Here is a 72,089-nt window from a genome sequence, read left to right on the forward strand (position 1 = left end):
CCTTGTGAGTGTCAACCCGTCTCATATGTGTTTCTTGAAGACAACATATGGTGGGGTTTTGGGTTCTAATCCAATCTGCTATTTGTCTACGTTTTATGGGTGAGTTCATCCCATTCACGTTCAAAGTTATGATTGTTATTTGTGGATTCGCTGGCATTTTGATATCTTCCCCTAGTTCTGACCTTTCTTCTTTAGCTTTCTCCTTTTGAACCAGTGATTTACTTTAGGTCAGTCCCCCTAGTCCCCTCCCTTGAGATGCTTCCCTTTCTATCCCCTCCCTTTTTATGCTCCCTTCCCCTCCCCCCTATCCTTCCCTCCCTTTTTGTACTCCCTCTCCGCTCCCCCTCCTTGAGTTTCCTTTCTTTCTTGCCCTAATGGATAAGATAGAATTCAGGATCCCACTGGATCTAGATGTTCTTCCCTCTCAGATATGATTTCACTGAGAGTAAGGTTTAAGTAATACCACTTCACGCTCTCTTCCTCTCCTTCTCATATGAGAGTTCTTCCCCTCCCCTTCCCATATGTATCTTTATATGGGAAAGATTATTCTATTGATTCCCCCCTATTTCTTGAAGTTAATCTTAGTATTATCGCGGTTCCCCCCTCCCTTTTCCTTTCTTTGCCCCAACTTTCCCCAAATCTTCTTAATGCCCCAATCTTTCCCTATGCATGTTTCTTCTAACTACTCTTATGATGATACAATTTATGAGAGTTACACAAAACATTTTCCCCACATATTAATATATATAATTTGATGTAAATGTAGTCCTTATAGAAGAGAGTTTGACTTAAAGAAAAAGATAAGATTTATCTCCTTTTCCCTTTCTTTTATATTTACCTTTTCATGTTTCTCTTGCTTTCTGTGCTTGGATATCGAACTTTCCACAGAGCTCTGGTCTTTTCTTAGCAAATGCTTGGAAATCTTCTATTTTGTTGAATGCCCATACTTTCCCCTGGAAGTATATAGTCAGTTTTGCTGGGTAGTTGATTCTTGGTTGGAGACCCAGCTCTCTTGCCTTTCTAAATATCATGTTCCATGCTTTGCGGTCTCTTAGTGTGTTAGCCGCTAAGTCGTGTGTGATCCTTATGGGAGCCCCCTTATATCTGAAGCTCTTCTTCTTGGCTTCTTGTAGGATTTTCTCCTTTACTTGGAAGCTCTTGAATTTGGCAATTACATTCCTAGGGGTTGTCTTTTGGGGATTTAGTATAGAAGGTGTTCTATGAATCCTTTCTATTTCTATTTTGCCCCCTTGCTCCAGAACGTGAGGGCAATTTTCTTTTATAATCTCCTGTAGAATAATATCCAGTTTGTTGTTTACCTCTGGTTTTTCTGGGAGACCGATAATTCAGAGATTTTCTCGTCTCCCTCTGCTTTCCAGGTCTGTGACCTTCTCAGTGAGATATTTTATGTTTTCTTCTAATTCATTAATTTTGGGGGTTTGCTTTATTGATTCTTGCTGTTTTATCATCTCACTTTCTTTGAGGTGCTTAATTCTGGTCATTAGGGACTGGTTTTGCTTTTCAGCCTTGTCTGCCCTTCTATTGGATGCTTCGAGTTCTTTTTCCAATTGAGCATTCTTATCTGTCAGACAGCTGATCTCTTTCTCCCATTTTTCTTTCCAGGTTTCCATCTTTTGGATAAGTTCCAGTTTGAGATCTTCCAGAGCTTGTTGATAGTTTCCATTTTGGGAGGCGTGTTCTGAATTTTTTTTGATTTCCTCCTCATTCTCCTCTTTTCCTGGGGTACTTCCACCATAAAAGATTTCAATAGTCACTTTTTTACCTTTCTTCCTGGAGGCTTGATTTTGGGCCATGTGAGCCATCCCTTTGGTGGTTTTATTCCCCTTTCCTTTTTGGTCTGGGATCTGGGTTATATGGGTGGTTTTTCTGTGAATTTAGGTTGCTTCAGACTAGTTCTTCCCAGCCTCTGAGGTTTCTTAGAGCGCTGGGTCCCTGATCACAGCCACACTGCCCAGGTGTTCAGCTCCACCCAGATAATCAGTGTGTGGTCCACCCTGGTGTTCCACGCAGCCCGCCCCAAGTACAGCTCCGCTGGATTCTCCAGTGAAACCGCCCTGAGACATTTTTTCCTGGCAGTCCCCAGATCCCAAGGACCCTGGAGTGCCCCCCGTCCCAGACAGAGATGTTCCCCACTCGCTCGCTGTCCCGCTGAGCGCTCAGGTAGCTCATTCTGGTTTAGTGGGGGAGGTGGGGTGGGGGAAGGGCGGCTCAGTTCACTTTTCTGTGCAAGCTTTTCCTCCTTATTTTAGGGTGGAAATGTTCAAGCCCCACGTACCTTCACCTCTGTGGGGTACTGGGGAGTCCTTCTGTTCCTCCAAAGGTGATTTTATGCTCCTTTGATGTAGTCTATTTCGTTCGGTGCCGGGGAGAGGAAGCGTGTGGCATCTAGATTGCAGCCATGATTACCCGGAAGTCAAAAGAAGAGAATCTTTGGGGGAAAAGGGACATTCAATTTAATTGAGAATTTTCAAATATAGTTTATGAAAAGGCCAGGAGTACATAGAAAATTTGACTTTGAAACAGAAGACTTAATACAAGCATGAGATGACAAACTAACAGGATACATAAAAATATGTATAACAAAAAACACAGTAATCATTGCATTATCGCAATCAATGCACAAAAAGCTTTTGACAAAATATAATACCTGTTAGTATTAAAAACAACAGAAATGGAATCTAATTGTCTACTGAATGAAGAGTCAACCCTAGAGACAGGAGGTCCTGGATTCAAATCTGGGCTCCAACACTTCCTAGATGCATAACCTTGGGCAAACTTAACCTCCATCACTTAGGAACTAGTATATAATATTTTTTTCTAAGATGGAAGATAAAAGTTAAAAAAATAGATAACATAAGATGAATGGAGATTTCCTTAAAATGGTAAGTAGTATCTATCTAAAACCATTAGCAAGTGTTATCTATCATGGAGAAAACTTGACTACTTCCCAGTAAGATCAGGGATGAAACAAGGATCCCCATCATCAACATTATTATTCAGTATTGTGCAAGATGCACTAGCTATGGCAATAAGAGAAAAAAGAAATTGAAGGAATTAGAATAGGCAGTAAAGAAACAAAAAATGTCATAGCCAAGATGACAGAGTAGAAGCAGGGATAGCTTGAATCTCTGGAATCCTCTCCAACCAGCTTTAAAATAATGCTTCAAAATTAATTCTAGAGTGGCAGAACTAAAAAGGGGACAAGAGGGCAGTGTAGCCCCAACAAGGTCCCATCCAAGAGTACCAGAGCAGGCCAACAACAAGCTCCTGGCCCTCCATATCTATTGTTCCAGGTTTTTAACCTGGGTGCAAACATAAGACACTGGGACCCTTCCTAAGCCAATAGCAGTGTAACCCCATGCAGAACCCTTAAATTTCTGAGTTCTAGATCAAGCCTGCCATGAGGCCACATGCATTGGCCCAGGGTAGTGTGTGGGATACCTGACTAATATAGGCCCAGAAGGAGGCTCTGAGTCCTGCCCCAGCCCAAACCCCAGCTGAAGTTCAGTAGAGTGTCCATCTGGTTCGAGCCCAAGCCTACAATGATGTGCTGAATACCAGTTCAAGGCAGTCTATGCTATACACATGACTGCTGTAAGCCCAGAGGAAGGGCTACAGCTCCTACCCAAGCACAAGGCTAGGTTTCAAGCCTGAGGACAAGGAAGTCCACAGTGTGTCTGACCTGATCAATTCCATAATGAGGTCCAAAGCCCATGCCCAAATCTTAGGCTGGACCTGAGCCCCAGTCACAATGCTCTGAGCTTGTCAAATCTTCATTGGACCCAGGGAGTGATTGAATCAGGAGTGGAAAGTTACTTTCAGACTATTATAACAGTTTGGAAGAACTGAAACTAGCCTGATATCCAGAAACAGAGGAAAGGTTAGTTGTATCAACAGAGAAAAAAAAAATTAAATTTAAGAGATTGCCTCCTCCTCTCTGACAACAAAGCCCACATTTAAGATAAAAAGTAAAAGTCAAGAAAAAGGATAGGAAAATGAGCAAAGCAACAATAAATAAATAAATAAATAAATAAATAAATGCATGAATGAATGAATGAATGAATAAAAGGTAAATCATAGGAAAAATTATAGAGAAAAATAAAAACAAGGCAAAGACTCAAGGGGACAGTGAAAGCAAATCTGATACATGCATGAATTAGTCTCAGTCACTGAAAGAGATCAAAAAAGGTTTTCAAAAATCAATTAAGGGAGTCATAGGAAAAATAGGAAAGAAAAATGAAAGCAATGGGTAAAGAAAATAGTAGCACAAAAAGCAGAATTGCCCAAATGGGGGGAAAAGTTCACAAATTCACTGAAGAAAATTATTCTTTAAAATTTGAATTTTCATGAAACATAATGTTTCATGAAAAATCAGGGAACAAGAAAAATAAATCAAAAGAAGAAGAAAAAAAGAAAACATTAAATATCTCATTGCAAAAACAACTAACTGGGAAAATAGATCCAAGAGAAACAATTTAAGAATTTTTGGACTACATGAAATTAATAATTTAAAAAAAAGCCTGGACATTATAATACAAGAAAATATCAAAGAAAATTGCCCTGATATTCCTGAATAAGAAGGTTAAATTGAAATTGAAGGAATTCACAGATCACCTCCTATAAAAATCCCAAATGACAACTCCCATGAATATTAAGATTAAATTCAAGTATCACTAAGCCAAGGAGAAAATACATCAAGTAGGCAGAAAGGATTAATTCAAATTCCATGTCAGGATTACACCTGATTTAGCAACCTTCATATTAAATATCAGAAGGCTTGGAATATGATTCTGGAGGGCAAAAGTACTAAGATTACAATCCAGAATCACTTACCCAGTAAAATTAAGTATAATACTCTTGCAGGATCATGGGAAGGGATCATTTTAAAAATAGAAGATTTCCAACCATTCCTGATGAAATTATCAGGTCTAAATACAAAAAATCTGATTTCCAAATAAAAACTCAAGAGAAACATAAAAACTTAAATAAGAAAGAGTAAATTTAAAGGATTCAATAAGGTTGAACCATTTATATTCCTACATGAAGAGATGATATTTTTAAGTCTTAAAATTTTAATCAGTATTTGAGCAGTTAGAAGGAATATAAATAAAGAGTGAAAGTAAGCTGGTTAGGATGATATGCTATGCAAAAATAAGTCAAGAGGTTAAAAAGAGGATTACACTGAGTAAAAAGGGAAGGAGAGTTGGAATGGGATAATTATCTCATCTAATGAGACATGAAAAACTTAGAGTGGAGAAGAAAATGAGGGTGGTGATGCTTAAATCTTACTTTCATCATAATGGGCTCAGAGAAATAATAACAACCATACTCATTTGGATATAGACTCTTGTCTTACTTTAGAGAGAAGTAAATGGGGAATAAGGCAAGGAAGGAGTTAATAAAAGGGATGGGAAAGTAGAGGTTGGTGACTCTAAAAGTAAAATATTGTGAGGAGGGACAGAGTGAAAGGAAAGAAAAGAGTTAGATCACAAGGTAAAAATAAGAGAAATGAATTCACAGTTGGTCATCATGAGTGTGAATGTGAAGAAGATGAATTCACCCATAGAAAGGAAGCAGATGGAAGAGTGGTTTAAAAACCGGAATGCTACAATATGTTGTTTACAGGAAACACATTTGAGGCAGGGAGATTCATAGAGAGTAAATGTAAGGGGCTGGAGCAGAATTTACTACACATCATCTGAATTAAAAAAGAAAAGAAAAAAGAAAAGCACAATTAACAATCTTGACTTCAGGCAAAGTGAAAGCACAAACATATCTAATTTAAAAAATAAGGATAGAAATTTCATCTTGCTCAAAGGTACCATAGATAATAAATTAATATTAATACCAAACATTTATTCATCAAATGCTACAGGCACCAAATTGTTTAAGGAGAAATTAAATGAACTTGAGGAGGAAATAGAACTCAACTCCTGCCTCTCAGATCTTGCTAAATCAAACTAAAACTATAAACAAGAAAGAAGTAAAGAAAATGAACAAATTTTTAGAAAAGGTAAAATAAATAGGTGTCTAGAGAAAATTGAATGGGAAGAGAAAGGAATATACTGTTACATGGAAATCACTTTAAAAGACTGATATATATATATATATATATATATATATATATATATATATATATATATATATATATATTAATTTAAGGTCGCCAAGGAATTCAGCTATGTAATTCCTAAATGAAAACTCAAATCAGCAGTCAACCTTTTATGGAGTTTTTAATTACAAACAGGAGGAAGAAAGGTATTAGAGAGAGAGAGAGAGAGAGAGAGAGAGAGAGAGAGAGAGAGAGAGAGAGAGAGGGAAGAGAAGGGAATAGGGCTTAAGTACCCCCTCTGCTTGGGCTGGGCCAAAGGCCCAAGCCCTTAGATAGCTGAGGCAAAGAAAAGAGATCAGTCCCTATCACTCACATGACCAAAATGGAGAAACAGTCTCAGGGGCCTCCACCTCCAGCCTCCTTCAGAGCAAGCCCTCCTCTCAGACCTCTCCAGGAGCTCTCCCTCCAGGACCTCTCTCCTCTCAGACTCCTCCAGAGCAAAACCTCCTCTTCTCAGTTCTCACATCTACCAATCACTGTTGATGTCTCCCCTATGCCAATGGTGGCTCTAGCTTAACCCAGGACTGCCCAGAGGTCTGTTTCCTTTGCACATGTCTGTTGAAGGTCATATTCTCAAATAATTAAATCTTGATCTTTGCTGCAGCCCTTCCTAAATCCTGTTACTCTGAGTAGGGTGGAGATTGGAAGTTCCAAGACCTGGTTCTGTCATTCCAAGTATCTCTATTGTATCAATTCTAAAATCAATCAGGACTCAAAGAACTTCCTGTTCTATGCTTAAGCATAGGTCAAAGCCCTTTCCATTGTTTAGCAAAAGGTTTCTGTCCTAAAGTAGTCTTAAGTAGAGAGGAGAAGGATCCTCCCATGCCAAGGAGTTTCATATTCCAATAGAGTTCTTACTATCAGTAGGAAATTTTTTCAAGTATGAAATTTCCCAATGGGGAAATTTCCAACATTCATAAGTCTAAGAAATTTTAAGGTTTACAATCCCCCCTAATGATCATGGAAGACCAGTCTCCCCATTGATCAAACAATATAATCAATTTTGTAATTCTGAATTCAATTCTAACTATAGATATACACAATATTCAATTTTCTAAGAGAATTAGAATAGTGAGAGAGGAAATAGAAAAGAAAAGAAAGCAAAACCAATGTTTTGCTAGGCACATTGACAGAAAGCCAAATTAGGGGCAGTCCCTTTTGGCATAAATGTGTACAATTACAATAAATGTTCAATCAAAAGTTTAGTCCAATCAATCATATCCAAAGTTCATTCTTGATCTTCTTGATGAAGTGTAGGTTTTAGGCATCTTTTTGCAACATTTCATTCTCTGGATATAAAAGTTTCAAGCTTATTTCTTGAAGATCTTTTCTCGAACAGAATCAAAATCTTTGATTTTTTATAACAGTAAAATCTTAAACAAAATTCAAAATTCTTGGATTTTTATAAAAATATAATCTCAAACAAAAAATTCAAAAATAAAATTTTTTTTAGATTTTAAATTAAAATACAATTCCCCCTTAAGTAAGTATTAAAAATTTATCAAGTTTAGCTCAGAATGCAATGTTCAGTTATGGGGGTGTATGTGTCAATTATCAAAAGAATAGAAAAATAATAAAAAAGATAAGAAAAATTCAAAATAGGCCTTGTATAGGTCCAGTTTAAAGTAATTTCTATCCCACAAGTATGTAGGATAGAATGCAGTAATATTTCACTTAGCCATTTGTAGCCAAAACTACAGGAAGTTGCCATAATATAAGAAGAAAATAATTAGAATTCTATTTTGATGGGGAAATGCCATTCCCTCGTCTGATTTTTTTTTCCCCTCAGGAATATAGGGAGCCAGCATGATAGTCAAGCTTTGTACTTGTTTGAGTACTTCATAAAGAGTGTAGATACAAGGAAGTCCTACGACTTAAACATAAGTTAAGTGTCACAACCTCGAGTCTCACTTTAATATTTCTTGTGTGCTCTATTGGCACTATTCAGGTTTAGTCTGTGCTCCTTGTTTTTATCCCTTTTCCTGGAATCAGACACAAACATTAATCACAGTCCTATAATATTTTATCAATAAATGGCAGGTTCCCATAGTTTAAAGCTTTTAGGCATATATTGATATTATAGCAAGAGTACATATATTAACTTGTATTACTGCAGGAAAAAAATAATATTAATATTAATTATGTGTACCTTCAGTACAAAAAAATGAGAAAAAAATCAAATATTCTGATCTAAAAATAAAAGAAATAATAAAATTTTTAAAAATCAGTAATTCAATGTATTCTTGAAAAAACAGCATCCATTTTTCTATGGATTATTATCTCCAATTCATATGATAAGAAGGAGTCACAATTCATATGATAGGATAGAGTCAATCAATCTCAGCAGAAGATGCTTTCTTCACTTGTGAGCAGTCAATCTAAGAGTCCCTTTCTCCAATCTTTATAGATGTTGGAGTAGTTAATAATATTTGGAATGGTCCTTCCCATGAAGGTTGAGTTGCTCCAGTTCGCTTGAAATTCTTGATATAAACTTTATCTCCTGGGTTCAGGTCATGCAGAGAAAAGTCTAATGGTCCAGCTTGTGCTGCAGCTCCAGATTCATGAAGTTCACGTAGTTTGTGCTGTAACTCCTGTATATAGGAAGCAATAGTAATATCTCCCCCTAATAGCGATGTATAAGCCGGGGAGAAAGGCTTAGCCTGTATAGGCGGATGTCCAAAAAGCATCTCAAATGGTGAAATATGTAAGTCTCCTCTAGGCCTGCTTCTAAGATAAAATAGGGCCAGAGGGAGAATTTCGGGCCATTTTAAATGGGTCTCAGTGCATAATTTGCCAATCATAGTCTTAAGTTCTTTATTCATCCTCTCCACTTGGCCTGAGCTCTGGGGGTGATATGGAACATGGAATTTTGGGAGTTATCCCAAAGCAAGAATATATTTGGTTTAAGACAGAATCTGTAAAATGACTCCCTCTATCGGAGTCAATACTTGCTGGCAGGCCAAAACGAGGAATAATTTCCTTTAAAAGTATCTTTGCAACAAAATCTGCTGTGACTCGGGTCTTAGGAAATGCTTCCAGCCATCTGGTCAGTTGATCTACAATTACTAGACAAAATGTATAACGTCCAGCCTTTGGCATCATTATGAAATCTATCTGTAGATGTTCAAAAGGTGTGTAAGCCAGAGCACGTCCCCCAAAGGCTTTTTCACGATATGCATGTTGGTTATATGCCTGGCAAATGGAGCAGGCTGAACATACTTTAGAGGCTTTAGTAGTTATACCAGGGGCTATCCATACTCTCTTGACAGAGTCCACGATGCCCTGGGTGCCAAAATGACCATTTTTGTGAATAGATTGGAAAATTTGGTTATAGAAACTTCTAGGGAGCAGGGGTTTTCCTTCAGATGACACCCCTACTCCATTAATCTGTTTTGCTTTAAATTTTTGTTTCCATTTTTCCACTTCCTTTTCATTATAGGAAAGTGATAAATTTAAATTATCAGTGGTTGTTAATGTTAAAATTAATCCAGGTCCTTCTATGGCTGCTAGTTTTACAGCGGCATCTGCTCGGTCATTTCCTCTAGAGACAGTGTCAGAGCCACCTGTATGGGCAGAGCAATGAACTACAGCTAGGGCTTTAGGCAGTTTGAGAGCAGAAAGAACTTCATTAATAATTTCTGCATTAGCTATGGATTTTCCAGCTGAGGTTAAAAATCCTCTCTGGAGCCATAGCATCCCGACTGAGTGAGAAATGCCAAAAGCATATCTAGAATCCGTATAAATTGTTGCCTTTTTATCCTTGGCAATTATACAAGCTTGTTTTAGAGCTATGAGTTCTGCTTCTTGAGCGCTAATGTTAGAAGGTAGTGAAGCTGACCATTCAGTGGCAAATTCTGAGACTACGGCAGCTCCAGTGTAACGTATGCCATCCCTCATAAAAGAGGAACCGTTGGTAAATAAAATCAGATCTGCATTGTCTAAGGGAGTGTCCAAGAGATTATCTCGAGGCTTTTCTACCATGGACACTAATGTTTCACAGTTATGTAATGGTTCTCCTGAAGTAGGTAAATCTGGAAGCAAGGTGGAAGGGTTAAGAGTTGAACAGCATTTCAAGGTAATATTTTCACTATTTAATAAGGTTATTTCATACCGTGTAATTCTCTGATCCGAGAATGCCTGTGTTCTATGTTTTATCAATAATGCTTCTATCTCATGTGGGCACATTATTGTTAATGGACATCCCAATACTAAATCAACGGTTTTTGTTACTATTAAGGCTGTAGCAGCTACTCCTCTAAGGCATGGTGGTGCTCCTGCTGCTACTGGGTCTAGTTGGGCAGAATAATAAGCAATTGGGCGCTGAGAAGGTCCAAAAGTCTGAGTTAACATACCAGAGGCTACTCCTCTTCGCTCATGCACATATAAAGTAAATGGCTTGTTGTAATCTGGGATGCCTAGAGCAGGGGCAGACATGATAGCCTTTTTTAGATCTGATAGAGCTGACAAGTGTTCAGGCTCTAATTTGAGGGGTTCAGGAACCGAATCCTTTGTTAATGCTATAAGGGGTTTAGTGATTTCCCCATAGCAAGGAATCCATTGTCTACAAAACCCTGTTGCTCCTAAAATTGCTCTCAGCTGTTTCTTAGTGGTAGGAGCACTCAATTTTTGAATGTTCTCAATTCGTTTTGGAGAAATATAACGAGCACCCGCAGTCAAGATGAATCCCAAATATTCTACTTTTTGGAGACACCATTGAACTTTATCCTTAGAGATTTTATGTCCTCTTTTGTGCAATTCCAAAAGAAGGTGTTTGCTATATTCTTGACATGTTTTTGCATCTGTTGAAGCCAAGAGTAGATCATCTACATATTTGATTAACTTGCTATTTTTAAATGTTATATTGTCTGTGTCTTGGCTCAAAATTTGCTCAAATAAGCTCGGAATTTCGACATAACCCTGTGGCAGCCGACACCAGGTATATTGTGAGCCCTTCCAGGTGAAAGCAAAAATATGCCTGGAGTTCTCATGTATAGGTATGGAAAAGAAAGCTGAACACAAGTCTACTACTGTAAAGTATGTAGCTGTGCTAGGAATAGATGAAATAATAGTATGTATGTTAGAAACTACGGAGTGTCTCTTTATAACATGATTATTCACTGCCCTTAGATTCTGTACGAATCTATAGAGGTGCTTGCCATCGGGCCCTCTTTTTGGTTTTTTAATTGGCAGGATGGGCATGTTGTATTCATATTTGCAAGGGATTATTATTCCTTGTTCTATTAATGAGTTAACAACTGGTGTAATACCCTCAATTGCCTCCTTTGAGAGGGGATACTGAGGGATAGAAGGAGGTGGGCTAGATTTAGTTTTTATCTGTACAGGAACAGCCGACTTAAGTAAGTCTACATCAGAAGAAGATGTGGCCCAAAGAGACTCTGGTATATCTTTAGGTATTGCAAAGACGGGATGCTCTTTTTTTCTCCTGACTCTCTGAGATAATTACAGGGAGTAATTTAAAGATTCCTTTGGTACTTCTAATGATAATGAACCATCTGGGGAACAGGTTATTGTGGCTCTGAGTTTGCATAGAAGGTCCCTCCACAGCAAATTTAAAGGGGAGTCAGGCATCAAAAGGAGGGAGTGTTGTACCTCTAGGGGTCCTACAGACACCATTCTAGGAGGAAGGCTTTTAACTATTTGGGTTATTCCTGATATTCCCATTACATTCTCTGAGCCAATAAAAATAACATTGTAAATCAGGTGTTCTGTTTAATACAGACCAGGAAGCTCCAGTGTCTAATAGACAATCATAATAGGTGTTTCCCACCTTTAAGGTAACATGGGGTTCATTAGTATGGGGAGGGCAGTGGATAGGGACAATGGGTAGTAGGACATCAGGGTCTGGGAAATCAAAGGTTGTATCCTCTGATTCCTGTGCCCCAGGCCCCCCTACCCCCGGACACCATCATTGTGTTTGGGATATTCCTTGGGCACTCCCCTGAAGGGCACCTCTCTGAGGGTCATTAGTACCTCGAGTATTTTTTGGACGAGCGCCATTTCTCATAAATTGTTGTTGTTCATTATCATTATAATTTTCTTCATTTGGAGCATTGTCATTATTTTCCCAATTCCTATTTCTATAATTCTGGTTTCTAAAGTTCTTATTTCTATATTCATTATAGTTATTTCCATAGTCATTATTATAATTTCTAGAATTCTGGTTTCTATAACCATTATCATCATTTCTATAGTTATTATTTCTAAAGCTATTATTAAACTGTGTATTCCTTCCAAACATCTTAAGAGAGGTTCTACATTCCATTATTTTGTGGCCCTTCTTCTCACAGAAGTGGCAAGTAATGGATTGATAATTGGATTTCTGGAGAGGGGCAATTGTCATTGGTTCATTATCATGCCCACTTTCTAATTTAGTCATCCTATCTATTAAATATCTCATTTTTTTCTTCATTTCCTCCATGTCATCATTATTTTCTTCCTCCTTTTCTTTGTTTCCCTTTAAAACATATATAGCTGTTTTTCGCAATTCTTCAAGGTCCATATCTGACCATCTTGGGCATTGTGTTCTAAAATAATTCTTAATTGCTTTGCAAGAGTTATTTACAAAGATCCTTCTAACTTGTCTTAAGCTACTCTCTTTAGTTAGGTCCCAATCTAAGTATCTGTCCCCAAACTCGATTATTCTATCCATGAATCTGGAGGGTGCTTCTTCCTCCTTTTGCTTAATTTTTTTCAAGTTCCATCCACTTATCTGTACTGTCTGCACATTCCTTCATTGCCGTGAGGATGACCTCTCTACAACGGTATAGTTGTAGATAATCCTCAGGATTGTTATAGTCCCATTTGGGATCCTGAGATGGCCAATGTGCTGCATTACGTCCCCGGGTTTTGTTGACATGAGCAATTATTTTATTTTTTTCATGTTCAGTTAAAAAAGCCTCTAGCAAGTTCTCAACATCCTTGTAAGATGGATTATACTGAAAAAATATGTTGCCCATCTTTTTTGCTACTAGAAAAGGATCTTGTTCATATGTGGGGATATTTCGTGTAAATTCATTTATTTCTTGGGGAGTAAACGATATCCTATGTCTTAAAGTCACCACATCCCCATTCCATCCTATTTCAGGTACTTCTCTTAGAGGAAACAGGCCTCTAGTTGAATTTTGTACCTGTGGGTCAGTTTGACAAGAACAGGTTTCTCCAGGAGGACAAGATCTCCTTTGCGTTGGAATTTGGTTTTCTGTAGGAGAGGGAACATGAGAAATTGGGATTGCAGGGGAAGGGTTTTGGGGATTAAATTCAGTCAAGATTTGCACTACACGAGAGAAGCAGTCTGTTAACTGGGCTATAGGGAAGGTGTTTTCCATCTCTATTTCAGGGAAGGAAATTTCCTCATTCAAAGGTTCAGAAACAGGTCTGTTTCTGGTAGAGTGGGTGTTTGCCAATTGATCCTGTAAGAAACATTTTAGATCTTCTAATTGGGCTTGCATTTTATCCTCAATATTTTTTATTTTAGCATATCTAAATATGGTATTGAGGAGTACAAAAATGACATTACCTATTAATATAAAAATTTGGAGGTATCCTGCATTCCTCAGTGCCCCTAATTCTTCAGCTGCCATATAAATGTCAAAGAATATAGTACTCATTTATATATATATATATATTTTGTAATTATTTCTCTAACTGTCTTCACAAAACATGTGGGGGAGCAGGGCAAAGCAACAAACTTTCCACAGGGTTTTTTGTTTTTTTTTTTTTGTTGTTTTTTCTAATCTAGGAAGTTGTTCCTTAAGGGAAAGGATATTTAGAAACAGCTCTTCTAGCCAGGACTTTAGGGTCCTGTTGCTGAGATTTAAAACAGCTGTTTTCTATCTAACTATCAGAGTCACACAGCTGGGAAGTATCTGAAGCCCGATTTGAACCTAGGACCTTCTGTCTCTAGACCTGGCTCTCAATCCACTGAGCTACCCAGCTGTCCCTTAAGATTAAAGTGAAGAAAAAGAAAAACTGCTGATTCCAATTTAACTTAAGGAGAAAAGAGAAGAGAGAAAAAGTTTTTTATACTCACGTGTTCTAGCAACTGTGTCTTTAAGCCAAGTTTGCTGTTAAAAGGGACTAAGTGGTGAGAAGGTAGAGTAAAAAGGCAAGGAATTTCAGAAGTTTATTGAGAGAATTCTTTAGACTCCCTTGTGGTCAGCAACAATGTGACATGGAAATCACTTTAAAAGACTGATATATATTAATTTATGGTCGCCAAGGAATTCAGCTATGTAATTCCTAAATGAAAACTCAAGTTAGCAGTCAACCTTTTATGGAGTTTTTAATTACAAACAGGAGGAAGAAAGGTATTAGAGAGAGAGAGAGAGAGAGAGAGAGAGAGAGAGAGAGAGAGAGAGAGAGAGGGAAGAGAAGGGAATAGGGCTTAAGTACCCCCTCTGCTTAGGCTGGGCCAAAGGCCCAAGCCCTTAGATAGCTGAGGGAAAGAAAAGAGATCAGTCCCTATCACTCACATGACCAAAATGGAGAAACAGTCTCAGGGGCCTCCACCTCCAGTCTCCTTCAGAGAAAGCCCTCCTCTCAGACCTCTCCAGGAGCTCTCCCTCCAGGACCTCTCTCCTCTCAGACTCCTCCAGAGCAAAACCTCCTCTTCTCAGTTCTCACATCTACCAATCACTGTTGATGTCTCCCCTATGCCAATGGTGGCTCTAGCTTAACCCAGGACTGCCCAGAGGTCTGTTTCCTTTGCACATGTCTGTTGAAGGTCATATTCTCAAATAATTAAATCTTGATCTTTGCTGCAGCCCTTCCTAAATCCTGTTACTCTGAGTAGGGTGGAGATTGGAAGTTCCAAGACCTGGTTCTGTCATTCCAAGTATCTCTATTGTATCAATTCTAAAATCAATCATGACTCAAAGAACTTCCTGTTCTATGCTTAAGCATAGGTCAAAGCCCTTTCCATTGTTTAGCAAAAGGTTTCTGTCCTAAAGTAGTCTTAAGTAGAGAGGAGAAGGATCCTCCCATGCCAAGGAGTTTCATATTCCAATAGAGTTCTTACTATCAGTAGGAAATTTTTTCAAGTATGAAATTTCCCAATGGGGAAATTTCCAACATTCATTAGTCTAAGAAATTTTAAGGTTTACAATACCTTCCTCTCAGTAGTACCTGACACATATACAAGAATTAACTATATATTAGGGCATAAAAGCTTCACAACCCAATGAGAAAAGTACAAAAAATTAATGAATCATTTTCATATCAAAATGCAATAAAAACTATAATGAATAAGTATTAGAGAAAAGAAAAATAAAGAAACAATGGGAAACTAAATAATCTAATGCTAAAAAATGGTTGGACTAACCAACAAATTGTAGAGACACTCAATAATTTCATTTTGGAGAATAATGAGGAAATAGAATAACAAAATTTGCAGGGTACAACCAAAGCAGTACTTAGGGGAAACTTTATATGTTTAAATGTTTATAACAATACAGAAGAGAAACTAATTTGTCATGGAACTAAAAAAAAGACAAAAATTAGGAAAAAAAAAACACATTTTCAATCTCCTTAATGATTAAATTGGTAATCCTAAAAATCCAAGAAGAAAGTAAGAGAATCATTGAATCAATAAATAAGACTAGAAGTTGGTTTTATGGAAAAAAATAATAGAACATTGGTTAATTTGTTTTTTAAAAAAGAAAGAAGAAAATCAAATTACCATTATAAAAAAAAGGAAAAGGATGAATTAACCCTGAAAATGAGAAAATTAAAGGAATTATTAGGAGTTATTTTGCCCAATCATGTCAATTAATCTAATAATAAAATTGATATTAGTGAATATTTAAATATGTATGTATATATATATAGATTAATATAAGAGGAAATTGAATACTTAAATAATACATCTCAGGAAAAAGAAATTGAGCATGTCAGCAATGTAATCTCTTAGAAAAAATCTCCTAGGCTAGATGGATTCACAAGTGAATTCTGTTAAGGATTTAGTGATTAATTAATTCTGATGTTATATAAATTACTTGTGAAAAAAGATAAAGAAATTCTACTGAATTATATTTAATGACAGAAATATGGTCATTACCTAAGCCAGGAAGAGCAAAAAGAGAGAAAGAAAATTATAGGCCAAACTCAATATTGAATATATATGCAAAATAAAATACTAGCAAGATTAGATTGGATTCCTATCAGAAATGGAGGCCTGGTTTAATATTAGGAAAACAATGAGCATAATTGATCAAATCAGTGATCAAACTAACAGAAATCATATGATCATCTCAATAGATGCAAAAATGCTCTGAATAAAGTACAATGACCCATTCCTATAAAAAACCTTGTAAGCACAGGAATTAATGGGTCATTCCTTAAAATAAAAACAAAATAGTATCTTCCTAAAACCATCATTGTGGCTGCCAGCAGCCAGAAATTAATATATTCAAGGGTGAACACTCAGAAGGGAGGTTGCTCTCTGAGGGAGAATGGGTGACTAGGGAAAAGGAGAGGGGAAACAATAAAAGAAGAAAGACTCAGTGCTTCAGGATTCAACAACCTGGGCTGGAGGCTGCTTGCCCTTCTGATGGTGATAAGATAGAGAAACACAATAAAGAAAGACTCAGAGACAAGTGAATAGTAGCAAAAGAATAGGCCTTACAGAAAGCAGGCTCTAGGTGTAATTGAGCTCTGATAGATTAGAGATATAGTGGTGAGGAGCTTCCTTGAGTTCAGCCATACTCATTTTTATTGTGGTTACAAAAAGGAAGGGGAAAGGACAAATGTGGTCTGACAGGTTAGGGAATCATCACAATATGCACACTGCTGAACCCTAGAACAATAGATAAGGCTAATGCCCCAAATCAAGAGTACATATGACCTAAGACATCTAAACTTGTTTGATACAGATGTTAATTGATTGTTAATGTCAAAACAATGACTGAGATATTAGGTCAGTCTTCCTGAGTATAGCCTCAAGAATAGGTTAGGAATTTGACAAGGTTAAGGTTTAATATTACTCAAGGTTATAGAAATTGATCATTAGAAATATCTGAGTTAACTTTTTGAGTACCCCTAAAATATTACCAAGATTAATATATGCCTGGACTCTTACAATCAGCAAATATCATCATCAGTGAGGAGAAGTTATAAGCCTTGCCAGTAAGTTCAGGAGTAAAGCAAGGATGCCCATTATCACCACAATTATTTAATATTATAGTAGAAATGTAAGCTATCACAATAAAAGAAAAAAATGAAGTAATTAAAGAAGGTAACGAGGAAATTAAACTATCACTCTGCAGATTATATGATAGTATACTTATAGAATCCTAAAGAAGTTAAAATACTTAACAACTTTAGCAAAGTTGCAGGATACAAAATGAACCCACATAAATCATTAACTTTTGCTTTTATTTCCAACAAAGTTCAGAAGCAAAAGAAAGAGAATTTCATTTATAATAACACTAGGCAATATAAAATGCCTCAGAATCTACTTGTCAAGACAAACAAAGGAATTATAAGAAAATCATTACAAAACATTTTTACACAAATAAAATTAGATTCAAACAATTGCAAAAAATATTAATTGCTCATAGGTAGGCTAATTATTCTGGCTAAATTAATTTACTCATTCAATTATATACAAATAAAACTACCAAAAAATTATTGTGGAAAATTAGAAAAAAATAAAAATAATGACAAAATAAGTTTGGAAGAAAAAAGACCAAGAATATTAAGGGAATTAATGAAAAAAAATGTGAAGAAAGGTGGCTTAGCAGTACCAGATCTCAAATTGTACTACAAAGCGGGATTCATTAAACAGTGTGGTACTGAGTAAGAGATACTTCAGCTTTTGGGATAAGAACTCATTATTTTTTTTTATTTAGAATATTTTTCTATGGTTACATGATTCATGATTCCCTACCCTTCCCTCCTGGATGTAACAAACAATTCCCCTGGGTTATACATGTGTCATTGTTCAAAACCTATTTCATTATTATTCATATCAAACTATGTGATCTATAATAGGTTTTTTGTTCTGCATTTCTGTTGTGCATGTGGATGTGTACAGAATTCTTTCTCATAAGTTTTCATAAGTTCCTCTGGATTGTCCTTGGTCATTGCATTGCTGCAGGTAAAAAGGTCCATTACTTTTGATTGTGCCACAGTGTATCTGTATCTCTGTATAATATTCTCCTGGTTCTGATGCTTTCACTCTGCATCAATTCCTGTAAGTCTTTTCAGTTCACATAGAAATCCTCCAGTGCATTATTACTTTTAGCACAATAGTATTCCATCACCAAAAGTTACCACAACTTGTTTAGCCATGCCTCAATCAATAAAATCCTTCCTCATTTTCAATTTTTTGACACCACAAAGACTGCAGCTATAAATAATTTTTTGCAAGATTTTAAAATTATTATCCATTTGGAGTATAAACCAAGCAATAGTATGGTTGAGTCAAAGGGTAGGCATTCTTTTAAAGCCCTTTGCCTATAGTTCCAAATTGCCCTCCAGATTAGTTGGACCAATTCACAACTCCACTAGCAGTGTTTTAGTGTCCCAATTTTGCTACATCACCTCCAACATTTATCACTTTCTTTTGATGCCACATTGGCCAGTCTGATAGGTGGAACCTCCGAGTTGTTTTTATTTGCATTTCTCTAATAGGAGGGATTTAGAACACTTTTTCATGTGCTCATTGATAGTTTTGATTTCTTCATGTGAAAACTGGGTCCCTTAATCAATTGACATGAACAGGTCCCTTGACCAATTGTTGATTGGGGAATGGCTTGATTTTATTGTAAATTTGACTTAGTTCCTTGCTGTGGGGTGCACCAGCCTCCCACAGGGGATGGGGTCTTGGAGGTCAGACAGTGTTGGCAAAATGATGGATGGGACACAGCTTTCACATTCAACCCACAGCACAGGTCTCACAGGATAAACTGCTCTGCCTTGGCTGAGGACTGGCTTTATTTTATACCCTCATAATCACACATCTACTTGGCACACAGTTTCATTCTCAACATACATATTTCCATGGAACCTAACAGCAGACAGGAAGCCTAGGAAGATAGTCAATGAAACATTGTTGCTAAGGGCAGGATCAGAGGGTAGAATCAACATGACCCAGATATAGGTTAGGGAATTCAGAGCACAGATTTGCTGGAAGGTTTTATGCCTAGAAAAGAGGGTCCAATCTAAGTGGGTATATAAGAATCCTTAGGTTTAATTTTGTAAGTGGGCTCTCCTGGTAATATCCTAGGGGGAACAGAGTGGGACATCTGTATTAAACCAGCAAACCTGTTGCTCTCATCTATTTTTCCTGGGACTAAGTAAGAATAATAATCATAGCAATTCCAATAATAAAGTGATGTTAATAAGTAAAGTCACTTGGGGGGAGTGTCAGTGGGTGTTTCTGTGAATTTTAAAACTACTCCACCCTACTCAGACCATACTTTAGAAGACCTGATTTAGCTATTTCCTGATTAGTGATAATGGAGATACTTGGTTTAACAGAATCAGGTCTTGGGAACTCTACATTGCTCTACCCTACTTAGTTTAACAAGGTCAAGAATGTCTGCTTCATACTCAAGGATTAAGTATCTGAGGAAATGGACTTCAACAGACATGTGCAGAAACAGTGAACAGACCTCTGGGCTGTCCTAAGTCAAGCTAAGCTATCATTGGTACAGATGTGACACAGGGAAGTGATGTAAAACCATCTATATAAGGCACGTCACTTCCTCTCTTCCCTCTCTTTCCCCAGAGAGGCATCTCTGGCTGGCAGCGTGCTAAGCATTCCAACACCTTGGCATAATGGCAGCTATTTATTTGGATTTTGGTGGTGAGTTTTCCCTTGAGCTAATTCAAGTTCAGGCATCTTGGCTGAGTCCTCTTGGAGTTCAGGCTGATTTCTTCCTCTTTCACACTCCAAACCCTTACTTTCTAGATTCCCTAATCTTCTCACCCGGTATAAGCCAGGTGGGAGAAAATCCTACACTATTTCTTCTACCTTCTTAATTTTTTCCCACTATATTAATTAAATCACCAAAACATTTCAGACTGACTTTGGTATTTTTATTTTAATATTTGGGATATCCGTGGTGACCAATAATTAATATAATTTAGGTCACCACACTAAAGTTATCCTTTACATTTCCATCCTTCCTGGGAGCTGCTTTGTAGTCCCCAGTTTCTACATGGACCATGTCAAACAGTATGGTCTTTGATGGCTCCTAGCAGTTCCTCATATATTTGGGAAATTAAATATTTGTCAGAGTGTTTTGTTATAAAAATGTTGTCCCATTTTGTTTTGTACTTTCTAGTTTTGGTTCCAATTATTTTGTTTCTACAAAACCTGTTTTTAATTTGATATAATCAAAGTCATTCATTTTATAATTATTAATGTTCTCTATCTCTTGCTTTGTCTTAAATTCCTTCCTTTCCCACAGATCTGGTAGGCATACTATTCTATGTTTACCAAACTGATTTATGATTTCACTTTTTATATTTAAGTAATTTACCCATTTTGAGTTTATCTTGGTATAGGGTATAAGATATTGATTGAAATGTAATTTTTCCCATATTGTTATCCAATTTTCTTTGGTCTGGTAGTTCTTGAATTTGGCTATAATTTTACTGGGTATTGTCAATTGGCAATTAAATTCAGGAAGTGATCTGTGGATTCTTTCAATGTCCACTTTTCCCTCTTGTTTGAAAATGTTTGGGAAGTTTTCTTGGATAATTTCCTGTATAATGATGTCCAGACTTTTTTCTTTTGTCATGATCTTCTGGTAGTCCAGTAGTTCTTATATTATCACTCCTGGATCTATTTTCAAGGTATGTGGTCTTGTCAATGAGGTTTTTCATAACTTCCTCAAATATTTCATTCTCTTAATATTGTTTTATAGATTCTTGCTGCCTTGTGAAGGCATTTGCTCCTAGTTGTTGGGTTCAAATTTGTAAAGACTGAATTTCATCCCTGGCTTTTTGGTCATCCTTCTTCTGTTCTAATTTTCTTTGTAGGTTATCTTTCACCTTCTTTTCCTCATTTTCAAGTTGGTTAATTCTGGTTTTCAAGACATAATTTTCTTGTTTTAGTTCATGTGCCTCTGTTTCCAGATGAGTTATTTTGCTTAAGTTCTTTTTCCAATTGTCATCAGCCTCTCTTAATTGTTTTTTTTTTAATTGTGTTTTGAGCTCTTCCAAAGCCTGTGTCCAATTCACTGGAGTTTCTGTGTTTTTGCTTGGTGTTCTTTGGTCCTCCTCTATACCATTTGCTCTTTGTTCTTTATCTAGTTCAAAGGTGTGGATTGTAATTTCTTTTTTCTTTATCTGTTGTTTACTCATTTTTGTCCTTTCTTTACCCCTTGTAATTGGCTGTAAAGCCTATGATTATTGGATGGATCTATGGGTTTAGGTTATTCTGTCCTGAAGGGGCTTTTTCTCTGCTCTACTGATTGACTAAATTAGGCTAATGATATTAATGAGCCCTAAGGTCAGATCTTCCCCAGTTGACAGCAGAAGCTGAAGGTCTAGCTGAAGTTATGGAGGCTGACAGTACCTGGGCTTCCCACCCTGTTAGCAAGGCATTCTCTCAGCCTTTGCCCTGGGATCCCTGTGGGCTAGATTCTTTCAGATACACTCAGGGCAGTCTATGGGGGAGGGGTATTTGAGATTGAGCTTCCCTGCCATCTGAAGGCTTCTTATCTCCTCTATTGATAAGATTAAGGCAGGGAGAAGTTGATCTGCAGAGCTGGATGTGCCCTGAGACCAAAACCTTGAGAAGGGGGATGCAGCAAGATGGATTTAGGTTGAGACTACACTGCCCTCACTATGCTTCTTCTCCAGCTGCCTCCCTGCTGCCTGTGTTCAAAGTCCTAAGCCTGAAACAGCTGTACCAGGAAGGCACTCCCTCTAAACTAAAGCAGCCCTTGCTGCCTGGAGAGTCCAGCCACTGCTGGAGACTCTACACTGTAGTGGGGGAGGGGTCCTAGGACATTCCTTCTTTTTTTCCTTAAACCCTAGAGCTCAAGAATTCAGATTTTTTTTGTCATACCTTTTAAGTTGAAGTTAGCAGGAGGATCCCTTTCCTGTTGTTAGATTTGGTTTTCTGTCCCCTTGAAGCACTTTGTTTTTGATTGATATGGAAGAGTCTTCAGAGAATCACCATCTTATCTCTGACTGTTTTCTAATTTTCTCAGCAGTTTTTGTCAAATACTGAATTCTTGTACCAAATGCTAGGATCTTTTATTGGAAACTATCTTGCTAAGGTCATTTACACCCAGTGTATCCCACTATTCCACTTTTCTGTCTCTTAGTCAGTACCATATTGTTTTGATGACCCCTGCTTTATAGTACAGTTTAAGATCTGGTACTACTAGGCCTCCATCCTTCACATTTTTTGTTTTTTTAATTAGTTACCTTTATCTTCTTGAACTTCCAAATGAACTTTGTTATATATTTTTTCTAATTCTATTAAAAAATCTTTTGTTAGGTTGATAGGTATGGCACTGAATAAGTAAATTATTTTAGGTAGATTTGTCTTTTTACTATATTATTTTGTCCTACCCACAAACAATTAATTTTTTCCAGTTATTGAGATCTATTTTTAATTGTGTGAAAAGTGTTTTGTAGTTGTGTTCATATAATTCCTTAATTTGTTTTATTAGACAAATTCCTAAATATTTTATGTTGTCTACGGGAATTTCAAATGAAGCTTCTCTTTCTAATTCATGCTGCCATGTTTTGTTGGAAGTATATAAAAATGCTAATGATTTATGTGGGTTTTTCTTGTATCCTACAATTTTGCTAAAGTTGCTAATTATTTCTACAAGCCTTTTAGTTGATTTTCTAGGATTCTTTAAGTATATCATCATGTAATCTGCAAAGAATAGTTTAGTTTGCTTAATGCCTATTTTAATCCTTTCAATTTCTTTTTTCTTCTCTAATTACTACTGCTAGTGTTTCTATTACCATATTAAATAATAGAGGTGATAACGAGCATCTTTGTGAGAAATCAATTTTAATGAAAAAAAATCTGGGAAAATTATAAAACAGTATGGCAGAAACTAATTATTGTGGTAAGAAAATTAGTATATTGATTAAAATAAGATATTTGATGAAGAGATCTCTGAAGGTGCAGGCAAGGCAGAGTATTGTGCATGAGATCAGAACTTGGAAGGAGGAACACAGGAAAAATGTTCTGGCAGTTGGTGAGGTCCATTCATGGACTGACTGGACTTGCTCTCTGGCTGCTGGTAGAGGCAGACATCTGAGATCTTGCTCTATGCTAGTGAGAGGAAAGAAAGAACTCTGAAAGCCATCTGAAGTGGTTTTCTACTCTCTTGAGTAGAGAAATCATGTCTAAAATGAAGCCAGTAGATCTGTTTTGCTGGAGAACAGTTTTGGAGGAAGAAAGGCTGAAGTCTGTTTCCCTGGACTCTAGCCATACCAGGGTGACCTGATTGTCAGTTAGCAAATGCCATCTTGGCTGACTGAATCTATATGTACTCGAAGATATCTTTATCAAATTAAGTTAATTGAATAAGAATTTTGGTTAGATAATACTCAGTGGTTTTTTTTATTGTTGCTTTGTTTTGCTTTGCTTTTTTTTTTTTTTTAGTAAGTGCTATGTAGTTTTAGTGTAGCTGGAAAAACTGAAGGCTCTGTTGTGAGACAGATGTAGAAGGTGGGTGAAAAGTTAGTTCCCCTTTTAGTGGTAAGGTTTCCTTGTTATTAATCCTTGTATTTATATCTTTTAATTATAAATAATAGATATTTTATGAATTTATAGTCTCTAAGTAAAATGCACACTGGCCTGGTGTAAGAGAGAAAGAAAGATAGAAGGATTTTGCAAAAGGGTCTAAGGGCAAGGGTTTTCAAAAGAGAGTCTGGTCACAGGCACAGAACTGGAAGAGCTATTCTAGAATCTGGGGACTTCTTAAAACAAGACATCCTGAGGCAGTTGGGTTCCATTGTTCCAGTTCTTCAGGGGGAGTGGAGAGGTAATTTCCTGTTGGTGGTTATGTCTAAATATAAGGGGAGTTGACTTACCTGTTTCCTGAGAGCCAGAGGTTTCTGTGTTCCAGCTATCTGGACATCCTAGGGAATGGGAGATCCTGTCCATCTCTGAATGCAATTTCTTTTTATCTGTGTTTCGATAAGATGCTGTGTTCTGAATTTTCTCCTGATTGCTGAGAGGGAGAGCTGCCAGTATCCAGTGAAACTTGTCTCTGAAAAAGACCCAGCCATCTTGGCCTTTGGCCTACATGAGTGAACTCGCCAAGAGTTCAACTATCATATATTTGATGAACTTTTAACTTGTCTTCCTGCAATTTGGAGTACCAGTAGCTCAGATTAGATAGCTATTGTGGGTTTTATAGAGATCCAGTGTAGAGACAGGCTAGCTGGAAGACTTTGAAGATGGTTTCTTGCAAAACCCATAGGAATTTGCGTGGCATATACAGATTTTCAGGTTAGGGACTCCCTTTCCTGGTCCTCCTCCCTTCCTCTTTTACTTGGATAATAATAATAAACCTAAATTAATGTTTTGAACAAGTTTCCATCTAGTCAGATAGCACTTTGAATTTACAAGCTACCCCAAAGGCCTACACAGGCCTGTTGGCCTATTTTCTGATACAACAAGTCAACAAATCTTTCTGTCTATATTACCCACCTATTTCTAGGTAAATTACTCCTGGCTTTCTTTCTGAGGGAAGAACTGAAAGATAAGTTTGTGAACAATAGCAAAAAAAAAATCTTAACACAGTCCCCTCTTCACAACAAGACAGATAATCTCAATACTTCAGTTTAGATCAGTATCTCACACTCTAAACCAAAATAAGATAAAAAATGGGTATATGATTAAAACACAAACAATGATATCATAAGTAAACTGGGGGAACATAGAAGGGAAAATATATGATCAAACAAGAGAAAGCATTATAAGATATAAAAGAAAATTTTTGATTATATTAAATTAAAAGGCTTTTGTATAAACAAAACAAAAGTAACCAATATTAGAAAAGAAACAACAAATGGGGGGGGGTGGATTACAGTAAATTTTTCTGGTAAAGGTTTAATTCCCTCTCTTGACAAATAGTCACAGGTTAGGAACAGGCAAAATTTTCAAATGAAGAAACCAACACTATCAATAATTACATGAAAAAAATTTTCTAAACCTCTCTTGACTAAAGAACTGCAAATTCAAAGAGTTCTCATATACTACTTTGGACCTATCAGAGTGTCCATTATGATAGTAAAGAAAAGTGATAAATGTTGGAAGAGATGTGCCAAAATTCAAATACTAATGAGTTTTTGGTGGAGTTGTGGCTGATACAACCATTCTGGAGGAAAATTTGGAAGTCTGCCCAAATATTTATAAAATTTTGCATACTTTTTGATCCTGTAATAATACCACTGAGTTTATATATTAAAGAGATAATAAAAAAGGGAAGGGACCTACTTTTACAAAAATATTTATAGCAAATTGTTGTGGTGGTAAAGAATTAGAAATTGAAGGCATGTCCATCAATTAGGGAATAGTTGAACAAATTGTGGTGAATGCTGGTGATGGAATACTATTGTGCTATAAGAAATGATGAACAGGATTATTTCAGAAAAAGCCAGAATGATCTATAGGAGTGAATGAATAGTGAAATATGCAGAATAGGAAGAACATTATACACAGTAACAACAATATTGCATGATGATCAACTGTGCAATAAATAATTAGCCACTCAGTAATACACTGAAGTAGAATAATTCTGAAGGATTTATCACAAAGATTGTTATACATTCAACTGAAAAAAACTGTTGGAGTCAGATCTAGACCAAAGCATACTATCTTTTACATTAATTTATTTATGGTTTTATTTGGGGATTTTGTTTTTGTATGAGTGTACTCTTACAATAATGACCTTTTATGGAGGTATGTTTTGCATAATAAAACACATAATCCAGATTAAATTAGTTGCTGTCTCTGAGAGCAGGGAGAATTAGTAGGGAGGGAGGCAATATGTAACATAGAATTTCAGAAAATGTTTGTTTAAATTTGTTATTAAATGTAATTAAGAAACTATAAATTCCTTGAATTTAAAAAAGAAATAAAAGTATTACACTTTGCAAAAGATATGATGGCATACTTAGAGAATCATAGAGAATACACTAAAATTAATTGAAATAAGTATATAGCAAATTTGCAGGATATAAAATAAACCCATATAAATCACCAATATTTCTACATATTACCAACAAAGCTAGACATTCATTTAAAGTTTTAATAGATAATATAAAATATTTGGGGATCTGCCTGACAAGAAAAATTCAGGAATTAAATGATTACAACTATAAGACTCTTTTCACACAAAGCCACATGTAAATAATTTGAATAATATTAATTGTTCATGGGTACATGAAGCTAATTTAATAAAAATGAAAATAATTCTACCTAAATTAATCTACTTATTCATTGTAATACCAGTCAAACTGCCCAAAATTATTTTAAAGAGCTAGAAAAAATATTTATTTTCTTGATATTTTAAATATCAAGAGAATTGATGACAAAGAATTAAAAGGAGTGGTATAGTAATACCATATCTCCAATTTTATTAAAAACCCTAATCATCAAAATTATCTAAGAAATAGAATGGCAAATCAATGGAAGAGATTAGGTACCCAATGCCTAATATTAAATTACCATAGAATTGAGTGTTTTATAAATAAAAAGATTCAAACTTTTAAAAATGAAATCATTATTTGACAAAAACTGTTGGGAAAATTGAAAAATGGTATGGCAGAGATGGAGAAGGCCAACAGTATATACCATATACCATAATAATGTAAATAGGAATACATGAATTAGACAAAAAGGGTGATACCATACAGCAATTTAAAAGAGTATGGAATAATTTTGCTGTCAGATCTATGTATAAAGGAAGAATTTAGACTAAATATGAGATAGCATTACAAAATATATCATTTTAATTGTATTAAATTAAAACTGAATTACTTCATAAATTCATGAATGAAAAAAGTTCTCCTACTTCAAAATCATTCTAGGATGTCATAATAATTAAAGATAATGATTATCATTTAAATAGTATTTGAAGGCTTTCAAAAATATGTTATCTCACATGACCCTATTGAGTTGCATGCTATTATTATCTCTTTTTTACAGAGAATAAGACTAAGGTTGAAAGAAGTTATTATTTACCCAGCATCAACCAGCTAGCCTGTGAATGATAAAAGATGTTAATTCATTATGTTTCAATAATTCCAGCATTCTATCTGCCATGCCACCTAGATATCATATAATATATTATATGTCTCATATAAGACATTTGCTAAGGATAATTTGCATTCAATATCTTTAAACACATGGATTTTCTGTCAATAATAAAGAAAAAAATTCTCAGAAAGATTTAAAAATAACTTGCAATAAAATATGTGACAGAAAGGTATACTCAATAATTTCTTTAAGAAAACTAATACATAATAATCCCTTTTTGCTATTAATAGTGACTTTTTAAACTGGTTAATTCAAAGACATTTCATGTTTAAAAATCTCAAATTTTCAGTTAAAATTTAGATTTGTCAGTGATAAATTTGATCCTGACAGAAATGACATAGTCTTCATTACATTGTTTATAATAAGTTCTTTTCATGGTTACTATCTAAACTAAGTGAAAAAATGGCTTCAATTTTCTTTCTAAAAGGCAGGTCAAGTTATTAACCTGACTATTAGTTTCCAGAGGGTTGGAATTAGTAAAACACTTGTCTTGTCAATAGTCTCAGATTTCATGAGGGTGAAAACATTAAACAAATATGAATCAATAGTTTAGGGTAATATTGCTTAGAATGTTCTTTTTCTAGGAAAGCTGACCTGTTCAGATGGAATTTGGATTTGTTTATTGTATTGCTTAAGTTTTTGTGGTTTCAGTATTTCTTCTAACTGGTAACAATTATGTGTGAATGTGTGAAGATGTGTGTAAGATAAAATTTAATTTGCTAGTCAATACAAATATTTTCTCATATGAGGTAAACAAATTACCAAAAAACATGAATGTGGACATTACATTATGTCTATTATAAGCATTATTCTTTCTAAAACTATTTTAATGTTTTATTCCTGCTTTTTTCAAAAATAATATAAAATATTAGCAATATTATATTTTCCTTATATGTACTTAAACATTCTTTGCCTTTAATAAAAGTTAAACTCATGCAATGCCTTTCTTAATCTCAATAGCAATATAAAAGACTTTTTGTTTTGTTTTGGTTTAAATACATTTAAAGATCTAACTGTGTATCATAATCAAGTTGTTGTGAATTATGTGAATAAGAAACTTCAAGAATTCAACAATTTATATTTTCTTGATATAAATATTCCAATCACATAGAATACAAAAACAAAAACAACCAAATCAGTTTAAATTCATACTTTTTGTGTTCTTACTGGATCTGTCACAATTTTGAAGGCACTGAGGACTGATTTTCAAGATATCTTAAAGACATCAAATATTTTATGGAAAATCATAGATGTTTAATTACTGAAAGAGGAAATTGATATAATATTAATAACTTTAGAAACATGAGGCTAATTTTATATCTCTACAAAATATTTATAAAAATAATCTATAGGCCAAGATAGCAGTATGAGGGGAGAACTTGCCTGATCTCTCCCAAATTTTCTTCCAGACTTTGCATTTTAAAAACTTTTCCCAAATTTTGGAGAAATAAAGCAGTTCTATTCAGAAGAATCCAAGAATAAACAAGAGATCTGTCTCCCTAGGGTGGAAGGGAAGCTCAGTCATGAGTAGGCAGTATCCAAGTGAGGGAAGGATGATTGCCCACACCTATAATAGAAAAGTCAAAGCCCAAAGCAATGCAGCAGCAAGCTAGGAAGAAAGAATTTTAATAGGGAGGATACAATAGGACATTGGCCAAAACAGGGCCTTTCCCCCCAAGAATAGCCTATCAGCAAGTCACTCTACTGTGTATAGATAGCAGCAGCCCTAGTGCAGGTCAGGAGTGAGGCATCACCATCAGGGCAAACCAGCAGTAAGGACCCAGCTTGGCCCTCAATTTTACATAGGTATCAGGAAAATCCCATACTCAGGGCAAACTACCATTAAGAGTCCTTATCATGAAAGTTAACAGTGACATTCGTCCATTAGGAAAACCAGTAACTGAGTCCCCCCAGTGAATAAAACAGAATCAAGGACCCCCCAAGTGATATAAGCCAGTAGTGAGATGCCCAAACAATTAAAGTCAGAAGTAAAACTTCAAGTCTCCCAAAAGCTACAATGAAAACCTTGCGTCTCACAAAAGTCTCCAACTTTTCCAACATAGGATTAAAGGTCAAATTTAATATTTAGTGAAATGTTTCAAAATAATCTGAAAAAAATGAGCAAAGAAAAAAATTAAGTTTCTAATTCCAGAAAGATATTATGGTGACAAAGCAAATCATGGCACAAGACAACAAGAAAAAAATGTTAAAAATTATAGAAGTGAAACTGCAGAGAAAAATGTGAATTTGAGTAAGGTGCAAAAGAAACTCCTGGAAGATTTTTATTTTTAAAAAAAAGACTTTAAAAATTAAAAAAAGAAATAGAAAAATTGGGAAATGAAATTAGAGTAATGCAATCATGAAATAAAGGTTCATAGCTTGGTAAAGGAAGCACACACAAAACGAGAGACAGAGAGAGAGAGAGAGAGAGAGAGAGAGAGAGAGAGAGAGAGAGAGAGAGAGAGAGAGAGAGAAGGATAAAGAAAGAGAGACAGAGACAGAGACAAATAGATAGAGAGAGAAACAGAGACAGAGAGGCAGAGAGAGATATAATGACTCCATGAGAAACAAAGAAACAAACAAAATAAAAAGAATAAAAATAAATGAAGAAAATGTGAAGTTTATCATTGGAAAAACAAATGACCAGGAAAATATATCAAAAAGAAATAATTTAATGGGATACCTCAGATCATGATACAAAGAAAAGAAGCTTTTAAAAATTGATCAAGAAATTATCAATTTTAAGATATTATCAAGGAAAATTACCCTGATATTTTTGGATTAGAAGGTAAAATAGGAATTTAAAGAATCTACTCATCCAATCCAGAGACCCTCCAAACGAAAATAAAATATAGCAATATTATAACCAAATTCCCAGTGTAGAGAGAAAACTACAAAGAGCCAGGAAAAAAATATCATAGAGGCACATTTAGCCAGTTTTGCCATTAAAAATTTAGTGGGACTGTAACATGATATTTCAGAGTGCAAAGCAATAAGATTACAACCAAAGAAACAGTAAAGAGCATAATTTTGTGGGTGGGGAGAAATGAGTATTTAATACAATTGGGCACTTTCAATCTTTTCTAATGAGAAGACAGGACCTGGGTAAAAAATTTGACATTCAAATATGAAATTTAAAAAATCAGAGTAAGGCAAACAGGAAAGAGAAATCATAATAGGTTCAATAAGGTTGAACTATTTATATTTTTATAAGGTAAGATAATTCTTCTGGTTCTTAATACTTCTGATTAATAATATTATCAATAATTACTATTATAAATAATAGAATAAATAGAAACAAATATATATATTTCCTTCTAATTATCCTACTATTGATAATGATAATTTATGTATATATATATATATATATATATATATATATATATATAGAGAGAGAGAGAGAGAGAGAGAGAGAGAGAGAGAGAGAGAGAGAGAGAGAGTCTCCCACTTTAAAATCCCAGCTGCTATACCCGAGTCTCTCTGGGCCACATCATCTTCTGATGTTGGTCAGCTGTTCCTGTTCAAAATAGGACAAAATCTGGCCCACTATTATTCATTCCTCTGTACCTTTGTACCCTCTATCAAAAGAGGCAATTGAGGGAATAACCCCAGTGATATATTTATTAATTGAGCAAGGAATAATAATTCCATGCAAATCTGAATATAATACACCCATCCTAACTGTAAAATGCCAAAATTAGGCCCTCATGGGAAAACTGTCTATAGATTTGTCCAATATTTAAGGGTTATTAATAATCATCTCATAAAAAGACATCTTGTGGTTTCAAACCCAAACACAATTTGGGTTTGAATATCTCTTCTATTCCTGGCACAGCTACATATTTTATTGTAGTAGACTTGTGCTCAGCATGCATCTCAATACCAATTCATGAGAATTCCAGGAATATATTTACCTTTACCTGGAAAAGTTCCCAGGGCCCTAGGCTTATTTACTTCAAGGGCTCATGGACAGCACTACATTTTTCACACAATTTCTGAGTGAAGGTACAGATACTATTAAATTTTACCATAGATGTTTAGTTCATTATTGTGAATCTTAAAAATTCTCAGACCCTACTTCAGAACTCTTGGTTAAGACCATTCCCTATTTTAAACAATGAAGGGACTTAATCAGGATTGTGAGAACTCTACTTCACCCATACTTAAGCATACTTTAGGGGAAGATAAAGTTGTAAACTCCTTACTGAACAATGAAAAGTACTTAACCCATACTTATAGTGAGGCCAAGCACTTAAGCTAAGTCTATTTTTAGGAAGGTGCTAAGTACCCATGAAGGTCAGGCAACTTGCAAACTTGCAAGTTGCAAAGAGGTGTGAACTTACTCAGAAATTTTAGTCTTCCCAGAAAAGTTTAGTCTACTCAGGTGTGAATTACTCAAAAGTTTAGTCTACTCAGGTGTGAATTAAGAATGGTTTGTCCTTTGGAAAATGTCTACTGGGATTGGTAGGAGTAAGAACTTAGGGGAGGTGACATAGGAGAAATTTCACTTTAAAAAGGAGCTGAGAAAGGGCTCTGGGAATCATTCATCTGGTAGATTCAGCTGAGATTCAGCTTGCCAAAGCTGAATTGGAGAGAGGCAGCTTGCCAGAGCTGCCTTGAAGGGCTTGGTGGCTGAACTTAGTTCAGCTTGCCGAAGCTGAACTGGTGGGTCCCTCTGAACACTAGAATCTTGCTTGGGACAAATCTTGTGGTGAGTGGATAAAAGACTGACTGATCTCTCTCTTAAAGCTATCCTGGGTTGGCCTATCTCTTTTCTCATTGTTTCCTCTTACTCTCTCTTTCATTAATTCCTTATTTGTATTAATTAAAATCTCCATAAAAATCCAGCTGACTTGGGTATATTTCATATATGGGAATTTTTCCTTGGCGACCACTATATTTTTGATTTGAAGCCTTATTTACAAGGTCACAGTTTAAAGCAACCACTCTTTTATCTGTCACAGTTTTAAGCCACACTATTTTAATTGTTACATTATGTAGATGATTTGCTCTTGGCCTCAACAAATGCCACATAGTGCCAAGAAGATAGCAAAATCTCCTTTTAGAGCTAAATAAGAGAGGCCACAACGTCTCCAGTTCAGTGGTATTTCCCCAAAGTGAAATATTTAGGGTCAATTTTAACTGCTGGTGCCTATTAAATTTCTCCTAAGTGCATTGAGGGTATTAAAAAATTGAGGGCACACTTCACTAAAAAACAGTTGACAGCAACTCTTGGAGCAAAGGGATTTTGTGTCAATTCCATCCTATGGAGAAAGCATTAAACTCCTTGTAGCACTAACAGCATACACATCATTACTAGGGGGAGATAATTATGTTGCCTCATATATATGGATTGCAAACTAAATTTCTAGAACTTCATGAATCTGGAACTACAGTACAAGCAGGTCCTATACACTTCTCGCTTCATGACTTGCACACTGGTGACAAGGTATATGTGAAAAAAAAAAAAAACATCCAGGACAATGGTGGAACTTAGTCAGCCTCTAAAGGTCCATTCCAAATCCTGTTAACCACTCCAACAGCTATAAAATTGGAAAAAAGAATTCTTGGATCCATTACTCGCATATAAAAAGAGCACCTTCTATTAATAATGAAGGACTGTCACTTCTGGTCAAGATGGTGGCTTAGAAGCAGCAAAAGTTCAGACCTCTGAAAAGCCTTTCTTACAGATCACAAACGGAATGCTCCTAGGAGACTGAAATGCAAACTTAACAATAGGACAGAGCCAGGGAACCCTCCTTCTGGACTCAAATCAAAAAGTATGCCCCACAAAAACCAGAATCTTAGAACACTTGGGTCTAAGGGGAAGGCAGAAGGAAGGTCCCAATACCCCCCTCCCCCAATCCAGAGTGCTGAGCCTTCAGCAGCAGTGGGAACCTCAGGGCTGGCAAAGGTGCTGTTCTGAAGGGTGCACCTTGAAAGCAATCTGGGCCAGTCCCGGGGAATTCAACACAGAAGGCAGGGAAGCAGTGTGAGAGAGATAGGGGGAACATGCAGCCCCCTGACTGGATCCTTCCATCGGAATCTCACCAGAAATTTTTGCCTTGGGGCACATCCAGAACAATCAAGTTGAAAGTAATCCCATAAGGAGCCCTCAGAGCTCAGGGAGGCCAGGACCCCTCCCGCCCTAGAGAGCAGGGTCTCCAAAAGGACAGGAACCTCAGGGTCAGCAAAGACACTGGGGTACATTGTGGACAGTGCTGTGCCAGCCTCAGAGTGTGGAAGTAAGGCAGCAGAGAAGCAGCTGGAGAGAACTGAGAGCAGTAACACTCGAAACGCTGGCATGCAGGGGAGGGCAGACCCTTGGCTTCCCCGGGAAGACAGCTGAGCTGCGGAGAATGGTCAATTTGCCTGGGGCTAAGGCCTCGGATCATCAGACAGATACACTGAGAGCCAGTCCTCCTTACTCAGATTTCTGACAGGAAAGGGGAGAAAAAAAAAACCATAGAGATGGCAAACAGTGCAGAGGTGCAACAGCCTCCAAACACCAAGAAAAGCAAGAAGAAGAGGGTGACTTTGGACACATTTTATGGAGCAAAAACACAAAATATAGAGGAGATAGAAGAGGAAAAACAAACAAATGTGCCAATACCTTCCAAACAAAATGGAAATTCTCCATAAACTCTTGAAGAATTTAAATTGGAAATTATCAAAAAGATGGAAACCTTCTGGCAGGAAAAATGGGAAACAATGCAAAATGAACTCAGCAATCTGAGGGACCAAGATATGCAAATACAGAAACAGCTCGAAGCCTCAAAAAAACCAAGTAAGACCAAACTCAAAAGGAAAACCAGTCTTTAAAAGTCAGAATCGGGCAACTGGAAGATAATGAACTTGAAAAAGAGCAAGAATTAATGAAGCAAAGTGAAAAGACTGAAGAATTAGAAGATAACATAAAATATCTCACTGACAAGGTGACAGACCTGGAAAACAGAGGAAGGAGAGACAATCTGATAATTATTGGTCACCTGAAAAGCCAGAAATAAACATTAATCTTAATATCATAATACATGATATCATCAAATACAACTGCCCAGAGATTCTAGAACAAGGGGACAAAATATGCATTGAAAGAGTTCACAGAATCCCCTCTACAATAAATCCCCAAAAGACAACTCCCAGGAATGTAATTGCCAAATTCCAAATATTCCAAGCAAAAGAAAAAATCTTAAAAGAAGCCAGAAAAAGACAATATAGATATAAAGGAACACCAATCAGGGTCACACAGGACCTAGCAATTTCCACTCTGAACAACTATAAGGCATGGAACATGATATTCAGAAAGGCAAGAGAGCTGTGTCTTCAACCAAGAATCAGCTATCCATCAAAACTGACTATTTACTTCCGGGGAAAGTATGGGTAGCATCCATTTTTAAAAATTATATATATGAATAGATAGATAGATAGATAGATAGATAGATAGATAGATAGATAGATAGATATAATTTGTTAAATTGCTTATAATTCTGGTTTTGGTGAGTATATGGTGCTACTGGCTAGGGGTTAAAGTCAGGGTGTGAAAATTAAAGGTAAGGATGAGGTACCTTTAAAGATGTCACACATTAATTTGATTAACTCCTGTGTTCTAGGGTTGGAGAGGATTACTCCTTTTGTTGTAGGCTAAGTATAGGAGGGGCAACAGGAAGTAGCTGCTTCCATCTCAGGTTAAAAAAGCTAGAAACATTTGCTTCTATCAAATGTTTCCAGGGAGCAGCTTCTGGGCTGCTTTTTTGAGTTGGCCACATGTCAAAAAGATTTTTATAAATTATTATTTTCCCTTATTTGGACTGTGAAAGCCTCTTAGGGTGAAGAGGACCAGCTTTTTTCTGTTGTTGTCATTATTTTAACACTACTCTTCTTAACTGATGTCTCCAGGTTTTACTTCTCACTTAAGTTTAACTCTAGAGATGGTAGGGTTTGGAAAAAATAAAGTAGATTTTCTGTTTGGGCAGTTGAAGGACCATTTTTCCCAGATTTTTGCCCTCATAGCTAAGTAAGAGACAAGACAACATAGCTAAAAGACAGAATCTTCCCCAGGTGAAAAACCTGAGGGTCTGCTAATTGGGTTTATTTTTTTAGGGGGGGTGGTTGGGAACTTTTCAGAAGTTTCCCCAGGTGAGGCCTCAGGGTCCAGTCACTAAGATTAAAAGTAGTTATGCTATAATTATTTTTAAAGGAAAAAAAAGAGGAAAAAAACAACTTACTTCCACAACTGATTTGTGTAGATGCAACATAAGGAATTAAAAATTGACTTAGGGACAGTTACAAAAGGAAAGGAAAAGTTAAGAAAAGTAGAAATATTGAGGGTATTTTGTCAAAACCAATGTGGTCTGTCAAATAAAATGTAACAGGGTAAGGGGTTAATTTTAAAAGTGTTGTACAGGATTATTTAAGAGTGTGGTCATCAGGAATTTAATTTATTCCAAAGATATTTCTTTACAATTCATTTACAAAATGTAGAAAGAGTGAAGTAAGAAAATCAGAGAGGATAAGTAAAATATCTAAGTCTCTTTCAAAAGGTAAGTCTCTCCTGAGGTTAGTTTTTTTTTTTTTTTCAGAATATACATCAGTTAAGAGTCAGCTTTTCACTCATCATGTGTCACTTCAAAGGAAGAGTTTTTAGAACAGCCTTATCAGGAACAGGATTTGGGTCCAGCTTCCACTCCAAAGAATGAAGAATTTTCTTTAGTCTCCACTTCCAAGAATGAATAACTGTCCAGTCTTCACTTCCAAAGAATAAAGAACTCTTTCTTACAGGAAGTGACAGCTCCTTTTAAAGACACTTCTTTTGCATCACTTCCTGTGTCTTCCCCTAATTTTATATCTACCAATCACAGTTGAATCTTTGCTTTAAGACAGCCCAGAGGCAGTTAGTTTAATTCTGATTCATCACCCACTATTGCACATGTGGACCACAGACCTCCCACTTAATAATTAAGTGAGATGTTTATACTTTTGGTGACTAGATCTAAAAATGGGCAGATCTCCATACTCAACTTTTAATTAGGGTATTTATAATTTTGGTGACTAAATCTAAAAATAGGCAGGGGTTACAATTTTAATCTTAACAATCAGGGGAGAGTTCATTTTAATCTTTTCAATATTTAAATATAATAATTGAAATACTTAAGATACCAAAAGTACTTGGGATATTTTTGGTACTCAGGATGCATATGAACTTTATCACTAGTAAGACAATGAATAACATTAAGAGAAAAAAGAAAGCAAATGCCATGCAAAAACAGAAAAAGACAGAGAGTTGGGGATAAATTATCTTACCCAAGAAGGAATGTAAAAATTGATACAAAGCAAGGGAAAATGAAAGGGTAACAGGCAATGCCTAAACTTTACTCTCATCTGAATTGGCATAAATTGGGAATAATATCCATACTCAATGTTATGGAATTCTGTTTTATCTAATAGGGAGGTAAAATGGGGAGAGGATAAAAAATAGAGGGGAAGCCAAAAGGGAGGGAAACATCAGGGAGATAGAAAAACCGAAGCAAAAACTTTTGTTAATATGGAAAAACTGAAAGGTGAGAGAGAGAAGAATAAACCTGTAATTTAGTATTTGATGAATAAAAAAAATTCAAATAAATCACTGTTTGACAAAAACTGTTGGAAAAATTGGAAAATAATATGACAGAAACTGGGAGTAGACCAGCATTTCACACTGTATAGCAATATAATGTCAAAATGGTTAGATCATCAAAACATAAAGGAGATTCAATAAAAATGCCCCTAAAACAGAAGAATCAGAAACAGCAACAAAAAAGATGGAAAAAGCATTTTAAAATGGAAATACGTATGATTTTTGCTATATTAATTTAAAAAAGGTTTTGTACAAAGAAACAAATGCCACCAAGACTGGAAGGAAATCAGAAAACTAGGGGGGAAATTTTAAAGTATCTCTGATAAAGGTCCCTTTTCTCAAATGCATAAAGTACTAAAGAAAATTAATTTAAAAAGCCTGTTGAAACATTGAAACAAAAGTTCATATTTTAAAAAAATAAATGTTAAATGTTCAATAATATTTGGTGTTAAATTTTAAAATTCCATATTTTTTGAGAAATTACTATTAGTAAAAAGATATTTATTGCAGCTCTTTCTGAGTTAGCAAAGAATTGGATATAGAGGATGGATTCTGTCTTTTCCCCCTCAGCCCTCATCTTACTAAACCCCCTCACTATGGCTGCCTTCGATTCCTACTGGCAGGATCTCTGGGATCTTTGTTGGAAGAGGCTTCAGGTGGTGAGCCTCTTTCTTCTGGGGAGCGAGAAGCCCTTCTCCTCCCCCCTCAATTCAGGTTGTCTTCTAATAAAGCTTGAGTCAGTTCTGGGTCCTAATGACTGAGTTTATTCAAAGGAAGCAGGAAAGGGACAGGGCTGATGAATGGTAAATATAGAGATTCAGGAGGGAAAGAGGGAGAGGGGGTCCCTATCAAATTAACACCCTTCCCCCCCCAAAGTTAGGTAGCTCAGGTCAGATAATCTGAACCCCTGAGGGGTTCAGAGTAGAGAACCCTGGTTTCTTGGCTGGCACAGAGAGTGTCCCCAAGTTTAAGGTTCAAAAGGAGTTGTAGAGATCTTCTTTGTGAACTGCTTGTCACTCAAAGTCCTTGCCCATTGGCTGGGGTTTAGGAGAATCTGGGATCAGAAATTCAGGGAGAGAAAGATCACTGACTTTGAGATTCAGTCAGAGTCCAAAAAAAAAAACAACAAAAAACTCTGCCCAGGTACTCTCTTCCAGGAGTCCACTTCAACTGCCTGGATCAGCTTTTTCTTTCCCTCCAAGGTTCCAAGTTCCTTTTTGCCCATTCCCCTTCACTGCTTGCAGGATTCTTGCAAATCTTCTAGACTTATTCCCAAAGTTTCCAGATACAATCTCTCTTACAAGAGTAAGGGATTATGGATGATACTGGGCAATGAGTCTTAGTGGCTGACTGGCTAGTCATGATAACTATATGTAAACTTGAAATATAAATGAGTTTGGTGGACAGGGAAATAAGGGGAAAATTAGAACATATTTAGACATTTTGAGTTGAAGATGTCTCTAAGACGTTCTAAATGAAATGTTCAAAAGTTAGGCTCCTAAAGCTCAGGAGAGTGATTAAGTCTAGAAATGTGAATCATCTGCATAGAAAGGGTAATTGAACTCATAGGAGCTGATGAGGTCAGCTGATGATGGGATCTAGACAGGAAGAGAAAATGTACCAGGACAGATTCTTGGTGTCCATTCTAAGTTAGACATATGATAGGGCAAATGAATATGTAAAAGAAACTAAAAAGGAAAAACAGACTGCTAGCTAAGTGGAGAACTAGGGGAGAGAATTATTACAAAAACTTGAAGATCAAAAAGATATAGAAAGAGAATGTGTTCAAAAGTATTAAAAGGTCCTGAAAGGTTAAAAAAAAAGATAACTACTGAGAATACAGAGTAGGTAATTGCAGGTGCTAATAAAATGATGCATATAAGAAATAATAAAGTTATTGGAAGGGAAGATAGCTGTGGGTTTGAATGATCAGAGGATTCTTCCTAAGGGAGGTAGAATTTAACCTCAAAGAAGAGCAGAGCTTAGATGCAAAAAAGAGAAAAAGGGACACATAATATGTTAAGGGAAAGCTAAAAGACTTGCATGAAGAACATGTTTTATATAGAGAGATACTTTGATAAAAAGTTAGATAGTGTCATTGCTTAAAAAGAAAAGAGTTTAAAATCACACACTTAACTTGTGTGTGTCAACGACCATTTTTTTTATCAGTCTTTCGAAGCCTATGGACACCTTTTTCAAATTTAAAAAGAAATTGAAAGAAATGCTTAATTTCATTTAGAAGCTAGTTAAAATAAAAGAGACATTTTTTCTTATTATCCAAGTTCTTGGGTACCCAGAAAGGTACCAATGGGATTTTTTGCAGGGATCTTCGGGAATTCAGATTAAAGATCTTGGCCTAGATGATTCCTGATATTCTTCCAAGTTCAAAGTATCATGATAACAATGGTAGGTAGAAGGTAGATTGGGTTAAACTGTGGATTTTAGCCTGAGGAAGACAGCTAATATCAGGAAATGAAACTGATAATAAGAACCCCCTAAAATTATCACTGTTTCAAAGTAGAATTTCTTAGCCTGGGATGCATTTTTTCAATTATTGGTACTTGTTATTGTTATCATTAGTAGTGTGGTAATAATTCACAGTGACTTAGCACTGGCCTAATAGCACAAGAAATTTTGCTTTATATGTGGTAACTCAGTTGATAAAGCAAACCTGTGAGGTATATGCTGTTATTATTCCTGTTGCACAGGTGAAATAGTCATCCATCACTGTCTAGATAACTTATCATTTGCTGAGCAATGTTGAGAGGGACTTCATGCTTCAGATAGAGATTAGATTTGATGACCTCTACTATTTCTTCCAGCTCTAAAATTCTCTAATTCTGTGGCATCAATATTTTTCATAATTTAAAAAAAGTATGATTTAATTAATATGTAGAATTTCTCAAGTGGGACTTGCTCTAAAAATGCACAGGAACATCACTTTTTAACCTTACAGTCTCTAAGGAAATTGCCTGGGGCAATGAGAGATTAAGTGGATTTGCAATGGATTGTCTACTCAATTTATATTAGAGGTAGCACTTGAACCTGGGGTCTTCCTGACTCCAAGGATGGCTTTTTTCCAAAACATCTTGATTTTTATACTATAAAGAATATTGTATTTAATATGTTTTGTATGCACAGACTATGGAAAGCAAGGATGGCAACTGTGTATCATGATAGTAAAGGTTGATGCAGATTAATATTCAAATAATAAAACACAGATGTTCATTTGAAGGTTAAACAGACCTCATGTAGGATATTAACCTGAAGTCTACTGGAAAGATCCCTATCGATACTTCCAATAGATCCATAGTATTATGCTGAAAGTACTGAAGCAAATATTCAATGGTTTTGCTAACTTTTTTTTCTGAAGTGCTGAAACTTAGCATAAAGGAGCTGTTAGCTTCTTCACTGTAAGCTCTCTCTACACCATGCAGTTTTAAGAAAAGGCAGCACCCTTGGTAAGGAAAGTTGAATGTGGATTTCAAGAATAGCAGTTTCAATTTTCTTCCTAATTCTAATCATTAGAGGGCACAGAGAGAAAATATGCGCCCACTGGGACTTTGTGAAGGTGATAAAGCTACAGCTGCTGACAACCTAAAGGCTTCGAGCATTCCTTTCTTTAAGCTTGATGTAGAAATCATTCATCTTTTTTCTGTAAGTAGCCCTGGTTCAATACTATGGTGTGAAAGTATTATGCTTCACAACCTTTAGCTGGTTTCTCATTGATCAATGTCATTAATATATCTGTATATGACACACAGAACAAATTAATATAAATTTGAGTCTCAGTGACTTTATCTTGTTAGGGAAGGAGGAGGGTAGATGAAGGCAATGAAGGCAAGAGAAGGGAGAGGCTGGACACAAAATAGAAAATAATGCATCTACCTTGCATGTTTTAACCTTTCTTGTCTGCCACTTTGATGTGAATACATGCCTGGATTTTGTTTCTCTTTTCAACATGATCATTTAAATCTGGTAAGTTTCCCATTTGGGAAAATTATTGGGGGGGGGTCAGGAAACCAAACACTTATTACTTGGTTCTTGCATTTTAGTGTTTAAAAAATCATGCATTTAATTTCAGCATTTATCTTAAAGCTTAACAGGTATGCAGTATTTACACTAAGAATAGAAATATATCTATATGCTCCCAAACATTATTCCTTGAAGGGATGAATACTTTATTACAAATGACAGAATGGATATCAGAAAGTAAAGCCAATTAAAATTATTACCAATTAGTTTGCTATTCTTGGTTAACTGACACAATACAAGATTGTTTTCTTTTATAACTATAGGCAATGCTTAGGTAAAATTACAAAACAGGCAAGTTTATCTTACACATATCCAAGCCTTTGGGCACTATTTTTCTCTTTTCAGAATATCCAGGTGTCAGTTGCCTTAATGCTGCCTTCTGGTAGCCAAGAATGTGTTCCAGCAGAGATTCATACAGCCCTGCCCTTTCTGGGCAATGAACCAATTATCAGTATTTCCCTTTACTGTGTTTTTCTTCATGCCACCATCAAAAGACTTATTTGCTCTAGATAGATAATCCTGGGTCATCTCAGGAGGAAAACAACTGATTAAAATTTTTGCCTTGTTAGTGGTATTTTAAAGAAGGGTCTGAAAGAGAAACCCCCTGTGTTTCAGTGAGTGTTGGATTTGAAATAAGGAAGACCTAGATTGCAATTCTACTCTGACCTGCTTTGCTATTGTAGACAACTCCTCCAAACTTTATTCACTTAAGTTTACTTATATCTTTGTTTTCTTGTTCAGTTGTCTCAGTAGTCTTGACTTTGTGACCCCATTTGGAGTTTTCTTAGCAAAGACACTAGGGTGGTTTGCCACTTCCTTCTGAAGCTCTTTTTATAGATGAAGAAACTGAGGTAAACAGAGTTTCCTAAGGTCACACAGCTAGTCCTTGAGGCCAAATTTAAACTCAGGAAGATGTCTGATTCTAGTTCTTGTACTCTTCCCACTGGGCCACCTAATTTTTCCTTACTTATTTTAAAAATGATATTACTAAAAATGCCTGTAAACTTCATAGGCTTTTTATTGGACTCAAGGTAATGTATATCAAGTGCTTCAGAAACTTTAAAGTGTTATTAAGAAGGTGTTATGACTTTGAGAAGCTGAGTAATGATTTTTTCAGCAGATATTTTGGGGTCTAGAGGTCTTCTGATACTCTAAATGACAACATTCATGTAGAAGGCAAGATGTTGCTCTTACATTCCTAAATATGTAAATATGCATAAAAGAGCTGTCCAGTTAGAGGTCCATTCTTCAACACTAAAATGCAGTGATTTTTTTTCAGTATGCATACTTGTTCAGCTAGTGGTGATCACACCCCTTCTGAAAATTCTTAGTTGGCTTTTGAAATATTTTGCTATAACCTGTGAATAATTAAGTTAAGCAATGCTTGACATTGATTATTTTGACTTAATTTGATGATTTATTTTAGGAAGAGTTAGCCCTGGCTGTTTGTCAGGCCTAACAGTTAAGTCAAGCCAACCTAGATTTTTTTAAAAAGAAATTAAGTTACTTCTAGCAGCAGCACCCAATTAATCATTCAAGTTAATCATTTAATTAAAGAATAACGTTGAAGGAAAGAATATACTTCATTAAGTGAGACTATGTTTGATTTTCTGAATAGGTTAAGTTAGAAATCATGGGCTCAAATCCCCTTTCTGTCAGCTAGCTATAGCTCTTGCAACCACAAAACCACAAGGCTATTGGCACTGTCCTTGCTACATCAAAGCTGACAATAACACTTCACAAACTAGCAGTTTCAACATATTGCAAAGTGTAAATCCTATATTTATAAGTCTTCAACTTATCTGTTATTTTGACTTGCATATATCACATCCTCTTAATGTATTGTCTTACCATAATACCTTTAACTTCTCAGCAGTGACAACTCCTATTGTAAATTCTGCCCCTTTATAAACATTTCTTTTTCACTATAAATTAGACTCTGTAGATGATTAATTCTTTTTCTGATCTAGTTGGGAGATCAGTTGACTTTTGTTCTAATGTAAAATATGAATTCACATTTAATCAATTTCTTTCAGATTTCCCCTTTTTTCCTTTATAGAAAATATATTTATTTTTAATAGCTGGTGACTTCTAGTTCATGACTAGTCCAGGAATTAGTCTTTCTATTTTGTCAGAAACTTCCAAACCTCATTTATATATAACCCCCAATAATCCATTATCATTTCTACACCATTTTCATTCATTAGGTCTTTAGCAGAAGAGATGTCTTCACTGAGGAAACTAGAAACACAACTTACATATGAGAATGAGTATACTTATATCCAAAACTGACCACTGGGTCTAATCATTTTATCATGAGAAGTAGATCCAATTACAAATGGTATGATACTTTAATATTTTTTCTTTTCTATTGGATCTATTAAATAAAAATAAAAATTCCACTAATCACTAGCATTCTGTACTGATATATTTTTTTAAATAAAATGGGACAAACACATGTACCCCTTCCATAACATTATAATTGCTCAATAAAAGGTTCATAGATAGAAATATATGGGATAGCTAATATATAGAGAAATTTCCATCTATTTATATAGATAGCTATTCATATCTCTCTCTATATATATATGGGATATAGATAGACTTTACATATCTATCTATACTGATTATTCCCTTACCCACTTGCTTATCCATGCAAATAGAATTGGTCTGATAGAATGTATTGATAGCGAGTAAGTAGATTTTAACCAATCCAGATGAAAACTGGCCATGTGGTATAATGAAATGAGTTCTAAATTGAGAATCAGGAAATCTATTCTAAATAAATTATAATGATAATAATTAATGTATTATTATAATTAGTATTTTCATTGTATTCACAATGAATAAAATATATAATGGACATGTCATTATGTACATATGTTTATGTACATATACACATATTTGCTACATTTTTAATATTAGATGATATTTATTCAGTGAAGGATCTGACATTTTTTATCTCCTTATTTAATTATTTTACTCCTAATTTAAAGTCCTTTGGTGATGGGAAAGTGGCAAGGTAGCAGGTATGGATACACTGGGAGCTATAATTAATATCCTGTTCATGGAATGCAGAGGGAATAGGATCATTTTCTCACTGGACTGAAGTAGCAGTGGGATTCTGCAGCCCCCAGAGTCTGAGCAGCTTTTTTTTTTAAGACCATCTTGCTTACCTCCTGGAGTAAGTGAGGGCTAGAAGAGGTCCCTAATGCTTCCTCCAACCTAACATTGGTCTGCTTACCCCAGCAGGTGGGGATCCTACCCTGGCTTTAGGCACTTTTTACCCCCAACAAAAAAATGTACAACAACTTTTGAAAACATGATTCCACTCACCATTGATACATGCAATGTGTGCATGCTTATGAACAACATGCAATCCAGTAGACTTGAAAGAAGAATAGCTCTTGTGAGAGAGCTCAGTAGGTATTGTATACAAATAGTTGGCCTGAGTGAAAGAAGGCTAGTAAATGAAGGTCAACTTACTGATATCATATCTGGATACACATTTTTTTCTGGTGTGGTTGCCATGATAAGAGGCACTGTGAAGTTGGCCTTTTCAAAAGGCCTTTTCAAAAACTAGGTTTTTCAATCATATTATCTAGTCAAAAAGATTGTAAGTCTCTCCAAAGGAGTAAAAAATAAATTAATGATAATGTTATTGCTGCTTGCAAGAAAGTTCCATGTCACCATCATCAGTACTTATGCCCCTACTATGACAGACTGTTTGAGGGCAAAGAAACATTTTATGAGAGCCTGGAGATCCTCATCAACAGTGTGCCAAAAGAGAATAAGCTTGTAATTTTGTGGGTTTCATTAATGACAGAGTAGACACAGAGTCTCGGGTATGGCAGGGACTATTTTAGAGGAATGAGTCATAAATAGGGACAGCAGTGGTCAGTTACTACTGAAGTCTTGAACATTTTATGACCTTCTATTCACCAGCACTGACTTTCTTTTGCCAAAATGCAATAATCATAAAGAATGTACTCAAAACAAACAATGGCATTTAATATTCTATGGTATTGTAAGGAGAAGAGACAGGAGACATGTGAGAGTGACAAAGGCAATTTATGGCTCAGAGTGGTGGAGAGAACATAGACATCCTCTCCAAGCTCAATATTTACAATGAACAAAAGCCTTGGTCCCAGTGCAAGATGATTATTGTAAGAAAATGTCAACAGGTGAGAGCTTCTTTATGTGGTAAAAGTTTCTTTATGATGTGGTGGGACAGTTAAGCCAACACATGGTTGGCAACAATGGTGGAGAAAAGAAGTAGACAGTTTTCAGAATTTTGGTGTATGCAATCATGTTTACTCATATGAACTAGACTACATGAAGACATCAGGTTTGGTTGAATAAAAATGATAAGGAAATTCAGAAAGTAATAAATGAAAATAGTAGAACTTCCCAAAGGGTTTACCAACAGAATAATTTGCCTCTCTAAGATTTATCTCCACCAGAAATAAAGTAAAAGTGAAACTTAGAAAGATGCAGGATACTTGGTTCAGTAAGAAGGACGATGAAATTTGGTTTTACGTTGACCGTAACAATCTAAACTGCTTGTTTGATGACATGAAAGATATTTATGGTCCAAAGCTCTACAGTGCATCTCAAATAGACAGAACTGATAGAGTCATACTATCAGGGATAAGGACATGATCCTGACTGAACTCTTCCATGGTGTCCTCAAAAGATTATCATCAATCAATTCTGAAGTTATTGACAATATGGGAGATTCCAAAGGAAGTTGTGGGAGAAAAGGGGTATCAATTTACCTACCATACTGAAGAACACAGAAATGTGCTGATATCATTATTTATGTATGTGTGAAACCTGGATAGCATACCTGTGCCATGCCAAGAAATTGAATCACTTTTATTTGAATTATCTTAAGATTCTGAAGATCACTTGTAAAGATGCCAAATACTAAAGCCTTTTTCAAGCTGAACTGCCAACCTTCTGTAGAAATCACAAACTGATAGGCTGGCCCTGTTGTTTGAATGCCAAATGTACATTTGACTAAATGACTCTTTTACAGATAACTCACATAAGGCAAGCATTCACATGAAGTTTGGAAGAAGAAATACAAAGACATTCTGAAGGTCTCACTGAAGAACTTCATTTTCATTTGGGAGGCACAATCATACAAGTGTCTAGCATATCATGGCTACATCAAAGAAGGCACCATATTCAATGAGAAAATAAGAATTGCAATAACTCAAAGGAAACAAGATATGCAGAAATAGAGATAACTCCATCCTTATGTTCATATGTGTTATGTATACCTGTCTTGTGGTCTTCTGAGCTCATGTAGGTTTGATTAGTTAAGATCAGATAAACTGTACATCTAACCCAACATACTGATGCCATTTTGGTTCTTTTTGAGCACCAAAGAAAACATCCATCAGTTTTCTATATTCATTCTTCTCTGGTTTAACAAAATCCAGATAACTATTCTAAAGGAAAGGGGATGATTACATGACTTTTCCTATGTTTTTAATGATATTTTTTCAGACTTGGAGATTACGCCTCCTTTCCCCTCCCCAATATGTTCTATGCACTTGAATTCACTATCTTTTTGCATCTCAATTGTCTTTCCCTATGTTCACAAAATTTTCACAGCTGTCAGCTAGCTAGCTGCATTTTAATTATATTATTGAATATTCCTTGAAAAATTCTTAATTTAAGCTCTAATTAGTTGATAAGCCACACTATATCATCATCCAGTTTTCAAGCCCTCCATCTTCTCCTGAAACTCTAAAACTCAGAGGAATGGACAAAGTTTTTTCTTGACATAAAGTTCCTGGTATTCTCGATGACTTTTATATGAACATGAAGTCTCTTAAGATTAAGTTTCAAGATACCATGCATGCTTAAAAGTCTGTGGACAGATGGATACAACTGTGAGTCTCTTGAGAATGGTTTGTAGAAGTAGTAGATTTCTATATGCCTGCCAAAAGGAGCTCAAATTCATGATGTTGATCAGAATAGAATAGAAACTCTACTCAGAGAAATACTTTTTCCATAACACTTTGATTATTAGAGATATTTCCTGATCTTTGTCTCACCTTTCATTCTGTCCCTCCTCACATACATTTTGCTTTTAATCACTCCATCAATTGTCCCTCCCTTAAATTACTCCCCTCCCTACCCCTTCTTATTCACCTCTTATTTCTGTATAGAGTAATAGAGAATTCTATACCACATGAATACAGTTGTTATTTCCCCTTTGAACTGATTTCTATCAAAATAAAGCTTAAGCATTTCTCATCATCACCCTCATCCTTCCCTCTACTATGGTAGTTTTTCCTTGTGCCTCTTTAGATTATATAATTTATTCTATTTTACTCTGTCTTGCCTTTTCTCTCATTACAATTGTCTTTTTCATCCCTTGATGTGTTTTTGCATATCATGTCATCCAAAAATGCTTACTTCTGAGCCCACTCTCTATGTATCCTCCTTCTAACTGCTCTGCTAGTGATAAAATATTGAGTTCTAGTATCATCTTTCCATGTACGAACTTAAGCAGTTTGACAATATTTAATGCCTTACATTTTCTCTTTCTTACTTACCTTTAAATGCTTCTCTTGAATCTTATATTTAAAGATCAATTTTTTTTCTTTAGATTTGTTCTCATCAGGAAGTTATAGAATTCTTTTATTTTATTAAATGAACATCTTTCCCCTTCATAGTATATAATCAGTTTTGATAAGTAGGTGATTTTGGGTTCTAAATAGAATTCCTTTGCCTTCCAGAATGTCATATTCTGGGTCTTCTCATTCTTTAATATAGAAGCTACTAAATCCCATGAAATCCTGACGGTGGCTCCCTGATATTTGAATTGTCTCTATCTGGCTGCCTTAGCCTGAGAACTCTTTTATTTGACTATAATGTTACTGGGAGTTTGTCATTTGGGGATTTATTGAAGGAGGTAACCCATGAATTCTTTTAATTTCCATTTTACTCTCTTGTTCAAGAATATCTGGGCAGTTTTCTTTCATATAATTTCTTGAAATATGATGTCTGGTCTTTTTATTTCTTTTGTTATGGTGTTCAGGTAGTCCAATAATTCTTAGGTCATCATTCCTAGATCAGTTCAATTATTTTTTTCAATGAGATATTTCATAAGTTCTTCTATTTTTAAATTATTTTGCTTTCATTTTATCATTTCTTGATGGTTCAGGAAGTCATTAGCTTCTTTTTGCCTACTCTAATTTTTAAAATTAGTTCCTTCTATAAACTTTTTAACTTTCTTTTCCATTAGGCCAATTCTACTTTTTATGGAACTCTTGTTAATTTTATCTTTGTACCTCTTTTTCCATTTAGCCAATTTGCATTTTAAGCTGTTATTTTCACTTTGTATTAATTTCATTTCTCTTCTCCATTTTTCTTCTGCCTCTTTTGTTAAATTGTTAAATTCATTTTTGAGCTATTCCAGAGTCTGAAACCAATTGCTTTTTTTCTTTGTAGTTTCACATATGGAAGTTTTTATATCTCTTTCCTTCAGTGAGTCAGTTCCCTGCTCTTCTTCATCTTCATAAAAATTTCTATGGTTAGTTTTTTTTTTTTTTTAAGTTTTACTTTTATCTGAAAGGTGTGTTGTTCTCAGGGTAAAGTGCACTTTCTTAAACTTGTTTCCCCTTGATGCTGCCTCTCTGGTAGTTCAGGTTTTCTGCAAATTTCAGTTATTCTAAAGTGGTATGATGGTCTGTATGTTGGGTGCTCTGAAAGTCATCTCCTATTGCTTATTCAGTTTCCACCAGGGACTGCTGGTGTCTTTCAACCCTCAGAGCCTCCTTTTGCTTATCTTGGGGCCTCACTGAAGACTGGGCAGTAGCTCTAAGATCATCCTGGACTTAAGTCAGCTAGAAAGGCTACAGATTGCCTTGCCCTGGGATTTGGTGCCCCAGAGCAGGTTTGGGTAGAGATCTGAGCCTCCCCTTAAACAAACACCAGTCAGAATGCTAGAGCCTTGAGATGGAGTTTATGTCTTCCTTGCTTGTTTTGCCTCACTCTGAGCTTATACCGACCCAAAGCATTGAGGATTGCTATATGATGGAACTTGGGAACTCACTGAAGGTTTGGGAAGGGGTTCTGGGCCTCCTCTTGGGCTTGAACTAACCAAGAATCCCAGGCTGTTTTGCACTAAGATTTAGGTACTCATTATAGGCTTATGCAAGTGTTTGGAACTTCAAGGGGTGGGCATGAGGTACTCTGATGTTAGGTTAGGCAGTTTCTCGGGGTCTTGAAGTTTGTTTGTGTCTAGATTTGGGACCTGGAACAGTAGGTGGAGATGAGCTCCTTGCACTGAGTGCATCATTTTACTTCTGACTCCCCTTTCAGTCTAGTCTCTTGTTGGTTCTGTTATTACAATAATTGTTTTTAGGTGCTATTTTAAGGTTGATTTGAGAGGATTCTCTGAGTGGATCTATTTTTTCCTGCTGCTACATTGACATCTTCTTATTGGCTCCTAGACATTTTCTAGAACATCATTTATTATATAATAACAGCAGTTTTATTTTTGCTTTTGCCACATTGAATTGCCACATTGCTAGGCTAATATTTTGTGCTTTTTTTCTTGATCAACTCTATACTTTAACCCCTTTGGTTCAATCTGAAACAGATACAGTTATTGTCATTATCATTGTCAGTAGCAGCAGCAGCAACAGCAACTTGAAAAGATCAAAGAATGCTTTAGAAGAGTAATGGTACAAGAAGGATGAATGTACATATAAAAGAAAAATCTATTAAGGAAAATCATAGAACAAATGACAGAGGAACTGAAACAAATATGTTGAGAAGAAAATATATCAAGCTTAGAGAGACAAAATACTGAAGAAAAATTTAGAAAAAATTAAAAGAGTTAAGATCATTATAAGAAAAGAAAATTGAATTGGAATACAACATGCAATTTAATATCGAAATTTAAAAGAGAAACTTAGGGCCAATATACAAGTTCCAGAATATCATAATTGGATTTTAAATGAAAACCTGAATTCCATAATTCAAGAATCATACAGGAAATTGCTTAGTTCAACAAAACCCAAAGCACACCAATATAGAGAAACCACACATTTATCTCTTATATGAATATTGTGGTCAAATGTCAGAACTAGAACATCAAATAACAAACGTTACAGGCAAAACACAAAAAGGCATTCATAAAGATCAGTCATTCAAAATCATTTTGACTACTAATTTTGGGGAAATAAAAGGGAAAATTGGAATATGAGATTCTGAAAAAATAAAGAGATAAACTTGAAAATGAAAATAAAATAAGCTGGAAAACTGAGCTTAATCATTTATGTAAAAACAGTCTTTCAGCTAAAGGGATGAATTCAATCTTGTATTAAATGAAAATAAAAACAAATGAGGAATTTGAGATGCAAACTGATTAAACTAACCATATCAATGGCAGCAAGGAACTACAGGAAAAAAATGATATATCATGGTGTCACGGAGTAAAAAACTGCCCTTTATATTTTATAGTATGTTAGTAAAATATTTTATTTCAGCAAAGTTATAAGCTGCAATATAGAGAAATACTATTCACTTTTCAAGAAATGAATGACTATGAAAAATGAAATTTGTTTTATAAGCCATTTTCTAAGTATTTATTACACATAAAACATCCATAGTCATGTTGGGTTCCCAATCAGTCAGATGCTGGCTTTGGATAGGGTGTAGTGTTCCAGGAGAGGGGAAAAAACCCAACTTGTTGAAGTACTCATCATTCATCTGTCTTTGACTTCAGGAACAAGAGAAAAGTAGGATGGAGTCTGCTAGTCATGTCCTGGCAGCAATTTTAAACTCAGGTTTCATACTCAGCATTCACTTTTTTACTAAATAAATAAGATATTATACAAGAAGATTTAATTATCTTGTAAAGAAATTAACTATCAAATACATTATAATAGCTCACAAAGTCTTTCATTTCAATTAGGACTAAAACTTCACCTTTGCTTCCCTTTCTAAAAGTCCAAGGAGTTGACTTAAGTAATGATTAGTGTAGTCTACATGGTGGTGAGTGTTTTCATACATTCACAGAACTGGCAGTGTCCATATATTTCAGCAGTCTGATTTTTTTTATTGTAAGTAAAACAAACAAAACTCTATGTTCTACCAGTATCTCCAAGTTTCCACTCAACTCGAATTTCAATTTTTATCTTAAATTAGTGGCTTCCTATTTTAAATTATTGACTGTAACTCAAGAAATGTTTTGCCCCACAAAATGTAAACTAATTTTGTTAGGACCTACAGAAATTATATATTTTTTTTCTTTTAGTTGTTCGTATCCAAAGTATGGAGTAACAGAAAGCAAAAACAAACTAAGAAAAAACAAATTGAAGGAGTTAGATATAACTACCTGTCTACTTGGAATTTTATATTAAATGATATCTATGTCATAGAAAGGAAAATATAGGATTCTTCTGTTTTCCTTCACAACAGACATAAAGTTTCTTTGTCACCCTTATTTTACTTTGCCTCCTAAGATGCCATATACTGAAATGTCTTCTATAATTCTGTCATATGCCACTCTTTTATTTCTGTTTCTCTTTGATATGTTTATTATTTTCCTTCATTCTTAGCCATCATTCACTGAATCTTCCATTTCTGATTCTTGCTTTTGATATTGTCATTACAAATTTTGAGACCATGTCTATATTAAAATGAAAGTAGCTTAGTGTTATTCCTCTAGGTTAGCCAATAGATTTTGGGCTCTTTCTTTAACTCACTTCATAACTTTCCCTCCCTGATCCATAAAAATGACTAGTTAGATTTTCACAAAACATTATGCCCACCACTCTCAAAAGAAAAAAAAATCTCTTATTCTTGACAATGAATTCCTTTGATTGCCTTTTTAACTTTGAGTTCAGGAAAGGTGTCCTCCACATGAACAGGATAGTTTATAGTTTCTTTAAAGATCTGAGGAAAAAATGCCAGCATTTTTTATATACCTTTTTAAATGTCGTAACACTCCTGGTAGGCTGCATCCAGATATGTGATTTTTCTTGAGGCTTTAATAAACTCCAAGAATCACTAGAGGAGAGTGACAAGAGTTGGGAGCTTCTGACACCTTTCAATCCATCATGTAAAATTCTATGTCCCTCTAATATTACAGGTAAAAAAAAAACACTGAAGTTAGTATAACTAGGAAATTTGTTTATAATATGAGTCATACAACCTTCTTGTTTCTGCATAAAATTGAGAAGGATAATAGTTCAAGAAAAGAATGCATTCCATATCTAAATATCCAAATTAAACTGTCTTTAGTAGTTTAGAACTTGGTAATAACAATCAAAACCATCTCCAAATTTAAGCAAAAAATAGCATTTTTATTTTTAGCTTCCATTATACAGGACCTACGTAACAGATTTTGAAATTAATTCAATAACCATTTTAAAGCAATTGTTAAATACAAGACCATTGTCTTATCATATTTTGTCATTTAATGTCAAGGTCCCTGAATACTATGATGTAAAAGGTAGTCAATCCTACCTTTCAGTAAACAAGGAGTCAACAAGGAAATAAAGATTTTAATCATATCTCACCTTTATATTTGGTCATAGAAAGAATTTGACAATGCTATTTCCAGTTTAAAACAGGAGACATGAACTAGCCTGTGTTTCTGATCTATTACATGTGTGTTTATATTTGAGTTTAATCTGTTTATGGTTATTTTTGTGTGTATAGTCCAGGAAATTAGTTTCAGAGGAACAAGAAGTGAAAGAGACACTAGTTCCTGCTGATTATTGATCTTAGTGTTGTTCATCATCTATTTGCTTTTCATTTGAGGTCTCAGCAAAGCCATCATGGAGATTCCCAGTAGGATAAGGATTCACAAATTCATTGAACTCAGTCTTTCATTCTCTTCTTAACTCCCCTAGGCTAGTAAATATGTGTTAATATGAGTCAGTGAGGGCATATGAATATGGAAAGTCATTGTGTCAGACACAAAGAGTGAAGTTTAAAGAAAAAAGGTGGTAAGGCAGTCTGAAGCAGTGTAAATTTATAAAAAGAAGGAGGGAAGTGTTTTTACAAAATGATTAAATCAAACAAATAAACAAAGGTAGGTGGTATAGCAATGTATATTCACAAGGGTGTTTATGAGGACAAGTGAAGTCATAGTTTGAAAAGGGTAAAAGTAGGAATGGTACTGAAACAATCTTCATTACCAGAAACGATACCAGCCCCTCTTGGCCTAGCTCTGAATTTGAATTATTGATCCAATTATATAAGAGCAAGGGGGAATAATAAAGTGAATAATGGCCAAATAGATTGACATTTATGCTAGCAAACACTATTTCACACTTGGAGACTCCTGTGAATAGGTTTTTTTTTTTTTTTAGTAGTCAATGAGTTTATGCCATTTCAAAGGACAGGGCATGCCATTTGTCCATTGGCAAGTATCATTGATCAGTGTTATTGAACGTCGATGTATTTCTATCATTGTACTAAATCAATTTTCTCAAAATAGATACAATTACACTTGGAGCAAATAAGTCAATTCTACTATGAACTATCCAATTACAAGATGTTTGGGAAATACAGGAACACAGATATTTATGTTCATGTCAAGATTTTACATCCATGCCTACCAATATCCATGATCCAGAATATTGCATTGCTATTTCCAGAAAAAGTATCTTGTTGCTTATGATGTTTTCTGATGTTCAGAGTTATTGTTAAAAGTCATTAATTTGTAACTAGACAGTTGGACCATGAAATAAAAACAGCTTTTTGAAACCTATTGTTTTTTATCTCCCATAGATGCTCCATTTATGCTCCTCAAATGAACCTAAAATGGATCCAAAGATGCATAAAAAAATTACTAGACCCATATTAAAGAGACTATTCATATTATAAGCACAAACTTGCTTTCTTATTTGTAGCTATGATGGCAGGTATATTTAGGTTTCTCTCCAATTTTGCCTTAAGCATTGTTGTGAAGTTGTAACAACCTCACTTATATGATGGCCATTTTTCTGTTTTACTTTTGCCTGTTGACTTTCATATAAATATATTTTTTTCTCAGCAAGTAAACTAAGAAACTTTTAAAGTAATATTTAATTGTTTCAGAAAAATAAAAAAAAACTTTAAACATCGATGATATAATTTCTTATTTTTTCTTAAAATGTAATGAGCAACTAAACTTATTCATTATCCACTAAATATATGATAATCATTACTTAAAACACTCATCCATAATTTACTATATCTATTCCAGGAATTTAGAGTTTTAGTGAACATCAGTCTTTTAAAGGTTTTGATTACATGGAACATATACATTTTCTACGAAGAGATCTTGAAGTGATTTAGATCTCAGCTTTACTTAAAATTGTATGCATGATTTAAAGCTGTTTTTGAGTTATTCCCAGGAGATTACATCCTATTTTATATGTTCTCCTAAACAATGACACAAACACCAGGATGCTTTATTTGAATGTATTTATAATATGATTTGTCTTAAAGCATTGCATGAAGGGTTTTTCACTTATTTATTCATTTTTAATTTTAGAATTTTTCAAAATTAGCTATATTGAGGAGCAAGTGATAAAACAATAATAAAAGACATACTGGAACATTTGAAAAAAGAAATAATCATATAACTCAAGATCAGACATGCAGAGAGATTAATCTGGAACCCCTCCACAGATATAGACCAAAATTGTTCTAATTACAATTATCTTTCCTATGTGAGTCACTTTCCATTAGAATATCACTTAACAAAAGTCCTAAATTCAAGGATCCATGCTTCATGCTCTATCTCTTCCTGACCTCAAATATAGTACTATAATATGGAATCAAATATATCATCACTGTACATGACTTCTGATTTGTAGTTTGTAGTTTCCTACTCCCAGTGGTGCTTGCTAAAGTTAGACAAAACATGACTAGCTGATAATCATGGGGAAAAATAGTGAAAAAACAGAGGTCTAGGAGTAGGAGGAGAGAAGCTTTAGGCAACAGGTAAAGATACAGGACAATGATTCCCTTTATATAATAATGAGATACTGTAATTTGTCACATCAAAGTGATTAAATCACAGGAATAATGTGACAAGGTGGGAAATAATTTCTTATTTGTTATAATTGTGTTTCAGTCTATAAATATCAATGGAAAGTAAGATGTAGATAATTTATTTAATTATCAAATTCCCTCCCCCCTTTGGCTAGGTGCAATCATTATATTTAGGTCACTTTAGATGATTGTCATTTCCTGTAAAACAGCCTTACATATGGATTGTTAAAAACAAATTCCTGAACTCTATCAGCCTGAAAAAATTTCAAAAGTCCTTCCCACATTTATCAATGTCATAGTGGTAATGTTTCACCAGCCTTTCCCACACTCATCAATGCCAAAGTGAAATTGCAATACACACAAGTGGCTCTAAGCCTCTTGAACATGAGGGTGGAAGTTCAAATTTTCAATTAAAATATTGTTGATAATCCTATTTCTCATAGGCACTATTCATTTTATTTCATCATTATCATAATGTCATTTACATATTTTAAATGGAAATAAAAATGTGTTTCTCTTCCTAAATATATATAATTACCAAAATTTTAGATTTCCAGTGAAATATCAATTTTTTATAAATTGATAAAATTTTGTATTTATTTCCTTCTTTGCTTCTAGAACTTGCATAAATTTATGAGAACTTTTGGTTATATTGGATGATGAAATACTCAAAGAAGGCTAACTTTTAAGTTTTACTGCAGCAATATTTTTAAAATAGTGCTAAATTGAACGATGGTCAAAAAAGTCCAAATAGAATATTTATTAAACTTCTTCATCAAGTTAATTACTGAACAAAATGACAGCCAGAAGTTATAGACATCAGAGAAGAGTTATGCTAAAATTCCAAAATTCCAATACAAATAACAACAAACTGGATGTGAAGTCCTACTGCTGGAGTCTATGGTAATATAATGACAGAATTATATAGAGGCAAATATATATATATATATATATATATATATATATATATATATATATATATATATATAGAGAGAGAGAGAGAGAGAGAGAGAGGCAAAAGTAATTTAGCCCCCTTACCAAAGAACTCACAATGGGCATAGAAGACAGAGATCCATGGCCAGAAAAATGCAAAACCACATTCTGCTCTAGTGGCTTTGATCAGGTAGGACCTGGGAGCATAGTAGAAACAGTGACTTGCCAGGGAAAACATGACATTAGGGAATAAATGTCTGGCAAGGGAAACTCCAGGAACTCAGAGAAGAAATAGTATCTTGATGAAAGAAAGAAGTAAGTGGAGGAGGAAGGTAGCAAAATCACTCAAGTTAACTGATCAGTGACAGTCAACTATGGAACATTTAATCGAATCACTGATATCTACTAGTATTCTGAGTACAGATCTAAAAGGACAATTTGATAAACTGAGGAAAGGCACATTAAAACTAAGCAGGGCATAACTACTTCAAATGAGACAGTACAAGGAAGAGGACACTGGCCTAGGCACTAAATTTCAAATCAAGTAATGAGGCTGGAAATACTTATACACAAATATAGACATTGAACACTGAAGAAATATGATGAATCAAAAATTAATCAAGAGAAATATCTGCAAGAAAATATACTTAATAATTCAAGCTGAAGCTTGAATAGGAATATGGTAGGGAATAAAACAAGAGGAAAGAGGAGCACTTTTGCATCTTGAACTATTAAAATGTGCAAAATGAAAATTATAGAAAAATATATTTGAAAAAAATTGGAGGAATTAGCTTCACACAAATTTCATTTTCCCTTTTACCAGAAAAAGGAGATCAGAACAAATTAAAACACACACACACACACACAGAACTTTTTTTTTGAAATAAATTATAAATAAACTACTAGCAAGGAGATTACAGCATTATATCACCAATATTATTCACTATGACCAATGGGTTTTATGCCAGGAATGTGGGGATGTTTCAATACTAGGAAAACTATCAGCATTATTGACTATATCAATAATGAAACCAACAGAAATCATATGATTATCTCAATAAATTCTGAAAAAGCATCTAATAAAATATATTTAATCCTAATAAAACAGTAGAGAACATAGAAATAAATGGTGATTTCATAAAAGTAATAGGTAATATTTATCTAAAACATTAATCATCATAATCTATAGTGGGCATAATTTAGATAATTAAATAAGAGCAGGAGTGATGCAAGGATGCCTATTATCACCATTATTATTCATTATTGTAGTAAAAATGTTATCTATAGAAAATAGGCTGATGCTACCATTTGACCCTTATCAGAATGAAGAAAAAAATTATCCCTCTCTGGAAATGATATGATGATATACTTAGAGAATCCAAGAGAATCGAACAAAACATTCTTTGAAATAATTAAAAACTTTAATAAAATTGCAGAATAGAAAATAAATCCATATAAGTCATCAGCATTTCCATATATTACCAATAAAATTCAGCAGCAAGAGGTAGAAAAAATCATTTAAATTATCAATAGATAACATAAAATACTTTGGATTTTATCTGCCAAAACCAACTCAGGAACTATGTGAACTTAATTAAAATGCTTTTTCACACAAATAGTCAGATCTAAATAATTGGAAAAACATTAATTGCTTATGGGTAGGCTTAGCAAATTAAAAAAAAATGAAAATTTTAACTCTTTTCTAGACATAGAAACTTCTGGCAAATCTGTGCTCTGAATTTCTTAAACTGTATCTGGGTCATGTTGATTTTACCCAATGATCCTGCACTTAGCAACAATGTTTCATTGACTATCTCCTTAGGCTTCCTGTCTGTTGTTAGGCTCCATGGAAACATGTATGTTGAGAATGCAACTGTATGCCAAGTAGATGTGTGATCATGAGGGTAAAAATTAAAGCCAGGCCTCAGCCAAAGTGGAACAGTTTATCCTGTGAAACCTGTGCTGCAGATTGAATGTGAAAGCTGTGTCTCATCCATCATTTCACTGACACTGTCCCACCTCCAAGACCCCATCCCCTGTGGGAGGCTGGCCCACCCCACAGCAATTAATCTACTTATTCAAAGTCATATCAGTCAAACTGAAACAAGTTATTTCATAGAGCTAAAATTAATAATAAAATTAATCTATAAGAACCAAAGATTAAGAATCTATTTCACTTGATGGCATTGAACAAAATACAAAATAGGGAGATATAAGTTGATTCCTAGTCATTACCAGTGCCTTACAGGTTGATATCTATAAGTGAAGAACTGAACTGACCAATCCTCCAAGGAATACAAGGATCTCCAAAATGCTATTTTCTATTGCTATTTCTGTTAATTCCATTGAGTGCAAACTAATCCTACCAACAACTTCCCTGTTTTTCTGTTTTTTGGCCACCACCTTTTCTGCAATTGAATCCCTAAATTGCCTTTTATTTCATTTATCTCATGTTGTCCATCCAACCAGTTATCAACTCCTGTCAAATCCAGCTTTCTTTTATCTTTCATATCTAATAATTTGCTGCCCTTTTTTGTTAAAATCCTACATATGGTTTATTTCCTTCCCCAGATCAGTATGATATTCTTCTATCTGAGTTTGTTGACTAAATTTTATTTGCTTTCTAAACATTCTTTCACAGTGCAATCTGAATTATAAAATGCTCAGATTTCGTCTCTCATATTCAAAAAGCTTTAGTGCCTTCTTGTTATATGGGAAATGATTATAAATTATGTAGACATTCAATTTAGCTCAGAAGCATCCATTCATTGCTTTTTATCAAGGTTTTGGATGAAGGCACATATAGAATGTTTATCAAAATTTCACATAACAATAAGCTGGAATAGACAGGCAATTAATACATTGTTAGACATTCATGAGGCCTAAAAAAGAATAGCAATTTATCCAGAATTGGAATGAAATTTTTTCTTTAAGTTTCATCATATGTCTAAATCTTCAAATGAAATCAATATGACTCTGAGAGGTATAGTATAAAGGATAAATAATAAAGAACATTGCCTTCTAACAGAGACAGACAGACAAACATAAAAACAGACACAGAGAAAAAAGGAGACAAACAAAAATTGCTGCATGCAATATCTAGTTAACTGAATTACCCCATCACCATATCATGACTCAGCTTCTGGGTTGATATCTTTTTCCCATACAGTTTTTCTCTTCTCTTTATTATTCCTTTTCAAATGATATTCTTGAATAACAAAGATCATTCCAATTTCTCCCTCTTTTGAACTTTATCAGAAAAATATCCATCATGTTTCAAAACTACAAGGTACTTTAGAGGTCATTCAGTCCAATATCATTGTTTTAAAAGATGTTAGACAATAGATATTTGTGTATCTAGAAGAAAGTAAGAATGAGAGGTAGGATGATATCACAGGAAATCTTCAGAGAATGAAAGAACTGAGTTCAAGACCTACCTCTGACACTAATTTGACTCTGGGCAGTCAATTAAATGCTCAGTGTCCTTAACATTGAGAAGCTCCTATTATACAAAAAATGAATCACTTAACTGCTTAGACAAAGATAGTTTTCTCACCTGAAATTGCCTATAACACTGAAATAAAATATTTATTATGAAGAAAATACAAAAAAGAAAAACAAATAAGCTTGGAAGTATAAAATGTATTCTATTTTTTTTCTTTATATCTTTAGTATATAACATACTGACTTGAACAAAGTAGGTACTTAAAAGTTTATTGGATGAAATCTTTAGTTCTAATTCTCTAGTTGAACAGTTCTAACAGATTGTACTCATTGCATTCTTTAAGGTTTATTTAATTGTATTGATTTTAGTAAGATAAGCATTGCTAAATGTGAGAAAACCATCTTTGTTATTGTTGAAGAAATTGTTTATAATAATAGTAATAATTTTTAGATTTTAGATTTATATGGCACTTTGTTATTTTTGTTATTGTTCGGTAATTTCAATTGGATCTGTCTCTTCATAAACCCATTTAGGGGTTTCTTTACAAAGGAAATAAAGTAGTTTGCCATTTCCTTATCCAGATCATTTTACAGATGAGGAAATACAGACAAACAACATTATGTGACTCGCCGAGCGTGATATGACTAGTCTGAGTTCAGATTTCAACTCCTGTGTTTCTGACTCCAGACCCAGTGCTCTATCCATTGTGTCACCTAGCTATCACCCTTATAAAGCACTTAACAGTTTATAAAGAATATAGACATGTATCATCTCATCTGATCTTCCATGAAATCCCATAAGAGTCATAAGTGAGGCATTATTGTCTTAATTTAATAATTGAGAATATTGATGCCAGAGAGACTACATAACTTGCCAAGACAACAGAGGTTTTATTATTTTTTTTTGTTTGAAGGTTTTTAGAATTTATTTTCTGGATTTGAATTAATTTATTTAGTCAATTTAGAACATTGTTCCTTGGTTACAAGAATCATATTATTTCCCTCCCTCCCCTCCCCCATCCTTCACATAGCAAATGTGCAATTTCATTGGGTATTACATGTATCTTTGATCAGAACCTATTTCCATGTTGTTGGTGTTTGCATTAGGATGTTCATTTAGAGTCTAAGTCCCCAGTCATATGCCCTTGAATCATGTATTCAAGCAGTTGTTTTTCTTCTGTGTTTCTGCTCCCACAGTTTTTTTTCTCTGAATGTGGATAGTGTACATTCTGTATGTGAATAAAACTTAAGGTTTGTGGCAGAATCAGGGAAGACCGATGAGAAGACCATGAGAGAACCACAAGGAGAAGAGACAGTGTAGTCAGGTGAGGGGGAATGAGGAAGAGACTGGCAGGCTAGGCACCATGTGGTCAGGTTATTTATAGGAACATTGTCTAAATTTCCAATAAACTTTATAATACACATATATATGTATGTGCATATATATATGAGTGGGTAGAAATAATAATATTATTTTAATTATTACAGTTGCTACCCTTCTAATTTTGGTTGCATTGGTTTTGTTTGTACAAAACTTTAATTTGATGTAATCAAAATTACTTTCTGTCTTCAAGAAGCTGCCATTTTAGTAGAGGATGACAACATATAAAAAATGTTAACTGATGAGAGTGGAAGTGGGAAGTAGGAGGAAAGAGGAACAAAGTAAATATCATCATGGTTTTGAAGTCTGTGGATTCCATGCCATTGACAGAAGGAAAATGAAGGCTTATTGGCCTTGGCCTCTCTCTGAGATAGATCCTGTAGGAGGAACTAACTAGCTAGAGAAAGAGGACTAATTTGATGAATAGATATCAGAGGGTCAATAGGCCTTAGGTGAGTAGTGAGGAAAATTAATATGAAATTGCATAATTTATTAGTAATATTTACATGGAACTCATTTTCCCCAAGCCCTTTTGCCTTCCAAGGCCAGGCTGAAATTGTCTGGGCATCAAAATTAGGTGGAGCTTTATTAGTTCCCTAAAGTTCAATCTCTTAACATAAAAGAGAAGGCAAAATCTAGCCATGTTTCTCAAGCTGACAAACTTTGAGGATGGGTCTTCCCTTATTTTAGTAAAGATCTGCCTCTCCTATGAATGTAATGAGGTAAGAATTGAGATTTCCAAGTCTATCTTTTCTTTTGAAATACTCACCAATTGAGACTTCTAGAGGAGGTATGAGGAATTAACTATCAAGCCAATCAGAAAGAGTACAGAGCTTCCTATAAAAGAGAATTTGATGACTATCTCACAGAGCATCTTTCTTAGAAGAGACAGGAAAGAAATCCATTCTTTTTCTAATGAAACAGATCTTTTGCCTGCTTTTTTGACAATGGACAGCATTCCCTATAAATGATATTATTTCTCAGGCAAATGGACTCATATCATTTATTGGTTAAGAATTCTATTTGCTATAGTATGTGAGTAGGTGGGATAGAAATGAAGGAGGCAAAAGGGTAAAACTACAAAACTGTTGTAAACATGTAAGCACTTATTTTGTTCCACATACTATATTAAGTACTGGTAAAGCAAATAAAGTAAAAAGAAATACATTCTATTTCCAAATACATTTTCATGGGGGGAAGCAACACATAAGAGAAAGATAAAACATGAAGAAAGGGTTTGAGAGATGGGGTGGCACCCCACAGGAGCATGGCAGAGAATGTATAGAGTCTGGAGTATAGCTAGAAAAGGATGAAGACATTGCTATTTTTGAGTGTACTATTTAATATTGAGGTTCTAGCAGAAAAACAACCAATGAGAGGAAGATTAGGGAGAGAGGGTACTTACAAGGAGAAAAACCAGACAGTGGTACTTCCAGTGTGAATAATCCAGGAATAAAGTGAAATTTCAGGAGGAAATTTTTGTTCTGTTTTGTTTTCTTTCTCCATGTTAAACCTCAAGGGAGCATCATATTTATAAATACAGAGTCAGAAGCACAGCTAGAAGGGGAATAAAGATTGACTGGCTTGGACCACTCTCCCAAATGATGATGCTGAGGAGATCTCATCAGTGGGAGAAAGAGACTGACATGATGAGAGGATATTTCTAAGGGAACAAGTCTCATGTACTGAAGGTAATTCCTAAGAGAGATTTAGAGAAATAATAGTACTGAAATAATAATAATAATAATAATAATAAACAGAAGCACAATCAGCAGGGGAGTTGAGGAACTGAAAATGAGTTTAGATCTTCTGGGGTTTTAAAGCCATAGATACTTAAACCAGGGATTAAACTGAAAGATTAATGTTTAGTAACTAGCAGGTGAGGTATATTTACTGGTAATTCATGAGATTAACAATCAGAACTATAACCACAAAATGGGTGCAAGAAAAGGCTAAAAGTGGCAGCAATCATGAGCACTCAAACTGAGCTCAGCTTAGTAACTTGATAGCTTCATTTCCCATTCAACCTAGACAAACCTGAGGTAGAGCTAGTTCTAAGAATAATAGTCTTTTATACATAAATAAACAAAAGAAATACACATGATACATCAATGTACAGATGAATACATTAAAAATCTTTTTTAATGGGCAGGATGGGTGTGTTGTATTCAGATTTACAAGGGGTTATTTTTCCCTGTGCAATTAATGAGTTAATTACTGGGATAATTCCCTCAATTGCCTCTTTTGAGAGGGGATACTGAGGAATGGAAGGAGGTGGGCTAGGTTTAGTTTTCATCTGCACAGGAACAGCCAAGTTAAGTAAGCCAAAATCAGAAGAAGTGGCCCAAAGAGACTTCGGTATTTCTTCAGGTATTGCAAAGGTGGGATGCTCTTTTCCATCCTGGCTCTCTGAGAGAATTACAGGTAGTAAATTTAAAAATTCCTCAGGTACTTCCAAAGATAAGGAACTATCTGGGGAGCAATTTATTGTGGCTCTGAATTTGCATAGAAGGTCCCTCCCCAGCAAATTTAGAGGGGAGTCAGCCTCTGATGAGAGGAATGAGGACACATGATTTTTTTGTTCAGGAAAAAAGGGGCCAGAAAGAGGTGATGAACTGTGAGAAAACATGAAGACAAATAAGGAGATGAAGTTAGAACTGCTGAACAACTTAAAGTTGCATGATCCTTGAGTAAGAAAAAAACCTCTGGTTAAATAATTTCTAACTCTGGATTATTTTTTGAATAATCTTTCCTGTATCAGAGTTGCCTTAAGAAAATTAAAAGCACAATATTTTAATTAACTCAATACTTGCTGATAGAATTACTCTTTCCAAAGACCTGGAAACTTGGAGAGGAAAGAACTGTAGAGGTCTTCATTCCTAAATTTATAGTTCAAAATAGCGAGTAAAGTGCTAGGCAACCACCATCTTCTTTGGGATTAAATGGAGAATTTAGGGAAGGATTGTGTAAGCACACTGCACTCCTATTTGGGGGGAAGAAAAATATATTTTCCTAATTATATACTTAGAATTTAGCATATATCCATATGCTAAAATGTACTGACTAAAAGAAATTAAGGGAATTTATAGAATAATTGGCATTTTCACTTCAGCCTGGGGATACAGTGGGTAGAAATTTTTTTTTCTGAAAGGTTCAGTTATTTTTCAATGGATGTGAATTATAAGTAAAGTAGGTTTTTCCTCAGGTGTGTGTGTGGGAATCTTCCAAACAATTAGAGATATCCAAAAGGAGAATAAGAGACCTTAGAAGGCAGTAGGTTTCCCATCAGAAGATGTTTTCAAGCAGAGATTGGATGGTCATTTTTCATTTATGTAATAGAGAACAGAATCCTTTTGAGGATATGAATTAAGTCGGATAATTTTAAATTTAGGTCCAACTCTATGTTAGTGAATCTTCAATTGTTTGCTTTAAATGGTTATCCAAATTGTAAGGAAGAAGCTTTTGTTTGAAGAACTGATAAAAAAGGGAAACTAGAAGAAAGTATGAAATTTAAAATGAATCTATAGAAGCTAACCAAACTGTCAGGAAAGAGGCAATTCAAAAGGCTGATAACCAAAAAGTCATCTAAGGAATTTCTAATGCTTTGCATTTTTACTTTATTCTAAAATGCTATGAAGTAAAGTAGATTCCAAAATAGTAACAATGTCCTAGGTCACATTGAATCACAATATGTAGAAGGAGACATTAATGATCATGTAATATTTTTCAACACTTTTATTTTAGAGCAAACTGAAATCCAGAATAGGGATTGCCCATGGTTGTAGAAGTAAGCAGTAAGCAGCATAGTAAGGCTTTTAAATCAAGTTTTGCTACCAAAGATAGTTCTCTTTCGACTACATCAAGTTTGTTGTTGTTTTTTTTTAATTGAAAGATATTTTGTTTTCCCAATTACATGTAATAACAGTTTCAACATGTGTTTTCAGAAATTATAAGATCCAAATTGCCTTCCTGCCCTCTCTTCCTTCCCCATTTTTGGAGATGGAAGTAACTTGATCTGGATTATATTGATCTGGATTATCTGTATTATGATGCAAAACATACTTGTATATTGGTCATTGTTGTAAGAGAATGCTCAAATAAAACCAAGCCCTGACCAAATAAAATGATTAATGAAAAAAATATGGAAAACAGTATGCATTTATTTGCACCTTGCTTCAATAGTTCTTTGTCATAAATCCTTCAGAATTGTGGTAAATTATAGGATTACTGAGAGTAACTGTCTTTTACAATTGTTCATCAAATGATATTGTTGTTAATGTGTACAATGTTCTCCAGGTTTTGTTTATTTCACTCTGTATCAGTTCATGCAGATCTTTCCAGGTTTTTATGAAATCATTCTGTTCATCAATTGTTATAGCACAATAGTATTTAATACCACCATACACCACAATTTATTCAGGCATTCCCAATTGATGGACATTCCTTCAATTTCCAAAAAGAGCTGCTATAAATATTTTTGTGCATACAGGTCCTTTCCCTGTTTTTATGATGTATTTGGTGTACAGACCCTGTAGTCATATTAGAGGATGAAAGCGAATACACAATTGTAAAGTTCTTTGGGCATAGTTCTAAATATCCCTGCAGAACACTTATGCCACTTTAGAAATCCATATCAATAATGTATCAGTGTCAGAATTTTACCACATTCCCTTCCAGCATTTATCACTTTTATTATTGTTATAATGGTCAATTTGATAGTTGTGAGGACATATCTCAGAGTTGCTTTAACATGTATTTCTCTAATCAAGAGTGATTTAAAAAACTTCATATGATTATTGATAATTTTTATTTCTTCTTCTGAAAATTGCTTGTGCATATTATTTGACCATTTATCAATTGTACAGTGGTTTGTAATCTTATAAATTTGATTTAGTTATGTATAAGTTTAGGAAATTAGACCTTTATCAGAGAAATTTGTTACAAATATAGCATTCCATCACTATCCTCTAGCACAATTTGTTCAGCCATTCCCCAGTTGAAGGACATACCCTCATTTTCCAATTTTTTTCCACCACAAAAAGTGCAGCAATAAATATTTTTGTACAACTAGATCCTTTCCCAATTTTTTTTATATCTTTGGAATATAAGCCCTAGAAGTGGTATTGTTGGATCATAGGACATGCATTCTTTTAAAATGCTTTGGGGTTTTGAAATTGCTTTTCAGAATGGTTGCATCAATTAACAACTCCACCAGTAATGCATTAATGTTCCACTTTTCCCACATCCCCTCAAAAATCTATTATTTTCCTTTACTGTTATCTTGGTGATTCTCATATGTTTTGATTTCCATTTCTCTAATCAGCAGGTAGTTAGAACACTTTTTTCATATGTTTATTAATAGTTTTGATTTCTTCATCTGAAAACTGCAAATTCATATCCCTTGACCATTTTGTTAATTGGGGAGTGGTTTTATTTCGTATAAATTTGACTTAGTTCTTTGTATATTTGAGAAATTAAACCTTTGTCAGAAATAAGTTTTAAATACTTTCCCTAGTTTGTTTCTTCCCTTCTAATTCAGGTCATAAGTTTTGTTTCGACAAAAATTTTTAAATTTTATATGATCAAAATTATTCATTTTACATCTTGTAATATTCTCTGTCTCTAGCTTAGACTTAATACTTCTCAATAGATCTGACAGATATACTCTTCCATGTTCACCAAATTTCCTCATACTATTACTCTTTATGTTTAAGTCATATACCTATTTTGAATTTATCTTGCTATAGGGTGTGACATATTGATCTAAACCTAATTTTTGCCATATTGTTTTCCAATTTTCCCAGCAATTTTTGTCAAATATTCAGTTCTTATTCCAAAAGCTGGGATCTTTGGATTTATTGAATACTACTTTACTGAGATCCTTTCCTCCTTTTATTTTATTTTATTGATCTACCCTTCTATCTTTTAGCCAGTTCCATACTGTTTTGATGTCCCCTGCTTTATAGTAAAGTTTAAGATCTGTGAGGCCCCCAACATTAACAATTTTTCATTATGACCCTTGATATTCTTGAGCTTTTGTTCTTCCAGATGAACTTTGCTGTTATTTTTTTTTAATTCTATAAAATAGTGGGTTTTTTTGGTAGTTTGATAGACATGACACTGAATAAGTTAATTAATTGTCATTTTTATTATATTATCCCATCCTACCTATGAGCAATAAATGTTTTTCCAATTGTTTAGATCTAGTTTAATTTATGTGAAAAGTTTTTAATAGTTGCATCCATATTATTCCTATGTTTGGCTTGGCAGATAGATTCCCAAATATTTTATGCTGTCTACAATGTTTTTAAATTGAAGTTCTCTTTCTAACCATTGCTCCTAATTTTTGTTGGAAATATATAGAAATTCTGATTTATGTGAATTTTTTTATTCAGCATCTTTGCTAAATTTCTTATATCCACTAGCTTTTTAGTTGATTTTCTAGTATTCCCTAAGTATACCATTGTATCATCTGCAAACAGTGACAATTTAGTTTCTTCACTGACTACTTTAATTACTTCAATTTCTTTTTCTTCTTTTATCGCTCCTGTTAGGATTTCTAGTAATATATTAAACAATAGTGGTAATAATGGGCATCCTTGCTTTACTCCTCATCTCACTTCAGTCATTTGATTTTATTTCATTGTTTCTTGATGCCACATGGAGTGCATGCCTTCCATTTGCCTAATTCTAATTAAGGAATTCTTTTCTTCAGTGAATTTTTGTATCTCCCTTTTCCATGGCCTATTCTCTTTTTTTGTTCTTTATTTTACCAGGCTGTCAATTTTTCCCCATAATTTTCTTGCATCACTCTCTTTTAGTTTCTTCCTTTTTCTTTCTTTTTTCTTTCTTTAATCCTAGAAATTCTTTTGGGGTTTGGATTCCAAACGTTTTTTTTCTTTAAAGCTTTTTAGTAGTTATTTTCACATTATTGTCTTTGGAGTTTATGTCTTGATCTTCCCTGCCACTATAGAATGCCCAGATTTTATGGTCAAATACTTTGTTGTTGTTGGTGTTTTCCTAGCCTATTTCTTGATACCGAATTTTTATCAAATTTACACTAAAATTGGAGTAGAGGAACTTTCCTAAGCTTCAGGTTGTTCTCTCCTTCCATCCTTCCTTCTTTTTTCTCCTTCTGTTTTCAGAGCTAGATTTCTATATCTATAAGTTGTTGGTCTTCCAAGGTGGCATAATATATGAAGAGGTATGGTTATTTCTCTCCTGATTTGCAGTCTGTAATTTAGCCAGGACAGGTCCCTGGTTCCATATAGCAACAAGCTCTAGTTCTCTCTTTGTCTTGGAACTGCAACCAAGGTCCCTGCTACTTTGATACTAATCACTTTTTATCCTCTCCATCCTGGAACTGTTATACACCACAAAGTATGGACAATATGATTTTGAATCAGCACAGATTGAAACTTTTAACACCAAAGGGTCCCTTATAATCTGTTTACCTTCTCTGAACTGAGAGCTTTTGAAACTACAGTGGATGCTTTTGCTGCCACCACAAGTGTGAGCTTTGGATAAGCTGCCATCTCATTCTTAGAAACTTCTCTGATAATTTTTTAAGGTTTCTTAGAATGGGAAAGAAAGTGTCTCATCCTGAATTTTTGTTGGATCTACTACTCCAAATTTTGTTTGAGGTGTTGTTTTAAAGTTGTTAGGAGGAGAATATTAAGAGAGTTCAAATGGGTTGCTTCAAATTATGTATGCATTTTCTAGATGAAAACTGATAATATGTGCTGTTATAGGGAATAGATAAAAGTTATGTCTTTACACAGGACAAACTCATTTGAAAAAATTTTAAGGTTTATCCATATAGTTTGTCATTGGCAGTTTACATGATTGATACTAATCATTTTAACCATATTGTTTTTAAGGTAATACAAATCCATCTTTAGGACCTACATGAGCCATATGGATTGTTCTTGATGTACCATATTTCAGTTCTATCCAGTATACCAACATGTCTGGAATAAGATGTCACTGAATCAATTAAATCTCACTGATGTTATTTTCAAGAAGCATAAATATTTTGCAATGCCTCTTCACTAGACATGTAAAAGTATATCATGTAAGAATTGAATTAGTATTTAAAAAGTTGCCTTTCTTCAAATGTTTAACAACTAGTTTGAAAAAAAATGAGTGAGCAAAGGAGGGAGACATATAAGTAACAGAGAAAAGACTCAAATGCATTTATATTCTGCAAGACCAGAAATCCCAATGAGCTTTAGAGGTTTAGAATGAAATATTTCCATTCCCTTGACTATACATTTTCATTTGATTTCACTTTCCTGTTACAACACTTATAAAGCTATGTAATATCACTTTTTAGTCCAAGTGCTTCCTGGATCAGCTTTCCTTAAATATGGCCCTGGTGGAAGTCAGCCCAATTTCTTAGATTTCTGCATACTGCTCACAATGCAGATGTGCCTATGTAATTTTCTTACTTTGAAAAAAATTTTAGTTTTCCTGCAAACATTTGGCAAATTAAGAATTGGCTTTTCTATTTCAGCACTACATGGTTCTTTGTTAGTTTTATTGAATGTGATAATTAAAAACAATCACCCAAGCATAATGTGGCAAAGTAAATATACCAGTATTATACACACAATCTAAATGTGAATACAAAGTCAGAACTGATTATGCATGCATGTGTATATGTTATAAATATATGTTGTAAACATATATACATACATACATACATACATACATATATATATATATATATATATATAAACATTTATGGAGTAAAAATCTTATTTGCTTGCCATCACATGAACTGGCAGACCTGTAAGAATTAGGATTACTAAGTCCACAAATATGATATTTATTATGCAGAATGATGATACTTGTTTGCTACCATTGATAAAATCCTCTGTGAATCATCAAAAACATGAAAATTATATTACATACAGATTTATTTGCGAGTCAATTTCAATATGTCAGAATTTGACATCTCACGAAAATTCACCTTTTAATCAACAATATTCTCTTTGATATTAATATATGGCTATACATCATTAAATTCTACATTCCAGGATAACTAAAATTTTGAATGAATTAAATAGCAAAGAAATATTTATTTTTGATATGAACAGGCTATAACATTCTACCAATGGTGACATTGATAATAAAAAATATAGTGCCAGAATGAAGTTTCATTGGTCATTTAGTAAACTGATGGACAATTTACCTGTTTCACACTCTTTGCTGAGACATATAAGAGAAAAGAAGAATGCTTCTTAGAAATTCGGCACATGCTATAGAGAATAATTATGGAACAATTATAATTATATATACAACAATAAATCATGGATGGATTCTGACCTCTACCAAAAGAGTCTGGCCTGCCTTTAATGAATTCAGAGAAAGACTGAGGTATCAACATAAAATTCTAATGTCAAGTACATTTTATTGTACTTGAATCTTTAAAAATCTATTCTTTATTCATAGTATTCTATAAAAGTATCATTTAATTAGAAAGAATTAGTAAAAATAATTTTTGTTTATTATATAGAAGGTATTATGGAAAGTGTGGAGAATATGAATGCAAAATATATGTACTTCAAAGGAGCATTAATATTCTGTGAGTGGCAACATAATTTTTTTAAAAGGCTAGACGTGTTGCAGTATAAATGTACTTCCTTTGGCTTTCAAAGGTAATACTGGTAAATTATATGAGTTTGGAAGTAATAAGTCAAAGCAGGGCTGAAGCCAATCAAACCTATCTGGCACTCATTTCCCCCTTGGAGATGAAGAATACCAGACTATCCAAGAGGGTTGAATGGATCAAATGTGGAAAACATACACAGACAGACAGACAGACACACACACACACACAAGCACATACACAGTAGGCTATAATTTTAAGCAAATCAGTACTGAGCAATTTTATCTAATCTTCATGACCTTCCTAAAACAGGATTTATACATAAGATAAAAAGCAATTTTAATATTTTTAATTTTCTCCACAGTCATGCACACCAAGCACCCTACTGATGTTAAACCCAATTAATATTGTCTGAATTAACCATAAGAAGTAAATGATCAAACATGTTCATTCAAAACTTCTAATCTTGATTACTCACCATACTCCAGCAGAAGTGCTACACATGTTTATCAACCATCTTATAACTAAAAAATCCTGCACACTGCCCAATTAGTATAGTATACCAGCTTTATAATATAGCATATCTCAGGGTACAGTAGTATATCCTTGGTCTGAAGACAAAAGGGAACTGGATTAGGACACAGATATTCACCTGTGAGCTACTTCACTGAGCTTGGGCGGAAATATCTAATATCCAGCTGGGAACAATTCAGTCTTCATCCCCAGAAATGACGTAAGGCATAGACTGAAAGACTTCTGAAATGACAATTGTCTGGCATAGAAAGAAAATGTAATAACTTTGAAGTCTAGATCCCAGAATAGTTTCCATCAAAGAAGAAGGAGTCAGAGAGTAAAGGTATGGAGGAATAAAGGAAAAACATGGACTGAAATTAACAAAGATCTAAAAGGGAATAAAATACAAATAAAAACATGAATTTAAAAATAATAAAGTCAAACAAAATTTTAAAATAAATACTCAAGAAACAGATTAGTGAGGAAACAAATTAAAGCAAAAAGAGAGAAATGAAGCTAATAGTTACTTCTTTGAAAAAATGAATAAAATTAAAAAAAACTTTAGTAATGAGGTTAATAAGCAAAAGACAAATTTAAGACAACAAAATAGAAAATAACACAAAATAACCATTAAATCAGAAGAAATAAAAATAATTAACCGAACGCACATAATTGGGAACACAAAATTAAAAATACATTAAGTTTTATTAGCTAATCAATATAAACATATAAAAATAAGTATTAAATACAAATATCTATACTATGGTTTTGTTTAAGCTACTTGGTTTGTTGTTTTGTTGGTTTGAAAAGTCATCAGCAATTTTTGAATCTGAACTATTAGTTTCTAAAATGAAAACTATTTAGACTTTAGACTTGTTACCATCCTGAAAGACCTCTTCAGAAACTGTTCAACACTAGCTGATTTTCATGTGAATACACATTTTAAATTTAAGTTTACTTAATTAATTTAGAATATTTTTCCACGGTTACATGATTCATGCTTTTCCCTCCCCTCACAGGTCACTTCCATAGCCAAGGAGCAATCCCACTGTGTTTTACATGTACCATTGATCAAGATCTATTTCCATATCATTAATATTTGCAGTAGTGACCATTTAGAGTTTA

The sequence above is a fragment of the Monodelphis domestica genome, chromosome 8, assembly GCF_027887165.1.
Source record: "Monodelphis domestica isolate mMonDom1 chromosome 8, mMonDom1.pri, whole genome shotgun sequence".
Lineage (NCBI taxonomy): Eukaryota > Metazoa > Chordata > Mammalia > Didelphimorphia > Didelphidae > Monodelphis > Monodelphis domestica.